General features: G+C 39.6%; 2 protein-coding genes and 1 long non-coding RNA gene across 18 annotated transcripts in view; 1 reads left to right on the forward strand and 2 right to left on the reverse strand.

Annotated features, from left to right (window-relative positions):
- Positions 1–5,415: 5,415 nt before the first annotated feature.
- On the reverse strand, positions 5,416–46,711 carry EMSY (EMSY transcriptional repressor, BRCA2 interacting). Of its 14 annotated transcripts, XM_088157604.1 has the most exons (22): positions 46,573–46,704; positions 45,440–45,548; positions 41,930–42,029; positions 41,195–41,269; positions 38,816–38,991; positions 37,441–37,593; positions 33,049–33,308; positions 32,665–32,805; positions 28,425–28,692; positions 26,132–26,404; positions 23,936–24,085; positions 22,045–22,218; positions 19,581–19,717; positions 17,941–18,114; positions 16,839–17,037; positions 15,397–15,561; positions 14,985–15,140; positions 13,218–13,277; positions 12,006–12,157; positions 10,015–10,578; positions 8,657–9,025; positions 5,416–7,032 (listed from the first exon to the last, which is right to left on the reverse strand). In XM_088157604.1, the coding sequence occupies exons 2-22, from the start codon at positions 45,507–45,509 to the stop codon at positions 6,838–6,840; spliced, it is 4,011 nt and encodes a 1,336-aa protein (XP_088013730.1). In that variant the 5' UTR covers positions 45,510–45,548; positions 46,573–46,704; the 3' UTR covers positions 5,416–6,837. The 14 variants fall into 14 exon arrangements, with proteins under 14 accessions (XP_088013730.1, XP_088013672.1, XP_088013670.1 ...); XM_088157546.1 differs by lacking the exon at positions 32,665–32,805; XM_088157544.1 differs by lacking the exon at positions 32,665–32,805 and having other exon boundaries at positions 14,985–15,143.
- Positions 46,712–55,949: 9,238 nt separating this feature from the next.
- On the reverse strand, positions 55,950–59,338 carry LOC148224608 (uncharacterized). The gene is made up of 2 exons (XR_015799792.1): positions 59,217–59,338; positions 55,950–57,900 (listed from the first exon to the last, which is right to left on the reverse strand). It is a non-coding gene; the product is annotated as an uncharacterized LOC148224608 (long non-coding RNA).
- THAP12 (THAP domain containing 12) overlaps positions 58,762–72,089 on the forward strand; it is a 14,594-nt gene continuing 1,266 nt past the window's right edge. The window contains exons 1-5 of one of the 3 annotated variants that reach the window (XM_088157617.1): positions 58,762–59,047; positions 67,509–67,629; positions 69,131–69,256; positions 70,209–70,245; positions 70,495–72,089. The exon at positions 70,495–72,089 is cut by the window's right edge and continues 1,266 nt beyond it. In XM_088157617.1, the coding sequence (XP_088013743.1) occupies positions 58,959–59,047; positions 67,509–67,629; positions 69,131–69,256; positions 70,209–70,245; positions 70,495–72,089 (1,968 nt within the window). In that variant the 5' untranslated portion in view covers positions 58,762–58,958. Of the gene's footprint in view, positions 59,048–67,508; positions 67,630–68,642; positions 69,257–70,208; positions 70,246–70,494 lie in introns of all 3 variants that reach the window. The other 2 variants (XM_014882087.2, XM_088157634.1) reach the window with 2 other exon arrangements.

Genomic DNA, 72,089 nt, shown 5'->3' on the forward strand with positions numbered 1-72,089 from the left:
CATTTACCCTCAAGTTTAAAGTTTGCAACCCCTGTTCCTCAACCCCAGTTTATTTTAGCTTGAGGTTCCTATTTTATTTCCAAACAATAACTTTCCATAAAGCACCTGTGCTAACCCTAACCAAAAGTAACCCCAAGCCCTATGGTACTTTCACAGTGGCTGATCAGACAATGAAATTGCTCACTGAGTCCACGCCCTACTATCAGTCAAACTTCGTAGCAATTATTTGTAATACAGCAATTTGATAACAATTATTTGTAGCAAACCCTTCTCCTGTGTTCTCTGTACTTAGCAAGCTCTGCTTTGCAGCATCTTCTGGTTGTCTTAAGATGCTTTGGCAGATTTTTATTATGATTTTTGTCTCCTCAATTCTATTTATTGCAGGAGGACTCATGCATGCCTCAGGACAAACTCAGAGGGGAGCACAATTTGCAACCAAATGAGTATGTGCATCCTCAAGAAATGGCTCTAGCAAGGCTCCACCCTGACCAAAATCCCTTATTCACAGGGAAGGCAGCAGTTCTCAAATTAGTAATTCTGGGCTTGCATGTGTCTACATTTACATGGTAGATATGAACAAAAGCCATAAATCAAGAGCTAAAACTGTGCTGTGTCACCTATAGATCTGTATTATATATTTTCATGCAAAAAACCAAGGCCACACAATGCTCATTAACAACTATTGCATCCACCTGTAGATTGATGCAGTTGGAAAAAACATTTACAAGCATTCAAATCCTTCTCTGGACACCTTTTTAATATTAGGAAATACTAGAAAGTGACATCTGATGGTAGTGTTTTGTTAGTACCCTGTGTCTCTGCAGTCCTGAAGTAGCTGCAAGGAGAATTGAACAAGTTGAAGTCTGGAGAGGAAAACAAATATCCCTATTTCTGGAAACACTGCAGCAACAACACTTTGTTCTCACTAAATTTGTGCTTCTTCCTTGTGGTTTGTTCTCATGCCATTGTGAGCCTCTTCTCAATATAGTATTTCTATTTCACATCCAAAACAAACCAAGAGAAAAAACAGAAAACAGAGCACATACTAGGAAAGAAGAAAAAAGAATGCGCGGGTGGTCACTGGAAAAGGCTGTTGAGTTTCCATCATGCTAGATTTCCAAAAACCCAGCTGGACACGGTCCTGAGCAGTCTGACCCTGCTTTGAGCAACAGGGTTGGGCCAGCTGATCTCCAGAGGTTCCTGCCAGCCTCAGTGAAGCGTGGGCACAAAGAGCTGTTCCCAGCTCTTTGCTCTATGCAGGTCTTGGGCAGCATCCTCAACAGCAAAACAAGCCTGTGTAGAGACTTCCACAGCCTTTAGCTGGTTTCTGGTAGAGCTTAACATGAAGGAAGTCACAAAGTACTGGAGATCTATGAGCCTCTGGGGCAGTTCTGGCTAAGAGCTGTGACAAGCTGACTTTTTTTACCATAAAAGACAATTTCTGAACAATGTTTGCTCTAATGAGTAATAAATTAGGCTTTTACAAGTAAGGATTATCAAAGTTTTACTAATACTTCCATCAAAAAGGGTTCATGCTAGGTAGTTTGGGCATTCAAGTGACAGAATTAGAAAATCTTGTGTCCTTCCTTCCAAGCCAAACCATTCTATGGAGTCTAAAACCTATACGTAGTCCATAAGAGACAATGATAGCCCCAAAAGCCCATAGTCCTAATCACTCACTCCCATCTGGGTGACAAGAGTAGCTTTTCTAAATCCATTTAATAAAGGCAGCTACAGAAAACAGGATCACAGAAAATTTCAAAACTGCTAGAAACCTTACTGAGCTGGAAAGCTGATGAAAACACCAAGAAACCTAAAAAAACCCCCAACCAACCAATCAACCAAAACAAAAAAAACCTGACAAAACAAAAACAAACCCAAAAAACCCCAACATAAAAAGACCAAACCAACCAAACAAACCCCACCCCCAAAACAAACCCCTGTTTTTTTTAAAAGAGGTCAAGGGTTGAGCAAAACTAAAATCATAGGAAGTTTTGAGTAGGACCAGATCTGGAGTATTTGCTGGACATTTCTAACAGTCATCACAGAATGGTTTGAGCGGAAAGGACCCTATAAATCATCCTGCTTCAACCCCTTTCTGTGGGGGCAGTTCTGGGCTTCAAAAATTATACATGGCCATTTGATTACTCTTCAGTCCACATTGCTTGAAAACTTAATACCTTTTCTTTACCAAATAATTCAAAGACCCTTTTCTCTAGCATTAACGAGCAAGTTCCCAGGTACTGATTTTCCTATTTGAACACTTCAGCAACTTTTCACCAAAGTACAGTGAAAACATCACCCCCTCAAACCCATCCAAGATGACTAACCATCTCTTCATGCCAGTCATAGCTCTACATACCTCAAGGTACCACCAACTTGTTGTTTTTTATTTTCACAGTTTAAATCCTTAGCATACCAATGCAACTCTCAATTCATCGCCTGTATTGGAAATACAAGGCCACTAGATTTCAACCTGCAGCATCTGTGCTGATTGGAGAGAAAAGACAAATGATAGAAAACACTATATTCCTTGTCAATCCCAGTTAATTCTCCTCAATCTTACTACTGATTTTTTTTCATGCTTTTTTTTTTTTTTTTTTCCCTTCCTTCTCTGTCAGTGTCAAGATCCTGGCTCAGGTTGCCCAGAGAAGCTGTGGCTGCTCCATCTCTGGAAGTGTTCAAGGCCAGGCTGGACAGGACTTGGAGCAACCTGGTCTAGTGGAAGGTGTCCCTCCCATGGCTGGAGGGTTGAACTGGATGAGTTTTATGGTCCATTCCAACCCAAACCATTTGATGGTGATACTCTGCCTCTTTACCAGACCGATGCCCTACAACAATTTCTTCTTGCAAAGAAACCTACAAATACACTTAAAGGTACTTCTTCCCTAACTTTCTCTTTGATAAGCTATGTTAAGCTCTAATTTTATCATAAGTGTTTCTTTTCTACTGGGAGAAAAAAGGTTCTAAGATTCTCAGGACAGTCTCTGAGTAGGGGAAAAACTCAGTCCGACAGTGTGGAAGGAAACCGTGCACAGGTTAGCAAACATTCTTCATGGTTTACTTCAAAACTTAGGGAAAGGAGCCAAGCACAGACACACAGGTGCTAAACATACTTTTTTTCCAATACAGGAAAACCCCAAAGCAGTACTTTTTTCTAGTTCATTACCCTAAATTATGATAAGTCTTCTCTGGATTGAATATTGCCAAGTTAAAATAATCTGCCTTTAAGAGCACCTGTGGGGATGCACAACCACCCTCACCCGTGAAATCATTAGACTTCAGGAACTATTTCTGCATTAGAAACAAAAGCATATAGTCTTAATTCAAGTTTTTTTTACTTTTTAAAATTTTAGATAGGTGGACTTGGGGTTTTTGTTTGTTTTAAAAATCTCATTGATTTAATCATGTGTCCTGTTCAAAGGGCCCTAAGGGCCCTTTTTCTATTTTTGCCCTGAAATTTCAAAAGTTTATTTTGTCAGCGGGAGAAAGTCTAAGACTGAAAATACAGTTACCACAATGGTTTAATCTTTCTAGAAAACATGCAGTCTTCTGTGATTCCCTGAATCTTTAAAGCAGACATTCCAGTACTTCCTCTAACTTCAGTTCACTTTCTTAGCATTTTTTGGAAAATTCATATGTTACTGCAGTACCAGAGCACGTTTGTTAAACTGCTGAATTCAAAACAACTCATTAATGCCATTTCACTTGCTCTACAATTTACCCACAGCTTTCTGATAAGATACAAGTCTATTGCAAATGCCCAGTACCAAAAATTATCACCACCATACCTACTCTTTCTTCTATTCCAAGAAGGGACATCAAATTAATTTCAGGAATGAAGATGCAACTTATAAGGGGCATGGGATATGCAAATATTTTTTTACATACTGATGGTTTATTTTTAGCAAGGGCTATTTTATAGGGCTGTGAGACGTGGATACATGGCTGCAGGGGGATGAAGTATCCCAAGGGCAGGTAAGAAAAAGCTGCACATCTGCCAGGCAGGACAAAAGAAGAGGTACTGATTCCTGGAGTTCATGCAAAGGAGAGAAGACTAAATGCTCCAAGCACTTTGTCTTCAAAAATCAAGTAAAAAAATATATATATCTATCCTACATTTTAGCTCATCTTGTCTACTTCTTATTTGTAAAGGTATTCATATGATGAAGTGCTGAAACAGACAAATTCAATAAAAGAATCTGAAAAAAACGAAGTTGAAATTTGGGAAAGCAGCAAGAGAAGTGTGTAAAGGATGAACACACTGATTATGAAAGCTCCTTTTTCTAAATTTCTTACATCACCCCTAGACATCCCCACCATGTGCTTCAACTTGTCAACCTTAAATCAATCATGTCTCATAGAAAAATGAAAAGCTTTCAGGTGCTAAAACAATTTTCTGCCTTCAAAGAACTTCCAAATAGTCCACTGTAGTTGTCCATACCTTTGCTCCAGTCATCACTAAAGAGGTAAAAAAAGTCTTGCATAAAACATCAGAATAAATTGGACCAGAACTCCACAATACAGTGAATGCATTAGGCGTTGAATTCACCTTAGGCCATTTCTTGGTATCTATTTTTGGCTGGGGAGAGCATGTACCTTCACCTAAAACTGAAACTGTAACTGGGCAATGTTCTTAGTCACGAGTACTTACAAAACATCTTGTTCTCTCTTATATTCTCACGGCCTTCCAGTCCTGGATATGCCAGGGACACTCAAAGCACTGCAAGAGCCCAGATGACAATGAAAATTTGATACAAGCCAAAAGAACTGTGTGTGTCACCTGCTTTGGGCCTTTCACAACTGGGTATGGAAATACAGACCATTCCTTATGCTGACTTATGCAAAGCACAACAGACTGCCCACTGCCAGTAACATCACTATTAACCACTTGTTGTCCTTCTGTAGCAATGTGGAACTTTCACAACTTAGAGCATAACTTCTTCACTTTTGTTGATTGCTGTGATTTCATTAAAACAAGAATAAAATCTCCTGAATAGTTATCAAAACCTTAACTACCTACAGTGATATACTGGCAGGGTTATTATTTAACTTAAGAAAGGTGTAATGTTTAATTTATAACAATATTATTTTCTTCAATCCTGAGCATTATGAACAGCAGAACCCAAACCAATACTTATTTCAATACAAAGGTAACAAAAAAAATTATTAGTTTCATAACCCACTATTCCAGTATTTGCATGTCAAATTTATCAGGACATTTCTCCACAATTATAAACTACATTATTTTGGAACTAACGCTGATGGAAAAAGAAAACAGAAGGAAAAAAGAAGTATATGAGGGTCCTAGTGACTTAGTTTAGAAGATAACTGAGGTTAGAGAAAACCAAGAGCCCCCTCTAGGGGTTACTGCGAGTTCTAACATTGGTGGATACTCAGGACAGGTAAGATAAATGGTTTTTAGGGTTTGTATTTTTCAGTTTGAGTTACTCCAATTGGAATTTCACCTTAACGACAATATCAACAGTAAAATGACAACTTTAAAAAAAAAAAAAAATGACGCAAAAAGCTGTATTAGACTTTGGATGAAATCTACTTACAGTACTTCAGCACCAAAACGTGGGCAGTTAGGCTTATACATGTATATACAATTAAATGATATGTCAAAGTCATAAAACGCTTAGTTATTTATAATGAAATCTATACAAAAAAGTTAAAAACATGGTTTTATATACATTTTGGAAAAAAAATGTATTGTCTTGATTACCAGAATGTATTAAAACTGGTTCTCTTGTCCCATCTGAACCCAAACCACTCTCTGTGACTCGTAACTATCACAAAACCCGAATGTATTGCTTCAACAAGCCAAGACTAAGGCTAATTTTGGAAACCTACCATTGTACACCCATTTAAGCTTTTAAACTCCCCAAATTGTCAATCTTAAAAACAGCATGTAAGAGTAAAATATAGATTTTTAAAAGTCTTAGCTCACTTCTAAATTCTCAAGTTCAACTTGGAAAGATGTTGAACTATTTATCCCCAATTTTGAAAAACTGGTTAATAGCAAAATACACCTCCTTCTCCCCGGTTTGTACTAGAATACAACTGCCTGTTTCACAGGAACCTTTTTCAACAACTATTTATTTAAATATAAAATTTAAAGTGAGACAAATCAAATGTTAACTAGAGTAGATGAGCATTTTGTATGCTTATGGCACAAAGAAATGCCTCATCTACCATTACCCTACTTCTTGTAAAGCATGAAAACAAAACTCCACTAGCAAATCCACTTTGCTACTTAGCAGTTTTGCTTATTTCCAGGTATTTACCAGCAATAATTTTTAAAAAATATTTTAAGCTTCTGAAAAAATTTTTAAGTGAGCACAAGTGCAAGAAAGCTAACCAATTCCAAAATTCCTGGGGCTTTTCCAGCACTGTCAGAGACATTTTTTCTCTCACATGCTATTTGAAAATAAAAATATTTATTAAACATTTTCCATTTTTTCAATGGTGTTTTGCTCAACGACCAAAAAGACACAGCAAAATAATGATCCCTTTTCACTTAAAGCTGTTTCAGTATCTGGGCAAGGGCTTCAATAGCACAAGCTGTAGAACTCATTGCAGATTTGTTTCTGAACAGGAGTACATTCCACTGTCACAGGTTTACTAAATCTTGGTACCTACATCTCTTTCTTTTTCCAAAACGATTTTTAAGATGCAGCTTTTGCAATACTGTCTTGTTAAAACATACTGAAGCTTCAAGAGTCCAATGAACAATTCTAATAGGCAAAGTGCTCTAAGACATCACAATAGAAGGGCATCTTGGATGCTCAAAATCCCAAGATATTTTAAAGTGCACTCCAGTGTCCCTATTCCTTAGGATTGTTCAGCAGAACTTTGAGAGGGGCTGGGCTCAGTGCCATCCTCAGTGCTACTGTCCACATCTTGCTCCATTGCTGTCTCCTCATCATCGAGGCGCTGACTGGTGAAGTTGTTGAGCTCCAGGAGCCCGCTGGGTTCCACCACCACATTGGAGCTGGAGTGACAAGGGATGGAATAGTGAGGGATAGTCTGAAAGAAAGAAAATAAATTTAAGTTTAATGAACAATTTTGAAGGAAAAGGCATCTGTGCAAGCACAGGGATTTGTGGAAAAGGGATTATTTGGTTTCCAAGGGCAATTTTTCCCTAACTAAGGCTTCAAAGCACCCTTTTGCAGGACTGGGTTGTGAAAGGTGAAATTTGAATAATCTTGCTCTCCAAGCAGTGATCTTGGCCTTTGATCGTCCCTAAAGGTCTGTGACAGCATAACCAATGCCCATCATCCACCATTCTGCAAACCCAAAGCAGAGATAATATTTTCTTCAGCCTGATCTTTTTCAGACAAGATGTACCAATGAAAGAATTAACCTGAGTTAAAATGACCCACAAGGACCATCGAGTCCAACTCCTGGCCCTGCAAAGGACAGGACAACCCCAAGAATCCCACCAGGCAGTGCACTGTCCAAGCACTCCATGAGGACTATGTTTTTTGCATACAACAGAATTCAAGCTCTGGCCCTGCTCAGAGCTGCAGCTCAGAGGCTGAGGAAAAACAATAGCTATTAATTTCTATTATTATTATGGTTATGATGTTATTTATTTTTACTTATACTTTCATAAGTTAGAAGATAAACCTCTGACTTTATACAACTGAAATTCTGGCCATTATTTGACTTGTGAAACTGCTCATAGCATGCCACAATGATAAATAGTACCAATTTTCAAAAGATACAGGTTTGAAGTAAAACAGAAATCTACCTTTGTCTATTGTCTATAAGGAGGACTAAAAATGAATACAGAACTTGCAATTTCTACAAAAGAGAAGTTAGCTTCAGTAAAGACTTCACAAAATAGCATGAAAAATTTGAAACCTCTGCACACAAATTGTTTCCCACATCAGAAGTATTTTCACTTTAACACAAGTATGATACATATTAAAACAATTTCAATCCACACTACCATTTGTGTGAACATAAGCCAAATCAACTTGTCTACAAAGATTCACATTATACCACTTGGAAGACTTAAATACCTCCTCAGTTGACATTCTGACAACTTATTACATAAACATCTTATTACATAAACATAAACCATCATATTTAAGACAGCAGAATCAATGAAAACATCAAGCATAGCAGTTAGGAAATGATTCAAAGCATTTAGGCTAAAGATCAATAGTAATTTTATCTCAGAGGTGGTCTTATCCTAAGTGAAGTTAAAAAGCTTTCTTCTGATTTCAGAACTTACTTGCTGATTTTTTCCAGTAAGCACAACCCTACCATGTCATTAATTTTATACTCAGAAGCAACTTTAATAGATAAAATATTCTAGCACGTAACTTCGTACTGAGTATTGAGGCAGTTTTAAGCACTGCAAATGAAAGCACTTTGTAAAATGAGATGAGTTTGGTTGTTTTCTTAACAAAAGAAGGAAAACACTGAGGACAGAGTGAATGATACAGTACTGGAGAAACCTGAGCCCAATTAAAAAGAATTACACTTCAATGTAGCAATTGATTACAAGCTAAGAGAGAAACGGAATCAAAACCTGAGGAATAAACCCATAAGCACTCGAACATCATTCAATGGCTATCATTGCATCAGACACGTGTTTGCTCTGCTCAATCTTTGCCTTATTTGCTCAGTCTTCTCTTACCTGGACAACAATTTCTGATGAGCTCTCTTCAGCTTTCTTTTGTGATATATTCTGAATGTGTATAAACTGGTTTGTTGTAGGTATTCCTCGTGCATCGAGTTTCCTCTCTGTTAAAGTAGGACCAACAGCAGGAGGACTTGAGCTGGACTCTGCATGTGTCTGTTGCTGGGGGATGGAAGGTGCCGTCATCCCTACTGCAGCCACCCTCGGGCCCTGGGTACAAGGTGACGACTCTGCTTCACTAGCAGCTTTACTAGTGGACGTGGCCTTGTTTGGGGGATCCACTATCGTGTGTTCTATGTTTGCATCAATCTGAGCTTCCACCATAGACACTCTCAATATATCTCCTACTGATGTCTCCGTGGATGCCTGCATGGGAAATAGGCTGGTAACCAGCAATGCCAGTTTGGGCACAGAACTGCCACCTGCTACCTTTGAAACAAAAGGAGGCTCGTGCCCCTCAAAAGTTATCTCTGTAACAGTGGATCCTTGCATTACAGTTAGATGTTGCACCTGAAAACCAAATTTTTGTTGTGCATATTACAGTTAATATTTTTTTTATTGAAATCCTCATCAATATTTCCAAGGACAGAATGGCACAAACAACATACTTGCTATTAGGAAGACAATTGAAACTCAGTGTTTTAACAAAGGAATTAGCAATGATAGGGCAACAGTTAATTGAAGCCTGGGGAAAAGCAGCTTTTTAGGCTGCTAGATAAGGATTGTAGCAGTATAACACCACAGCAGCCTAATTTTCCTTTGGGATTTACAGCCCCCTAGTATGTTTGCTAGTTTTCACATCTATTCCTGAAAGGGTAAAAAAAAATGGTACTTTTCTGGAGTTAGTTAAAATACATTCTTTCCCATGTTCCTCAGTCTCTGCCTTTTTCCCTCCCAAGGAAAATTAAATTACTCTTGTACATGAAAGGCATATAACTTCAGGAAGATGTGAACTACAAAGGAGGAGGAACAATGGAGAGCCTTAGGAGACTGCAGTGTATTCATCTTTATTTCTACAGAAATAAAAAGTGCTACGGGAATGAAATTACTAATGTGTCATTATCTAAAAATTAAAAGAAAATAACTAGGGACAAATTCCATGCACCAGTGGTGGCTGAAATTAATAAAAACTGTCCAACAAAACACGTTTGTGAGCTCTATGGATTTTTCCCATATAACATGTGCTTCTCTCTCCTAGTGTCAACCTTCTGCTGGGATAATTACTACCAGCGGAATGAGGGATTCTCTCTTGCCAGGACAAAACACTGCTACAGCGACAGGGTCGGTGTTTTACTTTTTTTTTTTTTTTCCTTGAACAGCGATGTGTATTTTGCATGCTATCAATATTCCGTTACCTGGCTTGCTGGCTGTTTCTCTGAAGAGGCAGGTAGCTGCATTTGACTCTGGGGGGGCTGGGGTTGCACGAAGATTTTTTGTGCCGTTGGTGCCTGTTGCAGTTTGGGCAGCTGCTGCGTGGTTTTTACTGCAAGCACCTGTACTACAGTTTGCTGTGGCTGTGCCACTAAGGTAGGGAGTTGCCTTTCTTTGGCCATCATATGGTGTGGGGGGTGCTGTGCATCTGGTTTGGTCTGTGCTTGCTCTTGCTGCAGGGGGGTTAGTTTTTGATGCCTTATGGAAAGTTGGGGCATTTGTGGGAGTTTGTGCTGGATTTGATCAGCCTGCAGGTGGATTGTCTGCTTCTGCTTAGTCTGGAAACACTGCAGAGTTTTCACTTGCAGTTGAGTCTGTTCCAGCTGTGGCTGACTCAGTTTTTGCTGCTTTTGTGCCTGTGGCTGTGTCAGGGCAGATCTGTAAAACAGGCCAGTCTGAGGATCTAAGGTGTCCATCTCTTCCACTTCTCCTTCCTCAGTTCCAAGTTGTTCACTGTGTTTGGTAAACGCAGTGTGACTGCTTAAGGCCTTAAGAAGAAGGAAGAATTTAGAGAAAGTTAGTAAAGAGAAATATAAGAATATACAACCTAGAAATAATTTTTAATGTTTCAAATGGACTACTTTAACTTTTTTTACCATTACTGACTCCCAATTCATGTATAAAAAGATACTCTTATGTGGGTATTTCACAATATATAAGCAATCAAGATCTACTATTATCATGTTAAACTGCGGTACATCTCTATGTGAGAGCATGAGCTTCACAACTAACCCTCAGTGAAATTATGTAGATCTCACTTGTGTCAGACTGAGGCCCCAAGCATCCTAAAGCTGCCTTGCAGGTGGATATGAAGCAGCAGGGAATAGCAGGTGGCTGAGCCAGAAGCTCCTCATTCAAGCCAGAGCCTCTCTGTACAATAAATTTTTATTCTGCCTATTGAAAGCCTAATCATCATCTCTAGGGTTTCTTCCGTATAACTACAGGCTGTCCTATTTCGGGCAGAGATCCTCTTTTCTCTTTCCGTTCTCAAAATTGTATTGCAATTTTTCTTTCTTGGGCATTACACAAACATTTGACTTTTTGAGGGAACAAGTAACCTATGCTTTGTAAACCAAAATGTATACATGAACTAACAAAGGGCGTTAGCAAGATGAAACAGCCTAATCCAACACCTGTAAAAATATACTGCCTGACACGAGTTTATAAGCCTAACACAGTACTGTTCTGGATTGCAGCTGAAGTTCCCACAAGTCAAAGTACTGCAGAGTTGAGCAGGTCCTGATCAAAGTCGTTCAAGCGGCTTCAGCAAGATTTCACCACAAACTGCACTGCTTGTTTGAATTGTTTGGAATCCCCACAGTCCTGATCTAAATATGATCTGAGTTTTTGATTCAGAGAAGTCTCCCTATTCACAAACTAAAGACATCAAATGGAAAAGATGCTGTACGCACTGTGTACTGACCAAATTCCATTTCAGCCCTCTTCCCCCTACACTATCACCAACATAACCTAAAGAGGTCAGGCCACTCCAATACTACAACCTCCCTCACCATCAAAACACAATCACAGAATGGTTTGGGTTGGAAAATACCTTAAGGACCATCTAGTCCACCCCTGCCATGGGCAGAGACACCTTCCACTAGACCAGGTTGCTCCAAGTCCTGTCCCACCTGGCCCTGAACACTTCCAGGGATGCAGCATCCACAACTTCCCTAAGCAACCCATGCCAGTGCCTCACTATCCCTACAGTAAAGATTTTATTTCTAATATTTAATCTAAACCTCCTCTCTTTTGGCTTACACTACTGAAGAGATATTAAAATCATTGATTTGCCTGCATGCTGAATATTTTTGGTGGCAGCACATGATACATGCATTCAGAATAAGCCCTGGTCCTACGCAATTTATATGGCCTACTGCTGTTTACAGACTGCTGGGAAAAGAAAGGATCCAACCTGCTGCATGATATGGGTAATGGCGCCAGTGGAGGATGCAGGAATAGATTTCACCACAACAGAAGTCTGCGTTGCTGTCTGCGACTGAGCCACGTGCTGCAGCAGCGTCCTCTGGGGCTGAGATGACTGGTGGGGCTGGGACCGATGACTGACTGAAAGTAAAGAGGTCAGTGGCACTTCTCCAGAACTAACTGCAGGAACTTAAGACTGTCTGCTTTGCAGTTAAGCTTCAAATGAAAGCACACATGAGTGAAAAAATCTAAGTATGGAAAAATGTCTTTCACTGTGTGCTAGTGTTAATTATTAAATGTTAATGGATAGAGCTATTCTGAGAAACCTCTTGAAGTAGCAACTCGGGGGTTCTGCTTTTGTCTCTGTTTCCTAAGTAACCACACTTGGTCCAAACCTCCTCTGGCCACCCTTTCCTAATACACCAATTCTGCTAGCAGAGTTCATACTTGATGTTTAGCTCTGAGTTCTTTATACAGCACTGGACTATTGCTGCAGAACACAAGCTATTCTGTGGTTTTTACACGGTTAAAAGCGCCTCCACAATTGACAGCAATTAAGAGCTGCAAGCCTTGCTCACCGGGTTTCTACCACTGATAAACTGCACACAATACTCCCCAGAGTATAAGCTAAATTTGAAAGATTAGCAGACAGAATGTTTGGCTATTATTAAAGCCGGTGAGGCTGATCAGAAAAGATAGATCAAAAAATGGAGACCTTGTATGTGTCTATATCACTTCTGAGAACAGATCTAGCTTGAGTTACAGAGCTATAGTGATAGGCCAGTAATTAAACAGTGGATTGACAGAAAAATCATGTGCTGCTGAGAAAAAAGAACAAAAAACCCATTCTATATTCCAGTCACTGATAAGATAGGAATCCAAATCACTTTATGCCCGTCCATACTAATAAGCAAATATTTGTGCAACCTAATTTCTTAGTTACAAAGTATTTAATCACTGAAGGAGAACAAGCAAAGTTTAAACTCAGTTGTAATATAACTTAAAATTAAAAGGTCTTAGTGACCTTTCTGAAGGTTTAAAGAAAGGTCAAATTTTGAACAAATACGGTAGTTTTACTTTCTCACTCCAAGAAAGTTGGTTTATATCAATACTGGCCTGCATGCTGTGCCAGATTTATCCTCGATATCTCCCAACAATTCCTAGACAATTGAAAATTTAATTTAAAAATAAAGTTTCTAACCTATATGGTTGTGTAGATATTCTTCCGAATGTGAACCAATACAGTGCTGTCTTCCTGAGTCTGCAGACAGACAAAAAATGGTGACACTAAGATGTGTGAATTGCTCCCTTCACCTCAAGAGGAAGCACATGCTGAATCCCAGCTCCCAAATCCTCTGGTCTAGGCCCATGCAGGACATTTCACAACAGATTATAGATTCTTTATTATCCTACTACAGAATTTTTAGCAGAAAATATAGCTATGTGGGTTACTGATAAATGCAGAGAAGCAAAAATTAAATCAAAAAGAAACTCAATTACTTGCATTTCTTGGCAATATCCAGAGAAACTGGGGGAAGGGACAAAAATCTAAGTGCAAAATAACCAGTTTAGTGTTGCAGCAGAATCTGCTGCTGCCAACCCATAGGAACCTGCACTTCTCTGGTATATTCCTGCATTTCAAATCAATGTTTACAGGAATCCTAATATTAAAAATAGTATCCCCATATCTTCAGGAAATTTTTAGCCATTGTACTTTGTGCGGCTTCTAAGCTTCAGAAAAGTACTGAAGTCTACAAAGACACTGACTAATTCTCCATCCTCCCTGCAAAAGGCCCTCTTATAAATCAACTTTCACAACAAGAACCATCAAAAACTGGAACCTTAAAGAGAAGCTCAATGCACAATATCTGTGTCAGTAAAGATATCTAACTGCTAACTGGAAACCACTTTAACACCATATATTATACTTTAGCGTTTGTTTTAAAGGAGATCCAAGGGAGCATAATTCAAACATTTGAAACTGAAGCCAAACACAGTAAGTGCTACTTAAAGGAATAACAGTAACATCCCCCCAGCTCCAGTTTCACACAACTTAAATTCATGCATTCAAGGGACGGGAGCAAGGGGAAGAGGTACAGAACAAAATGAAAATATCTGATTAGACATTTAGCACTAAAATCACTGGAGCTACAGATATGTAGTAATACAGTTTAATACTATTAAGTTTTATTTCTCTTTTCCAATGTAGACTTTCAACATGTTTTTGCTTTCATCTTCCAAATAATATAGAGACCAGCAGTGTGGGTTTAAGAAATTAAAACGGAAAACAGGCCATCTGATCTTTCATGTATGGATGGGAAGTGACTCACACCTAGTGTTCTGGGGTAGGAGGGAACTTTGGAGAGACAAGAGAAAGGACTTGCACAAAATGGATGTCCAAATAGGAGAAGTCAAGAATTTAAAGAGATGAATTTGAGTAACATATATTTTAAAAGTGCATATTTATTAGTTCAAAGCTTTCTAGCAAATGAAGAAACTGGGGCTACATTAGCAGGCTAAATGCATACCTGGCTTTAACTCGTGACTAAATGGATTTTAACAAACTCAATGTCTGGCTCCTTTCAGTATATACAAAGCCTAGGCTATGGTTTCTGTAGCTTCATTTTCTGCTTTCTCTTTACTGGATGTTTTCCTTTAAGGATGGTCTGTCTTCTACATCCAGGGAACAGAAAATCTGCTCAAGTGGGCTATCCTGAAGCAACCACCCTTTGTTTCAGTTAGAAACATTTTCCCTTATGCCCCAGCAAGGCAGATGCAATCTCTGTCCCCTGCACAGGGTCTCTCTCAGGAGTGGAAGAAAAGACTCGTTTCCTGTACAGAAAATTTGCAAAATTTATTTGCAAAATACAGCAAAAACACAAAAGTGAAACCTATTGCAAGAAAACTTCAAAATTAAGTCCTCAGACTTCAACTGCAAAGCCACCCTCACACTACCTTAGCCACTTACCAGTTGTGATATATTCAGCTACTAGTTCTGACTCTACAACAGCAATTGAAGGACTTTCTGGAGAATGCCTCTTTTCTTGAGTCATCTGGATTGGAACAGCCATTTGGCTCAAGTCAATGGTAGGCTGCCTTGGCTTTGATTCCAACTTTTCCTTCACTGCTTTAGAAGAAAAGCAAAGCATAAAATCAACCTCTAATACATAAACCTTCATAATAAAATAAACCTACAATATAAATGTACCAGTTTAATTAAATATAATGAACAGTATAGAATAAATGCAAACGAACTGATACAGGATAAAAACGAAGGAATCAAGTTGATTCAAGGTAAGTGCTTTTCAATTACAAAATTTAGTACAAAAGCCTGCTTAAGCAAAAAATAACCTCTGAAGTTATCCTAAACAATTTCAGACCTGTTGTCTGCTGAAGTTCCAGCAAAGCTTTTATTGTGGAAGTAGCTGACTGAGATTCACTGGATACATCTTGGTAAATTATCGTAGGATTTGTGTCCACAGCAATTTCATGTTCAGACCAATCTTGACTTCTTGAAGCAATCACATGGACTACAGGCTGCGAATCTGTTTGCAAAAAAAAAAACAAAACAAAACAAAGGCACATCATAGAATTATGGAATGGTCTGGGTTGGAAGAAACCTTAAAGCTCATCTCATTCCAGTCCCCTGCCAGGGGCAGGGACAGCTTCCACTAGAGCAGGCTGCTGTCTGACCTGGCCTTGGACACTTCCAGGGATGGGGCAGCCACAGCTTCTCTGGGCAACCTGTGCCAGTTCAAGTCATCATAGAACCATTCTGGGCTGGAGGGCTCTCATGCAACCTCTTGCTTTAAAGCAGGGTGACAGTTCAAAATTATACCAAATTACTCATTACTTCTTAGTTTTGAGCATTGTCAAGGATGCATACTGTCATTCTGCAGCACTTTAGTTTCTATTTCAATTGATTCTTGAAGTAAAACACTGTTGATGTTATGAACAGTTTCTAGCCAAAAACCAGTAGTTTTTTGTAAAAGATTTTGTTTGAAAAATCAAAGTTCAGCAGGTTTTTTTTTGTATGTTGAATTTGCCTTGGATTGAACTATTTTTCCAAAAGGTTTTAGCAGTTCAAGTGATCAGCATGTATTTAGCATTCTGAACTAACAAAATCTAAATTTTGGTAAGTTGGTTCAATCTTCAGAACTTTTTAAAAACTTACTTAAATGGCCATATAGCCCAACAGTTACAAAATTAAATAGAAAAGGTAGAAAGGTTTCACAGAGACACTTGCTGTAGTGATACATATCACGGTCACTCCCGAACATAGCCTGGATTCGGTTTATGCCTTATTATTTATGCTCCTCTTACACACAAAGAGCTGCATCAGTATCATGGCTTGAAGCCAGGGCACAATTCCCATCAGGACTCCATGTCTGATATACATCCTGATGCACATACATGTGTATAAAAGGACCAAGATTTGAGTTGGTCCCATGGCAGCTTCCAGACATGCAGCAGAGAGACGCTTGTACACACTCTGGAAAGACAGTGGCAGAGCATGGAGTGCCAAAATAACCTCCAGAACTTGCTGCCCTGCCTACCTCTGGCAGACTCTCCAGGAAGAGAGAACAGGTTGCATTTTAACAGCAAGTTGGAGCCCAGTAAGACACCTTTAATCACCACTTTTCAGCATTAATGACAGCATATATTAAGTAGCCCAAAAGAAACAAAAATATAAAAGTAAGGGAACAATGGTGCTTCACTGCAAACAGATGGGGTGAAACCTATGCTAAAAGGAGAAACACAGAGCTCTCTGGGGCAAGCTGGCATGCTTGGAAGACATACATTATGTGACACCAACACAGACCTTGAGAGCTCTGGGAAGACTCTGTAGAAGAAGAGCTACTGTCAGTGTAGGTTTGTGGTTCTTCTTTCACTTCTGGGAGAGATGAGTTTCCTGTCTCTGCTACCCTTGAAGCCTGCTGTAACGTTTCAGTCACCAGCTGTCTGGTTTGTTCACTCACAACTGTTGCTTGAAATGTCACTGGCTTTGGTTTTATGAGGACCTAATCAGAAAGGTAAATTTTGTTTATAGTAAAAGCACTCCAGAGAACAGATCTGAGCAATCAAAACACAGGGTGCCACTCAGATCTATGTACACCACCTACGTAATATTAATATTTTACTTAGAAAGTCTACCTCTAAATTCAGCAACTTTGATTATTAAACCACAAAGTCCAAGTAAATGCCAATGCACAAGAATGTACTTCCCACTCAGTAATTTGAGGTGTTTAACACAATAAACCACTAAACAGTTATTTTTCAGGACTAGATAAAACTAGTGTGATAAGAGAAAGCTACACAAGTGAGCTGGAACATGCACTGCACTGATAAGGAGAAGCACTTCCACAATAAATGCAGTTTTGAACAATCAAAACACACAAAATGTTACATCTGATAAAAACTTAGTTCTTTCAAATACTAAGTGCAGCCAGAGAAAAAGCTGAAACTGAAAGCATCCAGAAATAAGCCAGATTCTCTGTATACGGCCCTACCAACTACACAAGATTGCAGGGACAGCCAGAACAGGTATTAAGCAGAAAATAAACTTTAATAAAACCTCAGATTTGATGGATGACATATGTCCAGACTCTGCATCTTTATTTCTCATGGTCTAACCATTAGCTGCAAGATGTAAACAAGTATCTGGAGCCATGGCCAGACAGTTTCAGCGACAGAAAAGGCTTAAAAGATCCTTTTGACTTGTTCTAGGCCTTCAGAAAAAGCTAACAGATGCAGATACTGTGCTTGAGAAATCAAGATCGAGGCCACCTCATTACACCACTAAATCTCATTCCCCACAGATATATATTAAACCTGGAACAAATGAGGAAACACATTGAAAAATTATTTACTTCCAATTAAAATTTAGGGGTACATTCCAAGACAGAAAGGGGTCCTCACTGTACCTGTGTTTTCCCTTGCTGACCATAAACAATTTTAGTTGGGATGATTTTGGTGGCTGGCTGGACCGTGGACCCTATTCCTTTTGGCTGTGTAACAATCATTTTTGTGATAGGTCTTGTGGCAGTGATGATAGCAGGTTTTGCTCCTGCTGGCACTGCCTGAATAGTTTTTTCCCCCTGTAGAGAAGTCAAAATTTACAAGTTAACTTAATGGAATTGTTCAGTGAGACCCGATTTTCAAAAAAAAAAAAATACCGTTATATGTGAGTATGTGTACCGTGAAATAAATCTGCTACAACTACATTTATTTGAAACAAAATACATTAGATGACCAAGAAGAAAAGAATTTACGGTTTTGAATGGAAAAAGTTACCAAAATCCACTTTTCCATTACCTTACCTTTTGAGCAGCCCTGAAGGGGTGAATAAAAATAAGTAACTAAAAGACGAAGTTTTTAACATTGGAACTTTCTTCAAATCCTCCACAAACGCTTTTTTAAGACCACCAATTTCTATTAACACTAACTTTGGCAAGACATCTGCAAAACTTGAACTGAGTTTCTAAAACTAAATTATCTAAATATAGATTTTTGCATTGTCTTTAGGACCAAGACATCAATTATGTATGGACTTTTTTTTCAACTAAAAGTTCACTGCATCAAAAATGCAGATTCACAGCTGTTTCACAGGAATCATTTGACTATAGTGTTTATATATGACTAGACTCTTGATAGCTTAAGAAAAGCAAAGACATTGAGCATGCTTTTCTAAAACGCTTCACAGTAACAAAACAAGTGAGCAACTACATTAGTAGCCTGCTCCTACCAATATCCATGAAATAGCTGGAAATCCTTCAAACCATACTAGTTTCAAAAATACCACCTAATTTCGGTAGCTACTATCGTATAACATCATAACATTTCCACCTGTCTGGAAATAGACCTTTAATTCTAAATCTAGGGAAGTTTAAAACCTAAAACAAAAATTATAAAAGATGTTTAAAAACCCTTCTTGAGGGGTTCTTGAGTTCTGTTACTCAAGAAGCCTTTTGAATTTTACAGGACTAAGGCATTAAATCTCACAGTTTTATCTAGGAACATTGATGACTTTTATTTACTAGTACTTATAGATAAGCTCAGTTGATGCTGGAAACTTGATTTTATTCTTAGGTATAGCTCAGGTTATCCAAAAAATAATTCACCACTATGCAATACCCAGGGCACACGATATCACAATGTTACACACCACATTAATTGAAAATGATTCCCCTACTGTGAAGACACAGTTTATTTCTGCCCTTTATACCCAAAAGGAAAATGGCTGGAGCAAACAGGCTAAGATTCTAGTAATTTTCATCTACTTAATTGCTTCAGGAATACAAAATTATTATCCATGGAAAAAAAAGCAAATTCTATAGTTCATACTTCCCTGTAGCTTTGAAAACATCCCCAGTTTGCTTTGAGCATGGAATCATATTCTGCAAACTACAGCCAGTTTTCAAACACCCTGACATCAAAGCATGCAGGATCTGTTAAGGAGCTCATGCACAGTTTCCTTTAATTGAGCCTTTAGTAGAATGAATGCAGCAGCCACCACACAGCTTGCCACTAGGTTCTCCATTTGAGACTTGAAATAATTACTTACCCCAGCATTCAACAGTGTTGTGACAACATTTTTGCCTGGAAGCCCTTGAATTGTAGTTCCTTTTCCAGTAGTTTTTTGCACAACAATCACATTGGGTTTTGATGTCATTGGAATTGTAGTGATTTTGGTTGTAGTTCCTAAATTTTTGTGGGAAAAGAAAAAATGCACGATTTATCACATTTTGCATATTTCCTTTCACCACAGAAGTTGGTAAGCTATAGAGGAATCACTGTATTTAAATCTGACAGCACATCAAGAAACCAGCAGCATCTGGAATTCATGTCACCCAACTCAGCATGGAAAGATTACATGCCAACTGGACAAATCTTTCATCTAAAACAGGCAAAACCTGTAAAAACAGGTGTGCCCAGGAGAACATAATGTATTCTATATTAGGACAGGCAATCCCTTCTCACAAGTTACAGAGCAGACTAACACAGCTTTCTCAGGCAAACATGTAGAACTTTTCAAAGGCTGGAGTTAGGGTGGGGTAAGGACACCACTAAACTCAAGGTCCTATTTGCACAGACAAATGCTCTTCTACAGATGACCTCGGTAGAAGAATCTACATACCAAGAATGTATCTCCAGTCAAGAGAAACACCAGCTCTTTCTGTTGTAATGTAAGTGATGAGTAGTGGATTGAAAGAAGGAAAAAAGAAAAACATGCTATTGTTTCACAACAAGTCCATAAAAGATTAGTTTAGAAGTGTGGTGGGGTTTTTTTTGTGGTTTTGGTTTGTTGTTTTGGGGTTTGGTTTTTTTTTGAGGGGGGAGTTGTGATGTTTTTGTTTTGGGTTTTTTTTGGTTGGTTGGTTTCTTTTGTTGTTGTTGTTGTTTTTAAGAGTTGGCTTGGCTATTTCTGTTAGTATTTAATTAGCTCCATCCCCTTTATCAGGTTTTAGTTACCTGCAGTGACAAGTAATTCTGGTCAGCCTTCCACAGTCCACAAGAGTACATACACTGGAATCAGTCATCAGTGCTATCACACTGCCATTGCAGTAGTACTCAGACAGCTTTTTATCAACAATTTCCCCTTTCCCCAGAGGAAAGCATCATTCAGTCACAATAGAGCTGCAAACCCAAGGATTCCCTTTACTACCTTCTACCCATTAGTCATGCCTGTAGATACTTCACAACCTATTTCAGATTAGCAATTCTACTAATTCTGGAAAGGGAAGATATGCTGACAAGATTATGATTTATTTAATCCTACTGACTTCACAGGCATTTAAAGACTGCTCCCTTAGCAAAAAGAATTAAGTAAACAGAAGAAAAAAAGCAGGCATGATTTCCAAACTTGTGTTCTTTCAAGACAATCATTATTATCCTCATCAGGATCACTCACAGGTTTCTCCACATGAGCTGCTGCTCAGGAGAATACTTCCACTTGTGTACAATTCATTACAAGACCTAGAAATTGTCTTAACAATTCACCATACCCACAACAAGCTAAAAAAAGGTTATTTGTTGCTGAAGAAGATGCTGTATCATCACTAACTAATTTTGTGGAAATCAAAACCTACAAAACTGCTCCACCAGATTACAGCCCAAGAGTGCATTTACTGGATAGCTTGTGCAGCACCTTTTGGTGACTGGAGCTGGCTGGTGCCATGTCAGGTCTTTGCTGAACAAAGTTAAAGTCCTAAACATATACTAAGAAATTGTCACTGGTGCTGGTCCCAAAGAGATCCCATCTTTAGAGATGATGGAACTACTGAGCGTTTTGGATTGGAAGGGACCTTGAAGCTCATGCAGTTCCACCCCTGTCACAGGCAAGGACACCTTCCACTAGACCAGGTTGCTCCAAGCCCTGTCCAACGTGGCCTTGAACACTTCCAGGGTTGGGGCAGCCCCAGTTTCTCTGGGCAACCTGTGCCAGTACCCAACCAGCAGGGAGAACCAGGGCTAGTCAGCAGGCTAACAAAGATAAGCAGCATGGCCTGCATAAAACTGGGAGGGAAAGCTTAAGGAAGAACATGGGCTATGGGAAAGACAGGCTGCCACTGCAAATATCCAAATAAGGTGGAGACTGCATAGCTGAATTTCATATACACAGTCCATTTTTATTCTGATTTTTTGGATATGCAGTGGAACAGAGAAGGGCAGCATTGAAACTGTAAAATGCTTTAAATTTGGGCCAATAGTGCTTTCTGATCTTTCTGCCCTCTGTACAATATATAGTCCCCACCTCACATTTCTCTTTCCTCCCAGTTTTCCTCCACATTTGCTGTTTCCTTCTTAAACACAAGAACTACCACAATCCTTAAGAACACTTCACCTTCAAATTTCTACCTATTACCTTCTTCTTCATGGTCAGCTGTTTTTCTTCTGAATTCTCCAATAAAGGTCCTAATAACTATTTGACCATGTAACCCACAGAAGAGCCCAGAACAATTAAAGCAAGCCCAAAGTTACTTTTGAAATAAAAGTCTTAACAGTAACAAAAGCAATCACATGCCTACCAGAAACAATATTACTGCTGATGATCTTCCCTCCTAGAGTAGCCAGTGATTTTGGTACTACAGTAATGATGCTACCACTTGTAGTTTTCACATAAGTAGCAGCCCCTGGAGTTCCAGCCACCCGAGCTCCTAGAGAGGGGCTCACTGTTGGCCGTGTATATGTTGCTTGAGTTCCTGTTTTGAAGAGAGAGAGAATTTACTATTACAACACAATCCCCTAAAAATATTTGTGGAAAAATATGTTAGTTTAGGAAAAAAGTGTCATATTTATTCAAAGATATCCCAGCCTGCAATCTATCACCACTGTTTAAAATTCTTCTAGTATTTTTTAAATCCACAGAGAAATACTAAAGTATATTCTAAATTTAAATTTATATAACAGTCTTCTGAGTATTTTAACAAATGTTCCACGACTGCCTTATTTTAATTCATGTCCTTGTGCATAAGATTGCAATTTCCAATAGATGTGCAGATTCTGCCTATAAGTTTGCCTCTTGTTCCCTTAGATGCCCAGAAGTCAGGCATCTGATGGCACAACCAGAACTCAGCCCTTCCTCTCAGGAATGATACTTCTATATGACAGATTGCTTATAAAGAGAACCACCAATGACTGGTTTAAGTAACATCCTTAGAAAAAAAAGAGAATTTACAATGATGATGCTATTTTATGGACTTAGCATACAGCAGCACAAAAGAAACCTTTCAACATAGTATAAATGCTGTTTTTTTAGAACTAGTCCTTTTCTGAATGGAAGGAGAACTGAGTCCACAAAAGAAACTTGTTCAAAAACAGTAACAGCTACACAAGCACTGAATTATGCTTGTACTGCTACAGATAGTACCCTTAATAGCTAAAGATCACAGAGCAAAGCAGTTTGTTTTGTCAGGAAAGGTGTGTTCACATCCAAGAGATCACAATACAGATTTTAACAACTAAATGAACTGCAAAACTTCTGTTTTTTCTAACGTACTCAAAAATGTATCTGTGGAGTACTTTAGGCTATAAACAGGATATTAATCCTTAATTTATGTTAAAGGCATGAGGAGATGAATCTCAAGTTGCACCAGGGGAGGTTCAGGTACGATATTACAAAAAAATTGCTCGTGGGAAGGGTGGTCAGACATTGGAAAAAGCTGCCCAGGAAAGTGGTGGAATCAACATCCCTGGAAGCATTCAAAAGCCATGAGGACGTGGCACTTGGGACAAGGTTTTTAGTGGTGAACATGGTGGTGCCAGGTTAATGGTCACACTTGATGATCTTAGAGGGCTTTTCCAACAGTAACGATTTTATGGTTCTAATATGGTGCTAAAAAAAAATAAAAAATAAAAAAATCAGGAAATGAAGAGTTTTCTGAAAACTAGGATAAAGCTACCTTTTAAGTTTTCCTCATGCAAGTTTACAATCAGAACAGTCTGTGTTATTATCTATTAGAAACACAAATACAATCAGATGCCCAGAAAAATACTGGGAGCTTAAATTTCAATATACCAGTCTTTTAATAAATTCACTGCAGGACTATGAGCAAGTCACATGTTTTTTGAAGCCCACCTATGCAAAACAGAAATGGTGCTGACCTGTCTGCTTCAGTTAAATCAGTATAAATCACGTAATGCAAGGTACTACAGAAGTGCAAAGTATCTGTATAGGTTGCATGAAAACTTCCTTTAAAATAAAGTGGGAAGGAAAAATGGTATTTTTGTGTACCAATTCAAACAGAGGAATAAAAGAGCACTCAGTGCAAAAATCCTGATCTAGAATAAATAACAACAGGATTGTGAATGTGCCATTGTGGCGAGGTAAGTGCTATTTTTTAAAACCCTAATAAACCATGTTTGATCACCTGTATGTCTGGGTTTACCCTCCCTTCCCTTCTCAGAGCCATAACTTACCAGTGGGAGTAGTGACCAGTTTAGTTGTCATGATAGTCCCATTACTGCTAACCACCATAATGGGTGAATTGCTACTGCTGGGCAAGGTCGCTGTAACTGGTTTGGGAAGGATTTTACTGGGCTGCACCTGTTGAGTGATTATTTTAACACCTAGGAAAGGAGAAAGGTCACTGTTAAAATACAGGCACGATAAGTTACTTTCTGAAATGCTTTTTCAGACCAAGGCCTAGTGGGCAAGTAGCCCAATATTGAGCCCATGTATTCTTGATCATGAAAAAATGATTTAATTTTTGAGGGTTTTGTTTTTGCTTAGTTTTGGTTGAGTTATTTTGTTTGTTTTGCAAATACCAAGAAAGTCATCATCTTTGCCTTTCATGTGCCTGTTTCAGTTCCTAGCTACTTCCACTGTCCATTCCATCACTGATTTGTTGACGTCATTTTTATTTTTCCTGGTCCATGATACAAAAATCAAGAACTTTCCCAGGAGCCAACAGGTTACAACCAAGACTGAATTGGTTCATATACAATGAACCATCTAGAAGCAAAGTAATTTCTCATCAATTCAGTCTGTAAATTCTAATGTGTTATAAACTTAGACAAAATTCACCATCCTGAATAAATTAAAAACATTTCTGCACAAGGAGTATTAGGGACGGTAAGGAAGCAACTGTGACACTGGCTAGGGAAGGTTACTTTAAGTAAACTGCTCTCATTCCCCTTGACTTACAGGTTATCTTAAAGCCACAAAGAAATTTGGCTTAAGCTATGAGTAGAATGATGGATGAGGACACCTTAATACCTCCAGGATTCTGCTCCCCCTCTCTCAATTTTGTGTTGGGGAATGGTAACTCTGTGAGATTCACTTCTTTGTAAACCAGTGGATTCACAACACCTGTTCTAAAGTACATCCAGGAGATGTGCATCTTCTGATCTGTTCCATGGTGAGGTAAATGCATTGCATTGTGGTGGCCAGGTGCCATGGAACACACAGCCTGGATGAATCCCATCTAGATGAAGCACTTACGTTTGTACACAAGTATTCCTAGGTGAAAAATTTTGTCCACTTGAGATGTGGAACATCCTCCAGAGATGTTTTCTTCTCTCTACACTCACTATAAAAGCAGTACAGAGCAAGTAAGCTCCAAACTGAAAGAGAAATTGAAGTATCTGCATCATCCAGACACAAAACTGGATAAAAAGTAAAGTCTCCATGAAAACTGATTTACATCTTCCAGAAAGAATTGGTATCAGATGGTATTTCCAAAGAAACTGCTAACTAAAAAGTACAACGAGCCTAAATTCCTTGTAGAAGACAAGGAAATAAAGCTCATATTACTACTGTTCAGTGGCTGGAAGGTTTTTTTTATGTCTTAATTAGTAGTTATTATTTTTCTTAAGCAATGGTCCTATAATCCAAAAGGAGTTTTTTCAAAGGACAGGATCAGGGCTGTTTATTTTTTCATTCCACGGTCTACTTTAATTGTTTGATCTAAATAGTATGATATAAAATAATTTTACTGTCAGGAATAAAATACTGATTTTAAATTAATATACATAAAAATACTTTGCACTTTTATAGCACTTCTTTGAGAACTGGATAACTTTGCACACTTTATTTTTTACTACTTCTTGCTGAGATAGAAACCGTGTGCTAGAGCAGAGAAAAGCCAAGAAAGAAAGATTACATGACTTGCCCAAAGTCAGCTGAACGAATCAATGTCACAAAAAGAATCCAGTCTGACTGTATTTGTTTTGAGAAGTACCTCGAAAGTACATTTTGATTTCTGGACCAAAGAAAATATTTAAAACATGGAGTAACTTCTTTTTGCAGGTGACAGAGTTGAACAACTCTTCAATCTTCAGAAAACTGGTGTGTTTCAGGTTGCGAATCACATTAATTTTGAAGTTATTTACATACCTCTCACCCTCTAAGATAAAAACATACATAACTAAAGCATGGTCTGTAATACTGGAACCAAACGAGTGAAAGAACCACATTCTTTAATTACTGTTACTTGAAAACATTAAAACATCCCTCACTATACGCTTATATTCGTGTTTAAAGCCAAATCCTGTACTCAAGAAATGATGCCTTCGTGACCACTCCCCCATGCACATTTTGGGACAGAATTCTGTCCTACTTTCCTGAGTTGCAGTCAGACCTCATGAATGTGACCCAAGATCAACTCCAACTACCTGATTCCTGTTTGATCTGAATGGTGGGCTTGATGCCAGCTGGCAACTGAGACTGCTGTGGCTGCTGCTGGGCTACAGAACACGGCACCAGCTGCTGCTGCTGCTGTGGTTGCTGCTGCTGCTGTTGGGCCTGTTGGACTTGGTGCAGCTGCTGTTTGGGAGACTGCTGATGCTGTTTGGGAAATTGTGCTAAGATCTGAGTTGGATTCCCAACCAAACCTTTTGGGGAAGGTAGTCTGGTAGAAGCAACTTTAACTGCTGATGTAGATACACCTGTGAAAGAGTAAAGGGTTTAAGATTCAACAGTGCAATGAAAAAGAAAAATACTAAAATTTCTAAAATAATCTAACATTTCAGTTATCTTTACTACTGAAAAATGCATTGATATATGAGAGGAAATAAAGCTCCCATGTAGCAGAAGTGCTGTTAGGAAGCAACAAAGCTATATTTAGATTTTCAATGCAGCAGCAGAACAGCAACTAATGGAAAGACCACAAACCCAATCTGCACCTTTTGTAATACAAATAATTCAATAATATTTTCAGTATCTCATCATTAAGCTTCAAGCAAAATACCTACAGTTAAAGCATTTTAAAAAATATAGATATATTTATAAATATTTATAACAACCTAGTTTAGTGGGAGATGTTTCTGCCTCTGGCAGGGGGACAGGAAATAGATCTTTAAGGTCCCTTGCAACCCAAAAACATTCTGTGATTCAAGGATTCTAAAATCATAATGACAAAAAGCTGGCAATAGGATGATGTCGAATATCAAACCCATCAACATTGGAAGGGAGTATCTGTTAGCTAAAGAGTTGGTTAGCATTTTAAAAAAGATCAAGGAATTATATGTAAGTTATAAAACTGTGGGCCATCTGTTTTGTGCTGCTAGATGAGGTGATCTTATAAATAAAAGTGATTAAAAGAAATTTGCTGTAAGATGGAAAGACAGTTCCCAAATAAATCTTATTATTTCTGTCATTCCCCTACATAGCTGTCACAACATTTACAGCAAAATCGGGCTTTGTACATAATTCTAAACTACACATCCATAAGCACCAAAACAGACAAATAAAGTCCATATTTATGAAGCAATTTTTTAACTAAATCCCAGTTATAGTGGAAAACAGAAACAGGTGGCAGTGATGACAGAAATCATATTAAAGGTACAATTCTGGCAATCCAAATCAGGAACCCTTTTCTCACTGCATCATTTAAGATGATTACACCACTTCCTTGGGCAGCTCTTTTCATTCATGAGTTTAACTTTACATTTGAAGATATTATCAGTTCATGTCACAAAACTTTTCACCAGCATCTTCTGCGATGACACAGATAGTCTTGGAAATAAAACACCATCGTTGCAGAGATACTCCACCTAATGTACTTTAAAATTAAAGTCTCCTCCATGACCAAACTCAACTAAAAATCAACTGTTCAAACAATATGAAAGCCTGCTGTAAGCCCTTCTGCTCCATAGATTAATATCGAATTATATTAATACAAGCATTAGGGAAGGAAAACACCTCCTCAGCCTTGATATGGCTACTCGATATTTTGTGGAATGGAACAAGAATGGAAAATACAGACCAGGAAAAACTGTGATGTGACACTTGTCATTGTCAGACAGGTTTTTCTTTCAAGTACTGCTCACTAAGGCCCATTTATTCATTCATTCATAGCTTCCCTTTCAAATGCTAGATGGTGGCTGTGAAGCTGAAACAGTCAGGCTAGCATACACAGTTGGAATTTGAAATCAGAAACCTAGGAATTTCAATCAGGCCCACTCAGGTCTTAATTATAAAGGGCTTGAAAACTGACATGCTGATAAAATACACCTGATAAAAAGGTGTAAACACTTCTCTACCTTTCAGAATTGTCATCTGGGCAAGTTACTAAGTTGTATTTACTTGATGTTAAGATTGCATGTTTTTGTAAACTGGGCTTTTAGAGATGCAATCACCTTCAAATGTTGAAAATATATATATTTTTCTGTGTACCAGACAAAGTTCTTAAAGCCAGTCATTTTGAGGTTATGTTGTTTTACAGCTAGGTCACATCACCCCACCACATCCTCTTTAGAAAGAAGATCTGCACATTAACTGTTGAAGTACAGAGGAAAACATTTCAACAAGTACTCTCATGGAGTCTCTTGGATTAGTTTCATCAGCAGATTTCTTTCACATGTCCTGTGCTTTACTCGTGTAAACAAAAAGGTGCATCCCCCCAGGGCTATTCTCAATGCAAAGTCCAGCTCCTCAATGGAAGAGCCTTTATAAGAATTGCCATACCTTGTGCTACAGTTGACATAACCACTGACGGTGTGGATGACACTACAGCAGTCACAGCAATGGTATTTGCAGTGCAGGAGGGAGTGGAGCAGCTGCTGCTGCTGCTGCCCACTGAGGACTGGGAAGCAGTGATAACCACGGGCTGCTTTTGAGTAGTTGAAGCAATGACTGATGTTGGGACAAGTTTTGTAACTGCTGCATAGTTGTGGGACTTGGAAAGGATGTTGGGTACGAAAGTTGAGCTTGGAGAGGTGGTTACTATTATGACCTAAAAAAAGAAAAAAAAACAAAAACAAGAAGAAATTCATTTGTTCCTTGCATCTATTTAGAAGCATCGAATTTCAGTAACATGTCTGTCTGTGTATTTAGTTTATTAACAGCTTTTAGGACTGTCAATCACATCTGCTCACAAGAAAACATTTCAACTATTTTGAAGTGGTGATTAACATTTCCTTAAAATTAGGATTTTTAAGGAAAACAATTACTAGTAGGAAAGCAAAGTAGAATTATCTCATGTCTGAAGGCAAACAGACAGAAATGAAGCTGACTTCATTAAACTGGGCCAGGAAGCTTGAAACCCATTTTATGAGAAACTGAATGGATTTCCAGCACGTTTTAAAAGCCATTTGTCCAAACCTCACAAAAATATCAAAAAACAGCAATGAGAGAAAATAAATGATTCTTTTTTCTTTAACAATTAACAAGCACTTGCTGAGTCAATAATGGGAAATGCTTTTGATCTGCAAGGCTGTAAACAACATTTCATCAGTAAAAGAAAAATGGTTTAGGTTTGAAGCAATTTCTGCTTTATTTAGTGCTCTCAATAACAAGAAATTATTTCTGATTTGTTTGAAAACCAGTTGTCTGAAGAGAATAAACACCACCTCAGTGCAAATTACGACTACGACTCCATGAATCTGGTCTGACATAGAAAAACACAGAATTCATGACAGCATTGGAAGAAGTCTGTCCTTATGCAACTGACCCAGAAAACCAAACATTTATTAAGTACTGAATATGGGGACTGTTTATGCAAAATTTATTTTATTCAATTTATAAGTCCCTTCTTGTACTTACATAGTTAAAGTAGAAAAAGAAGCACAAAAATACAACATTTTCAGTTTATCATGCAAGAATATTGAGAAATTATTTTAATAATGCTGTTGTCACAGCAAAACTTTTGTTTATTAAAACCTTGAAAATTTAAACTTAATGATTCAATGCAACAAAAGCTGATAGAAAAATAAGGTACAAAAGGGCAAAGAAAACCTGTCAGCTCACACAGAAAGTCTTACACTGCTAGCCAAGCACTACTGAAACCTTGCCTGATAAAGAAGTATGATAATAGCACCAGAAATAGATTTGAGCAACAAATCAAGCAGCAAGAGATTATGAGTTTATAATTTGCTTAAAGAAAAATTTAAAAAAAATTAAATAGCCACATGGATGGAATAAAAGCATCAAATTTCACCACCATGGCTGGTTCTACCTCTCCTTTAGCCTCAGTTCTTAGTTTGATGGTCTCTGCTGCTCAGATAAACCTTTAATATCTTGATCTGAAGAAAATCAAAACCTTACTACCCCACAAACTATAGCAGGTTGACCACAACTAACCAGTGTTCTGAAGGGCACATTCTGCTGCTTTTCTACTTCACTGCATTCTCCAGTGAGAACATTTTCTCTGCATCAGTCTTATTTTTGCATTCTACCTAATCTTGATTTAACCAAAACACCTTTCTCAAATTGCTCTTAGGCTACAAACATGCAGATGAACTGAATCTGACACAGCTTGTTCTAGTGTGAGAATTGGAAGTGAAAGGATTCTATGATATGCCTCTGGAGTTTTATCTTGTTTCTTAAACTGTCTGTTAACACTAGGTATACTTCCAACTGTCTGAAGTTTAGGGTCAGCTCCATTCCACCCAGGCTAACTAATTTAAGAACACAGTCAAAGGACAACTTGCAGTTTAAAAAGGCAGATTATAGGTTAGTGTGAATATAAACTATATAACAGGGCGAGTTCAGCATCACACCTAAGTAGAGACATGTAGAATGAATCTGGGCATAAATGCAACTCCTGCAGACCACTGCCTTTCCTTAAATCCAAGATTATTGCTTAAAAATACTTTATTTAATCAAGGAAGGAAAAAAGCCTGTAAAGCATTACAGTTCAACAATGACAGCAATATTGTGACTAAGCAGGTTTTTGTCTGTCTATTCTCATCTTTCAAAATTAACAGATCAGAGCAAAGTTCAGTAATCTTCATGTATGAAGTACACCCAGAAAAAATAAAATTAATGTAAAAATTTAAGTATTAAAGTTCAAATCACAACCATTGTATTTCTGAAATACTATTTTGCCAGGTATGATCCAAATAACCTCATCATGGGTACCAAAACTGCATTCCATGTTTTACAGCAGAATAACTGCCTGACTTTAAATACACACAAAACACACATAAATCAAGGTGGTAATTTTGTTGTTGTTGGTTTTAATTCTTACATTCCCAACATGTACTGAATTTAGTCCAGTCAGCTCAATTTTGAGAGATGTCAAAACTTAGTCCCTGAAAAAATAAGGAACTCATAACTGCCAGAAGCTTCACGAGTTAGATTCCTTCCATGCCCTACACAGGTGACTTTATTACAAGAGAATCCAGAAACTGGAGCTGTGACATTATTAGTTGTTATGACAAGCCTTCTTCCAACCTACTAAAATGTCAAAACAATTCAAAGAGCTGGCATGCAGAAATAAAGAATTTCATTCATATCTAACAACATCATTCATATCTAACTATTATACTCAAACTGGAAATGTGCTGTTGGATATGAATGAACAAGACTGACTTTTAATTTAAAATTACTAAAGGGGATTTCTCCCACCAAAATCACCCAGTTAGATATTTTGGCATATCTGAATCCAACAAAAGAGGGCATTGTGACAAGTTCAAACACAAATGCTACTCCGGCTGCCTAACAAAATAAGCACTGATTTTCCTGTTATTTCAGATAGTAAGACAGTCAAATAATAGAAAGCAAAACAAACACTAAAATTTCCATGTCATAACAAGTGGAGAAACATAACTGCAGGAAAGGTCCTATCAACAGTCCACTCTTCTGGAGACTTGGTACACTCCATCTTCAACTTCCATGATATATAACATCCATACATAATACAACCCTACAGATGTTTAAGGCAAAAAATCCTTCCTGCACAAATTATAACCCTAATATGCTACAGGATGGATAGGTTAAGCCCTGTCGTAGCTATGGACTTGCTGCACTGAATTTAATTTCATAGTTTATGCTCACTCATGGATTTCTCTTTATATATTATTCAGAGATGAAATTTGATTAAGGACACTGTTAATGAACAGTGAATCAAATGAAAGCATCTTCCCTGGAATGGAAAGAGGTCAGAAAGTAAGATGTTTATTTCACATTACTTTGGTTAATCTTACTTGGTTTTAAAGTTTCCAGAATTCAAGACACAGGAACTCTGCTAATCCAAGAAGAGTCATAAGCAATTAAGGTGACAGTTAATTCTATCTCAGAATTAACTCATAGAGTTGGAAAAAAGTGCCTGTTAGTATCGAGGCAAAATTAATTCCACAGAGACCCTACCGCTCGCAGAAGTCTGCTGTAATTAATAACTGTACCAAGAATAAGCTTGGTTTGAACCATTCCTCTTTTTTTAAATCTTCAGAAAGAAAAATAGACTCAACTGAAATGCCTCCTAAAGAATGGTAATACAGTCATGCCATAGACTAGGCACTTAAAAATATAAATCCAGTACAAAATTCAAATAAGGAAAAGTTTTCTGCACACTGCATTGTGGTGAAAGCTACACACACTCAGCTGGAATAATGCAACTGATTTTGACCACTGTAACACTGTCAATGTAGAATGAGAAATGGCACACTAGTACTGAAAGGAAAATAAAGCCCCCCGGACTTTGACCAGCTCCAAGAACAAGCGTTATAGACCCCAAAAAACTTGTCTCTAGATAAAAGGCTTGGCAAGGTAAAGCCCATACCACCTCTCCTGGAATTCTACTACTGCAAAGAATAATTATAAATAAGGAAAATAGAAATAAGAAAGATTACCTTTGACCAACAGCTGTTACCATCTGAAGGCTGTTCTGTGGCCTATGTGATCCAGTTCTCAGTGGACTAGTGTCCATATCACAAAACCCAACACCACAAATGGTACTAACTGGTAACCTTGTTGGCAGTCTCACCAGACAGGCCAAGAATTGAATGAGCATGGAGACTGAATCCCCTCTCATCCCTAGAAGTGGTCCCTTCAGGTCAGGGTTGAGGCACATTGGTGGGGCAGTCTGGGGGAAGCTTGCACTCCCGCTGCCTGTGCTGTACCTGTTCTGTGGATAAAAAGAGGGCTTCAGTCTCCACGGCTGTCAATCCAGGTCCTTTCACACACAGGTGAACTAAATTCATACAAGAGTTTGGTTTTCCCTTTGTTCGTTTTAAAGAGGGATTACCTTATCCCAAGCGCAATCCTTAAAAAACAGCTAGTCAGATCATAGAAAGGAAGAGTCAAACATCACATCTTATTCATTGATAAAACCAGAATAAAGTAACATTTGGCAGCTTCCCCCACATACCTTCTGTGTTGTGGTGTTTGTTGTCTGTGTTGAGGGCTTAGTGAAGGTTATTTTCACAGGCGACATGTGTGGTGGTAAGGAGTTGGCAATGCTCTGCATTATATTACTCATTTTGGGGCTCCCACTTACAGGCACTGTGATAGTTTTAGTGATGGGAGTCACTGCCTTCGGGACTTCTTTCAGGAGAACAGGGGAAGAACTAGAAGAATTCGTTCGCCGTCTTTTGCGGGGCTTTTCATCATCATCTGAGCAGCTGACACCTAGAAAAGAAATACTTTTTCTAAATTATGTTTCCCCTGTCTGCAGATCTCAGTGCTTTCTGAAACACTACATCCTTTTTGAGTCTTATACCGTCTTTCAAATAAGATAAAAAGAAATAAAGAATACATTACATCTTATGGTCACAACCAAGCTGTATCAGACCTCAGATGCTCTTAGTCCTTGATACAGGCTACACTCACAGTGCCATGAATCAGAGACAAATCACCCAAAACTTCAAGCTACTCAGTTACTGGGTTACTTCATTCAGTTTGAGAGATTAAAAGAACTTAAGAGCCAGTACAAGGTTCTCATTCTGTCTACACAAGTTTGACTAGTGAGACTACACACACAAGGGGACTGCGATCATGCCACCCACATTTTAGTTTAAACTTTACACTACTTTGCTTTTTATTGGTAGTGGTTTTGTTTACAGCAACTAGACTACCAAAGTTTATCTCCTAGAGTTTCCTTAGACTTTAGCCTTTGCATCTATTTTCATGTCATGTTTATCCTTCACAGTACCCTTCTGCCTTTCACCTCAATACAGCATCTTGAGATATTTTTTTTTAATTATACAGTTCAACTGTGAAGGTCAGTCCTCACTTCATCAGTTTTTGCCTTCTTTGGTGCATTTTGTGCAACAGATATAAAATGGCACCTAACACACAATCATGAAAAACAAAAGAAATCCAGGCTCAAAGAGCTCTTTCTTCCTCACAATCATATACTGCACATAGAAAAAAAATCTGCTGCAATATTCAGCTCAGCAAAGGGTAACAGTGTGATTAATGGATCTTAAATCCAAATTAAACTTGCCAAAGTAGGCAACAGATTAATAAATTACAGAAAGACCACAGGTTTAGATTACAGAAAGACACAGGTTAATAACCTTGCAAACCTCTTACAGCTACTCAGTAGCACTGAAGGCAGGAAGGCTCTGCAGAAGGATCTGAACAAGCTGGATCCTTGGCCTAAGGTTCAACGAGGCCAAGTCCCAGGTCCAGCCCTTGGATCACAACCATGCCATGCAGAGCTACAGGCTGGGGGCAGAGTGGCTTAAGGGTGGACCAGCAGGAAGGGACTTGGGGATGCTTGCCAATGGTTGGCTGGATACGAGCCAGGTGTGCCCAGACGGGCAAGGACAATGGCACCTGGCCTGTACCAGCACTGGTGTGGCAGCAGGACCAGGGCAGTGACCATTCCCTGTGCTGGGCACTGCTGGAGTATCTCCAGTCCTGAGGTCACTTCTGGGCACCTCCTGACAAGAAAGCTATTGAGGTGCTGGAGCACATCCAGAGCAGGGAACAGAGTTGGAGAAGGGTCTGGAGCACCAGGAGCAGCTGAGGAAGCTGGGGGGACAGACTAGAGAAAATAAGGTTATGGGGGCACATTCTTGCTCTCAACAAATCCCTGAGAGGAAGGTGTAGCCAGATGGGGGTTGGGCTCTTCTCCCAGGTAACAAGTGCCAGGACAAGAGGAAATAGTGTCAAATTGCGCCAGGGAGGTCCAGCTTGGGTATTAGAAAAAAAAAAACTTCACAAGAAGAGTAGTCAGGCACTGGAATAAGTTGCCTGGGGAGACAACAGTCTGGAAGTGTCCAGGAGGTATCTGAATGAGGCATTTGGGGATGTAGTTTAGGGGTGATTATGATGGTGCTGGGTTAATGGTTGGAGTAGATGATCTTGCAGGTCTCTTCCAACCTTGACAAACCTGCAATCCTGTTATTTAAGCATATCATGTTAACCTGTGTTAAACCATTTAAAAAGAAAATCAGAGAGAAGATGAACAGATACAATTCTGCCTATGCAAAAGATGATTGAAAATCTTGTCCCATATGCCTGGAGCTTAAAGACAAAGAACACCATCCCAGCAAAAAGCAGTCTTGCTGGTAATCAAAGCAAACTTAGTTGGTAGTCAATCTCTAATGAAGGCCAAGATCTATTTATGGCCAATCTCTAATTAAAATTACTAAATATTCTGGCATTCAAAGGGTGAAGATGCAAAAACTAACATGGACAAGAAACTGCCCAGCACCACAACAGGCAATTTCTGAGAAATGGTACTCTATCTCAGCAGGAGTAGCAGCTCATTTGCAGCTATGTGTCTAAGGGCTGACAGCTGTATCTACAGAAACAGGAAACTGAACTAGGGAGGAGAAGCAAACCTCAAAAAACATAGCCTTAGTTGGCTGTAGCAGTACAAGTGAAGTGTGCATCTACAAAACCAAATTTCAAAGCGCTAATCAATAATTTACTTTATGCCCCTGAATAAGCCTCATGGTGACCTCCCTCTACAAAGCAGAGGTTTGTTTACATAACTTTAAGGTTTATTATGGACAGGCTTCTAAGTATTACTGTGAGTGCACTACAGAAACTTGTAACTATGAGTGCACTAATCATATTGAATGTGTGCAGCAATTTAAAAATCTCAGAATCCATTTAAATCCAAAACCCACACATAGCTAGCATGTGAGGACACAGTTGTTATTTTGGTGGTGCACAAAGAAATAGAGAAAACTTTGCGGTCCTCATCCACAGAAAAAAATCCATCAACCAATCCACCAAGACATAAGAAAATAACATTAAACTAGCAGAGCATTATTTTATGTTAAGTATGGCTCACTTCACCTCCTGTTTTCACTGCTGGGGTTTTGCAAGAATATTATTCCTATCATTTCATGTTAGAAATTGCTGTACACAGTTTTCCACAGACATTTATTTCAAATGTAATACAGCTTTGACTGTAACTCACACTTGATAAGTAAGGAAGCAGAGTCATGGAAAGGTTAATGGCTCAATCAGACTCTGACTTGGAAGAGGTTACACCACAGACCAGTGGTGAAGTCCTGACTGTAACTGAGATCTCTTGAATTTGCTCCTAAGCAGGTTTGTTAAAATCAGTGTGACTGATGTAACATACTCTGAAAGACACACAATTCCATAAAAAAAGGTCAATAAAAACAGTAACAACAAAATGAAGCACATGAAGTACGGAAAAAATTAAATCTAGGGACAGACAATAAAAATTACCATCCCTGTATCATATGTCTAGACTTATTTGATACTCATTACCATGTAATAATTCAATAAAGTCTACATTAAAATTTCAAGGTGTTAAGAACATTTTTTCCCTTAATCTTCAAACTAAAGCCAAGTGATTAGTGCATAAATCAGAAAAACGAAAAACCTTAATGTAATGGGTTTCATGGGTTGACAGAGCCATTAATGATTTTTTTGCAAGTAACATTATGTTTATTTACTATGTGGCATTTCTGATTAGCTAGAAGCTTATACTGATATATACTTATAGCATAAAGATAATAATTTTTAATACTTAAATAATAGATAATTTTTAAAATACTAAAGGTATACAGAACAAGCATTTATCTACTTCACTATTAATCTTTACTGTTGTTTTGATAGAATCAAATAAAAACTGAAGGAAACACTCTAACAGTAAAATAAAACTAACCATGATGAGGGCATATATATGAGAACATAATATGCTTTATAGAACTAGCTCACTTATTAGCCAAACAAAGATGGGGATACACACACTCTCAAGAAAAAAAGACTGTTTCTAAGGTCTATGTCCTGGATTTCCAGATTTAAATACATGAAGATGGGTCTCTAGTAGGAATTCATATGAAGTTTTTGCAGCTGCTGAGGAATACAAGCCTCACTAAGACTGACTTCCAGGTAAATCACAAAATGGCCAGACACAGTATGTAAGCACAAACCCTTGCAAAACTGCATCCCAAAATAAAAGAATTCTGTGTCAACTGTGAAAGTGCAAAAGAGAGGCCTTTTCTACTTCAAGTAAGTGACGATGCATTAGTTCTCAACAAGATGGATCAGAAATTCACTGATATACAGAAATTCCTGTATTTAATTTTAAAAGAATTTTTCACTTGTTCTCCTTGTAGTATTGCTCCTTGCAGCATTTTGCAGCGAGCAGATTTATCCTGAACACTATCTGAAAAAGGGAAGCAATAAATTCATTGTCTAGACTAAACGAAGGCACAAAGACCTTCAATGAGTTGCCCAGTGTTGGAGTGTTTCATTTGGTCTGTGCTTCAGCCACGTTCTCCCTTTCTTTCCCTTTTGTTAATCAGTTGCTAGGATCACTTACTTTTGACGTAAACAGTACTTCCACTTGGCAAGACGACTACATTGGAGGCTGGACTGGCAGGTCTGGGGGACTTCACTGTTGCTACACTGCCACTTGGAACAGGGGTAGATGTTGGGGTTGAAGTGGTACTTGTGTAGGAATAGCAAACCACCACTGAAGAGGAGAAAAGACACCTTCCATATAACTGAAGTGTAGAATCCCATTATTCTAGCACTATTTTTACAACTGAAATGGAAGCCAAAGACTTACTGGGTCATTATCTGTGATTTGCCTCTGCATTTTGGTTACTGTGGAATACTCCACAGTTTGAGCTATGCATGGTCATGGAATTAATGGTCTTCAAAGACAACACAAATCTAAACTCCTGTCCTCTCATCCCCAAAAATCTGTGCTGTCAATGTGAGATTTCTTTTTGTATTAATCTTTTACTTTATAATCTGTTATTTTTGAGCATTAATTCAGTATGTCAGTATTTTTCCTTTTCTGTCTGTGATCACATCTAGACTAGTAACTGATAAAAAAGTGTTACTACCTCAACAGTGTATCAGTTGAAAAATCCAAAATATTCTTTCAGTAGTGAAGAACTCATTGTGCTAATCAGCTTTTTTAAACCACTACTTTTAAGTAATAGCACAATGATACAGTATTTCTCACTAAAGCAGGAGTGTTCAAGAAGTGTTACACATTCTCCAGTTGTATGAAGCCTAATTCAAGCCTGCTGAGCCAAGCTAGTTGGAATAGATACTACCATTACTTAAAACGCATAGGGAAAGAAGAAAGCAACCTTTTTACTTCTTATCATAATACATTTAATCTGAAAGAAAAAAAACCCAAAGCAGTATTTTTTTTACTTTCACCCACCTGTATTCTTAAAATAAAACATTCTGAAACAGCTTTCATCACTTACAGAACTTTACAAAATCAAGCCATTAGTCCAAGATTTTAAAGTTCACAGAGCTGAAGAAATGAATCCTGAATGTCATTTCCTGACAAACTGGGTTGGTTTTATATTTCAGTTGCTAGAGTATTGATAACACAAAGCAGTCAGATTAATGCTGGATAACACAAAGGTATCTTTAAAAAAAGGGATGTTTTCTATTTCTGTGAATAATGTTTGATAAGAAAGACTTGGATTTTTTTTATAGCTTCATAGAATGGTTTGGGCTGGAAGGAACTTTAAAGCTCGCCCAGTTCCAACCCCCTGCCATCAGCAGGGACACCTTCCACTAGACTGGGTTGCTCCAAGCCCTTCTCCAACCTGGCCTCAAAAAAATGTCTTTAATATTTAACACTTAAAATCTAAGATACCAATTTATAACTGTGACACTGCTTTTACATTCCCATAGACTGCAGCAGAATCCCATCTTTCTCTCACCTTCTTTGTTTCCAGTCTCTGCAGGAACTGGAAGAGATGCATTGTGCTGAACAGCTGCGTTGGCAACAGCGTTGGCAGTAACAGTGAAAGCTGTTTGTGGAACAAGTCGTGGCATCAGTGGCACCAGTCGCCGACCTTCTATGGACCACTCAGAAGAGCTGTTTGGTCCAGACATACTAAACAGAAATGCATGCTCTGTAAGTATTTTGATGAGTTTCCAAATACTCAGTATCTTATTTAAGTACATTTTTTTTTCCAATAGTGCAAGTCTAAAAGGCAGTTTAAGACATACTAGAGCACTAATACTCAACTTTATTTTACGAAAGCCCTTGCATTTTTGTCACCTGATATAAAAACCCTCCCATTTTAAATTGAAGAGTTGACTCTTCTTTTGTTGTTTTGTTTTACAGAGCTGTTCAAGAGCCAGAGGTGTGTGAATGCCATACTCAAATTCCCCACATTAGGTACAGTTGGTACATTCTCTACTTCTGAATTACAAAAATACCAAGAAACCAAACAGATATCATAAAATAACTGAAATGGATTATGTTACAGGGAAAAACTCTCAGCTTCTTAGGCAAATTTTGTTTTACCTGAACAGAAGAGTTTTCTATGCTTATTAAAGTAGCCCCAAACAAGGTGACAGAACTTGAGGTTATTTAAATACACCCCAAGCATCTTCCTAAACAGAAAGCAGTCTTTTGCTCTAATTTGCTTTCAACTTTAGTATTTACATCCACACTAAACTGTTTCATAAAATCACTGTTATTATCTAAATGGAGAAATATTTTTGACTGTTTTACATGAGTCATTTGTTATATCAGCAAAACCAAAATGGCAAATTATTTTTCAATGCTGTAATATTTTTAAGCAAATCAACCCCTTTAATGTATTAATATATTCTGAAAAATAACTTCTCACATGAAATATTTCAAGCAAGTTGCAGCAAGAGTTACTATGAAGTAGTTTGTAAAATGCAGAATATTTGCTCTGTTGTTAAGTCTTGATATGCTTCAGTATTCCGCTTACATATGCATATCGTATAAAGAGAGCTGAGGCAAAAATACATTTTAAAAACAAAAAATAAAGGGTACAAAAGCTAGCAAAGTAGGCTTTCCTAATGAGTTAAGAGAATTATCTAAGTCAAATACTATATTACCAACCATCACTCAGAAGGAATCACCACAAGAAAAATAAAGAAAAGAAGCACTTGAAATTGCACCTTCTCTAGATTATAAAATTTCGTTGAAGTGCAACACCTCAGAACAAACTATTCATGTTCTGCAAAATGCTAAGACCAGAAGTACACGTAAAAGGAAAGGCTGATTCAGGAAAAGAATCCTGATTTGACAACTATATGCTCTCATTATCCCCTCTCCCCCTGTTTCTTTAAAGGAAAGTACAGAAGTTGGTGGGTTTTGTTTGGTGGACATCATACTTCTAAATCTTTAAACTTGAAAATTAAAACTTCCAAGTCCTTCTATAGCACTAATCCAGTATGCTGATTTTGACCAGACTTGGATCAAACAATTGCTAACTCCAAGTATCCTGCTATTCACATTATTTCCTTTCTTTCCTTCTCACTATACCTAAGCTACAACAGTCAAACTTTAAAAAGTCAACAGTTGTAACACAGAAAAAGAAAAAAATACAGACACAATGCAGCTGTTTAAAGACATCCCTTAACAGTAAGACTATTAAGTAATTATCAAAGATACATAACCACTTGATCTATTGTTCCTCCACCTCTCAAAATCACGTGGAGCTTGTGAAAGCAAATGCAAGGAGGAATGAGCCCAGCTGATGCCAGCACAGCAGCTGCATCGCAGAGAGTGGTGGACACTGATGTCATCAGCTTGCTGCAGCTTTTTCTACTCTGACCATTTTTTCCCTTCTATGCTGATACACTGTTTTCCACTAATCTGACACCTCTTTCCCTCTCTTTGTCTCTCCTATGTTATTTTCTCTTTCCTCTTAATACAGCCTTTCCAAACCGATTAAAATAAAACTAAATGCAAAACAAACAAAAGCAAAGATGTTTGTCCTACTTAGGAGCTTCTCCATTCTCTCCACTCTCAGTTTATTCTGGCTTATTTTACAGAAAGCTCTCCATGCCAAAAAACAGTTTCTTACACTGTACTTGTACAGTGAGTGGGATGGCCTTGGACCCAAAATGTAAAGGTACTAAACAACTGTTTCCAGGTCCCTGTAGATCTGATACATTCCCTCATCCTCATTCCTGTAATTCCCTCATCCATACAGTGTTTTAACTACTGGTTCTTTAAACCACCATCAATCAATCTTCAACATTCTACCATTCGATTAAGGAATAACAGATTTCCCAAAAGTAAATCAGGGACAAAATGATGTGGAACTTACTTGTGTGCAATCGTTGTTAGTCGTTCATCATTTACTGCTCTCCGAACTTCAGCACGATGTCGCTCCGTTGAAATACTATTAAAAAAACAATAAAGCAATATATTTTAAACAGAGGAAGATATGAACATTCATCTAAAAATTCCAGCTCAAATTAAAGTTACAAATAATTTATCTAAGAGAAGAAAGGGAACAGGACTTTACATTTAAGAGACTGTCACTTAACCCTTGCTATCGCAGAGATAATGAATCCTATTATTGCTCAAAAATATTACTGAAGAATGAAAAGAACATTACTGTTCACAAGGTATCTTTGAAAAACAGGTAGAATCCAACCTCCTAATGAGCAATACATTTAAAGGATGTGACAGAAAAATTCGCACAGGACATGCAGCCTTCTTTCTTGAGGTACCTTGGGCTCAAAGACCTTGGAGTTCTACCCTGACAAAACCACAAGCCAGTGTACATTGATGACATGGCTGTAACCCTTTTAACAGTCAGTAGCCCATAAAGCACCAACAAACCAGTAAGGCTTCTACCACCGAAGGATGGCTGTTTTCCATATTACAAACTCCAAGGAGAACAGGGATGAAACCTCAGCAACATGGAGCTTCTCCATGTTCAGATTTATTATTTCTCCAAATTCAGATTTATGTTTTGATCCTGGTGAAAGAAAAAGCATGTAACACCTTAAAAGGAAACAGGTCACAGTTCTTAGTTCAAAAATATCAGCGTTACCTAAGCACTTTAGAGAGTTCTCCAAGAAGATCCTTCTTCTCTTTTGTAAGGTCTCCCTGTGCACGTAAGGCACTGATGACACCTGCATAGGCCTCCAGTTCTGAAGAATTAGAGCGAATAATATTTCTATTTAATGCTCACAGCAAAGGGGGAAAAAAAAGGTTTTTTCCATATTACTGACAGTATGCTAATAATTTTCAAAATCATTAAGAGGAACATGTCTTTCAATTATTTAGTGCTTTTTCAAAAGAGAGTGATGATTTGGAACTCTCTCAGTTAATTACTCTGCAGCATAAAACATTTCTATGAAACAACTGTCTCATCACAGAGGATTATCTAGTTTATAAACCCAAATGAATGTGTCAAGCTCTCTCTGACCTGACAATTCAGGCAAAAAGCTCGAATAAACTATTTGGAGAGTAGTTCAGAATTCTCTTAACATGTATCATTTTTAAGAGTTTTATGGAAAAGCTTTGCTTGGAAAAGAAATATACCATCAAAAGAGCAACTGGGTTTCTTTTTGAAGCTTTTCCTTAATTAGCACGGAGAACACGAGCTGTAGTTTAATATGGTCATCATAATATTTTATGCCTATTTACTTGCTATGGTACAGCTGCTTGAATCCGAAAGAAATGCACCACACTGAATTAAACCTGCTCAACACAAAATAAACAATCCAGCTATTCTTAAATATAGAGCTACCATAAAGACTAACTTACAAAAATGTAACTCTGATTTACCAGAAATGTGTAATTCCAGGTGACTGTGATGTCATGCCATCAGCATTTTTTAAAAATGGAACTGTAAAAGGCTACTGCTATTTTTGAATTTCGTCCTACTAAACAGGAAGATACTCCTAATGCAAATAATGAAGCTTACTAATTTGGGAAAGAATGACTTGCTATTCTCAGCTTCACACAGTTTAGGAAAGCCAGAAACAAAAATTCTTTTGATCCTTACATAGAGGTACCTTTCATTTGACACCTCAATTTCAGCAACCAACCCAAACAACCCCACAACAGATCCCAGTTAACCAAAATCAAGAATAAAAGGTTCAGGCCAAAACCTAACATCGCCAAAGTTTGCTGCAAAAGAAAAGACTGATGCTATTCTGAAAAGCTTTCAGTTTAGGATTCCAAAGAGCTAATTTACAAATGAAATCAAGGAATTGTGCTGAAAAAAATTTTGCTCCCCTGTCCCGATTAAGCAGATAAAACAAAAACCAGAATAATTTTGGTTAACTATGCAGCCTGTGAAGGGATGCTGAGTGACCTACAGAAGCATTTACAGCTTCAGTTATAAAACATTCACTAATTAATGAAATGGTTATTACTAATATCAACATTTATTTAGACAATCATGTTACAATATTTACGATACTAATTATTTTCCTCTGTTAACAACTTAAAATAATTCTCAGATGCAACTATATAATTATTTATCAAGGGCACACTTTTTTTTCCTTCTGCATTATAAATAAAAATCCTCTACACTAGAGCTGTAAAAATGCACAGTCTGGTCTTTTGGAAGCTAGTAAGGATTACAGAACAGCTGTAACTTCCTCCCCTTTGTGTTTATGCAGCAATCACTAACTGGTGCGCTCTCTTTCCAACACAAAACACATAAAATAGCTAAAATGGGTTTGGCAAGTAAATATCATTATTGCTAGTGTTAGATGCTACCATCATCACCTCGTTCAGTAATAAACCATGATCAACACCAGGTCCTGCATACCTCAACACACGTTTCAGCCTCACCTACATCCCTGCTGCACTCCTTACAGAATACTCCTACTACTTCTGTACCATCAGCCAAATTAGATCTTGAGGTGTGAGCTGGAAAAGCAGGACCCTCTAAAGCACATGGCTATTGCTAAATGTGACTGTCACACAGTTATTGCTCCCACTGCCTGTGCTCCTTCACCCTAGTCCCGTGGTGTGCCTGCTCTCAACTCAGAGGCAGCAGCGCCTCAGCCGTACCCTGCTGGCAGGGCCCCCTTGTGGGGACACAGCTCATGCCAGCAAAACAAAAATGATTATTTTTTGAATATTTTTTTCCTTCCTGTCAGCCTAGGTTATGTCATTGAAGGAGGTGTAGCTGCAGCTCTGTTTGGCTCAGCTGCACCAGCAACGTTCTGCCAGCACACCTCTGTCAGCTCGGGTGGAAGTTTTTTTTCCATGCTTCCAGCCAGCACAGCTATGTTAATGAAACTTAGTGCAGAATGCCAAAAGCTTTTGACCAGATCTGTGCTACTTTCTCCTAGTTTTTGTCATTCTTGAGCCTTGCTTAAGACTTAGGGCTGTCACCTTAATAGATAGCACAGCTTGTTGCAATGCTGTGTGCAACATCTGCATCACTGTTTCAACAGCACACAAATCCCATACTCCCAAGAAATGAAATAAAAAGGACAAAGGGAGGGAAAATAAATTCTCAACTCTCAAAAAATAAAGTGGATGGCTCCACAATGTATGAGAACCTTGGCACAGTTAAGAAATACCGTACAACACCTCTTAGCAGTCAAGCAAAATAAGAACAAGAAAAGCTGTCACTTGACAGTCATAGGAAGCTAGAGGGAACCTCAACTTTCTTCTTGACATCATCATCAGATTATGGTCCTCAGAAAAAACTCTGAAAAATCAAAGGCTTTTTTCCCCCCCATCTAGTATCATTTAACTGGCAAAACCCCGAACCCTTAATTACACAAATTCAGCCAAAAGAACTCAAAAGGTCCAACGAAGAATTCTCTCCCCTGCAGTACCAAAAGCAGATATGCAAGGAAAGAGCAAATGTTTTTATTACTTTCCAAAACACAGAAGCATCTCTTCTCATACAGATCTACAAAGACAGAAAACAGAAATATCCCCCAGTATCTATCTCTTGGGTAGGAGCCTCAAATACTGAGCTACATTTAAAACAATGAAAAAGGCTCCTGTGGTTATGGCAGTTGAGAGAGGACATCGTTTTCCCACTTCCCTGACAACAAGTAACTGCAAAACACACACAGCACTTTTTAAAATCCTGTTTTATGTCTTAACAATAATAACTTCAATACCTGAATTCATGTCTATAGTGCCAGTTAAACCAGGATTCTGCTATGGTTTTTTGGGGTACAAAAAGGTGTCTAATACAGAACTGGGGGGAAAAAAAAAACAAAACCAGAAAACACAACAAAACAAAAAGGAAAAAAAACAACCCCAAAAGTTTTCCTTTCAAAGAAAATTTTGTTGCGTGTTAACAGTGACAGAAAAAGCCAGCCCTGCAACATGGCAGCTAGGACATCCAAGAGAGATTCGACCAAATCAAAACAATTCTTCTCTACTCATTTTGCTAGGGCTGAGAGTGTCAGCCCAACATAACTTTAAGCCAGGGTTGTCAAACCAAGGACACATGGAAAACGCAGGAAATTACTTGCAAGTTGCCTGCAGACATATTAAAATATTTCATGCAAGCAGCATGAAGGCAAATCTTAAAAGGGCAAAATACAGACCCACAAATTGTATCTTACTGTACCCAGTTTGCGAAGGATCCTCTTGCATTCATCCCTACTGAGGTCCAGAAGAGTTGGCCACACCACAGGCATCTTTCCCTTGTGTCTGTGCTCCCACAGAGCTCAGCCTCACTGGAAAAAGAATATAAACGCTCAAGCCCATAATTTATTGATTTCCGAAGCCGATTAATGTAAACTCCTCTCAGCCTGCTTACAACTCCACCGACACATTCGCTCCCATCCCCGCCCCAATCTTTGTAGTGCCATGAAGGAATTCGGCAGTTTCGCAAGGGCATGGACTTCCTATGCTCTCTCCAGCTCAAATGCATCACCCAAGCCTTTTTACGGAGTTTCTATCTCCTTCTCAAGCCTTTTTTTTTTTTTTTCACGCTGAAATGCTCTCCGAATTGATGTTCAAGTCTCCTCCCTCTCTTTATGCAGAGTACCTATTAAAAGAATTCTTCCAGCGAACCGCACGCTCCCCTTCCCCCCGGAGAATGCGTTTTGCGCCAGCCTATATTATATGACAGGATGGTAAAAACACCGTGTGTGAAAATTTGCTCTCCACATACCAACACCAGCCCCCTCCCCCAAAAAATAAGCCAAACACGGGAACACCTCAATCCCAACGCAGCGAGATTCCGGGGGTGGCGGTGAGAGAGGGCACATCCCCCCGATGCGACGAGGATAATAAAGGAGAAAGAGCAGCCGGAGGCGAGCCGGGCAAGCGGGACTCGGCCCGGGCAGGGAACAGCACGACAGTGGGGGTGGGGAGGGGTGGGCACCGGGAACAAAAGCCCTGGCGCCGTCGCAGCTTCCAGCGCGGGGCTGGAGCGGGGGAGGGTCTCCTACAAGGGCGCCCGAAGGCAGCCGCCACCCGGCACTCCCCGCCCGCCCTTCCCGGGCCCCGGGCGCGGGGGACCGGCCGGAGCCAGCGGCGCTGGGTCCGCGCCGGGATAGGGGAAAGAGAGAGAGAGGGAGCGGGCGGCCGCTGGCGCTGCTTCCCCGCATCGGGCCGAGCGGTAGCGCCGGCGGGCGGGGGCCGGGGCGCTGCCCTGGGCCCGTAAGGGGGCGGCGGGTCTCCGCCGTCCCGGAAACGGAGCTGCCCCTCTCCCCGAGACGGACCGCCCCGGGTAGGGCGGGGAGCAGGACCCACCTGCCCGGCCGTGCCCGGTACATCGAAGGCTCCGCGGCAGCCGCACCCCCCTCCCCCCCACCGTTCGCCAATGCCGCGCTCGGGTTTGTTTAGTGGCGGCGGCGACGGCGTTTACTCGGGCCAAGATGGCGGACGAGCGCGCTACGCATGCGCGGGTGCCGCGAGGTACGCTAGGAATTGTAGTCTCTGCCGCCCCTCGACCGTGAGGAGCTGGAAGAAGCGGATGCCAAGATGGGCGCTCGATGGAACACTGCGTATGCGCAGTGACAAGGAGCATGCCGGGAAGAATAGTTCCCTCGGTGTTACTCGATGCGTGGGAAGCGGCGCCCACCGTCCCGCCATAGCTCGGCGGGCGGGTACGGGCAACCAGAGGGGACAAAACACATTGCGCGTTCTCTGCCCGGGCTGGGGTGCGCTTCGCGATTCGAACGCATCTGCGTACCCCCGAACTCTTAGGAATTAAGAGCTGCCACCACTCCTGGAACGAACTCTGGCATGGTAGAACATCACCCTGACGCTATTTGGTCCTTTGCAGTTTTCTAACTTAAAACGGGCGCGGGGTCTGTAGCGAACAATAAGGAACGTTAAGGGAATAAATATTGCAAATATTGTAGGAAAAAATAAAGCAATAATTCCGCACCTACAGCCCCCTCACAGCCGCCCCGAGTACAGCAGCCACCTGCACCCCAACAGCGCAAGCGCCAGTGTCAGGGCCCCGGGCCTGGCCGCTGTTTTGGGCCATTACAACTTCTTTTCCTATAGATTTCCATGAAAAGCAGTAAATTTTATCTGTTTGAAAATCCTCAGATCAAGTTAGAAAGTAAAATGTGTCTGGGGTGCAGCCAAAAAGCAACGCGTCCAGTCGTAGCCACGTGTTGCAGCAAGGAAGTATGAAAGAGTACAATCCATAAGATTGCCTGCAAGGAAATCGCTGAAAAATCACACCCAAGCCCTTTCAGATTGTCAGGAAAATTAATCCACAAACACCAGAGGTTTATGTCCACAAAGGAGACAGGAGGAGGAGTCCTTTTACTTTATTCAAATAAAGGGAGAGGCCATGGGGCATTCCCCTGGGATCTCTCAAATTTTTGGAGGACGCAGCCTCCTTTTTATCCTAATTTCCTGGTCGCATTTCCCTCTCTCTTTCCCCATTGGCTGAGGTACTTGAGAGGTACAAACTTCCTGGAACATCTGATACCTAAGATTCCCCTCTAATGTATAACCCTCCCTTTTAATTTTTAGTTCTTATGGAATTCATGGTTTTTTTCCATTGTTTCTTTCATCTTTCAATATCCAGTTTCATTTATCAGCAAACCTACAGTTTGTTTGTAAAGGCAAATATCTTTTTTTTCCATTCATCAATCAGTGGAATCCTTCCCACTGTTTCTTTTATCTCTCAGTGCTAGTTTTATCTACCACAGCTTGTTTGTAAAGACAAATCCATCATTCCTCTCAAGGACAAGGCTTGCTCCCGGCTCTCTATAGGACAGGGCTCCATTTTTGGTGCAGGCACTCATTCAGCATGCTTCCCATCTTGGACGTGCTGTGGACACGGGCGCTTGGGGCCAGGCAGTTTGGTGAAGATGAACAAAGGGCTCCTCGTTCTGCTCTCTCCCAGAAAATCGTGTGCTCCAGTTTGCTTTCAGAGTGCCAGAAACAGCTGGACCTTTGCCGAGGAGGATGGATGGTGTGCACTGAATCATAACACCTATTTCCAGCAGATCTGCAAGGGCTGTTTTTTCCATCTCCCTATAGAGAGAAATGTTTCTTCCCTGTTACCACTGATGAATTTTTTTCTCACTTGCAGTTTCCTATTATTCTTCACAGCAGTATAAATCCCAAGTACTTGAAAACAATGATGCTGAACAGTACAAAACAGGTAGAAAATTTTTTTCTCCTTTTAATGCCTTCCTAAACAAGAACGAGCTGAAGGCAAGTAGCATCATCTTTGCATAATATTGCTTAATAAATATCCTAACATTTGCACAAATGGAAAGATGCAGGTTTGTGCCAGAAGTTAAAGTTTTCCTTTTCAGGTCAGAGACTCCACTGGAAAGGAAATCACAAATTCCAAGTCTGGAAATCACAGAATCCTAGCATGTTTAGGGCTGGAAAGGACCTTAAAGCTCATCCAGTTCCAAACCTCTACCATGGGCAGTAACACTTTCCATTAAACCAGGCGGCTCAAAATGTGTCTTTTAGTCAGACTACTCTGGTCAACAGGAACAGGCAAGGATGGTCTGACCACTTACCAGAATATAAACTTTTTGAGGTTTATTTGTAATTTATGAGTGCTCTAGCAGAGTATGAGTTTTATTGTACCCGAAATGTTTAACAGACAGTCTCTGTATTTGTAGAGTAAATTATTTCATAAGCAGAAACGACCAAACCTGCCTTCTTAAATAAAACTTATCTGAGATCTAGATTTTAGCTGCATGTTATGTTTGAGTTTGTGTGTTTCTGCTAATGATGCAGCTCAGAAGGAGCAGAAATACTTTTTTCAGACCTCCTTAGTAGCTAAATTCATTAAACGTAATTAGATCTGTTTTTTATTTGTTTTAGATCTTTATTTTTTTCCAACATGGATGAAAGTAGCCAAGAGAATCAAAAGTTATTGTGGTTAAGGTGGACAGACACACTGACACATATGCTCATATGCATGTATTCAAGAAAATGGTATTTGCTTCATTTCCTTTGGCACACAGAACAGAAAAGCAATGTAAAAAATGAGTCAGTTATGTATGTATGAAATGTCTGAAGCTGTGATTGCTGCATTTCTACAGATGTCCTAAGATGATTTCCAATAATATTTATTAAGGATGAAGACCCAGACTTGGAGATGTATGAGAGGTTCCAAAAGTCCAAAATCCAAATTTTCCTTGTAGTTAAAGCCATGATGTAGCCATTTACTTCAGACTAGGCTACAATCAGTTCTCCATTACCCAGAAAAATGGGAGGGCTGAGATATCATGGACGAAGTAAAAAAATGCCCAAAGCACGTAAAAAATGAGTCCTGAAAAGCATAAAAAGGCCAGAGTTCTGCAGTGGTTGATCAGCTTGGATCAATAACCAAAGTTATCTGAGCAGATGCCCTCCTACCCCCAAGACCAGCAAGGTCTGGTCAGGAAAGTCTTCTCTAGTCAAAACCCACATCACATAGAAATCACTACACTGCTGTACAGCCTTAGCCAGTTCAAGAACAGCACAGATCTTTCTGTGAAACTGAACTAGGGTTGTCTGAACTCAGAATGACGGCATGCAGCCAGCTCAGATCTCCTAGCCTAATCCAGGAGACTGAGACTTGACAGCATTTCTTTATGTCTGATGACCAAAATATCAAGTGTTCCAGTTATAGACTAAAAAATGAGAAGAAGAAAAGATGATATAGTTTAGGCTTACTTCACTAATACAGAAACATGGCTAAATGTCCCACATTCTGTTAATAAACTCATATAAAATAAATGAAGTCATTATAGGTAAAGGAAGAAAATGCAGTGTGAAAATGCCAGCATTTTTTCTAGCCTTAGATGCCTCACGGATACTAAGAATTTTTTCAGCTCTCATTACCTACATCCTTGGTCTCTGGGTCATCATTTAAGAAGGCCCACAATTACAGAGCACTTTCTGAATGCCCAGAAAGTAAAACAAGATACAAACTTGTGGACAGCAGCATTTTGTCCTATTTCCTAAGGAAGCAAAACTCAACAGTGTAAAGCAACCCACAAGGAGAAATTAATTTGTCAGTCAAGGAGAGCTAAGATCTCAAATTATCAAATATTATGGTGACGTGATGAGCAACACTCTGCAAGCTCTTGTGATCTCTCTTGTGCCTTTATTTTCCACTTTTTAATGCATTTTTAAAGCTAATGACAGATGATATATAACAGCTAGGCTGCAGGGTGGTGAGGCCCTGGCACAGGCTGCCCAGAGAAGCTGTGGCTGCCCCATCCCCAGCAGTGTTCAAGGCCAGGCTGGATGGGGCTTGTAGCAACCTGGACTAGTGGAAAGTGTCCCTGTCCCTGGTATGTTACCAGGAGATCTTTTAGGTCTCTTCCAACCAAAATCAGTTTGGGATTCCATGATTAATTTTATAAAAGCATGCTGTTGAGTATTCTTTAAAAGAATTTGCTCAATTATATGCATTTAAACAAAATCTGTTCCTCCTTTCAGAAAGGGAAAGAAATGGACATCAATCTCCACCAGGTTTTGTTATGTTTTCTACAGCCCAACAATTTCAGATTCCCCTTTGGCTTAAGTAATATGAATCTCATCAATAATACACACTGGTCTAATTAACCACACTTTCTGTGTGCTAACAGAATATTCTAGGCCTCACCACCACCTCCACTTATTTTTATTCTCAAAGAAAATGGAAGAGAGAAGGAAGTAAGCTTGGAAATCTCAGCAGTGAGAAGGCCTAAGGAAGAGCTATGAATTTTCCCAGGGAGGTGATTTGTATGCAGCTCTGGTCACCAGGACAAAGCTGTGTTTCTTTAGGAGCTCATAGGAAATGAGTGGAGCAGCCTCTGTAGTTCTCACTGGGTTATTAACTGCATCTCCCCTCACATCACTACAACCTGATTGATATAGGCTCTGCAATAATCCCTTTTCTTCAGAACAGCCTTTCATGGGTAGAAGAGAGGTGCTTCAGCTTGGTACTACATGAGAACCAGGCACAGCTACTGCAGCTGCTGCTTTTATGAGGTAAACGGTGAATTCCCAGCTTCCAAGAGACTTATGCTAGTAATTTTAAAAGTATAATTGGAAAATCAAGGGGGAAAATGTATTTGTTTCAATCTGCCAGCAACTGAGAAAGAAGCAAAAAATCCACTATGCTTTTGATACTAAGATGAATGCACCACTGTAGATAATTTCAAATTTTAGGGAATTTAAGGATAGTTTAAAGTATCTTCCGCATCTTGCATAAGACAGAAATAGCCTAGATTATAACAGAAGTTAAATTATTTCTTGGCATTCTTTTTTTTGTTTCCAAGTGGCTTAACTAATGGAGTTCCCACTTCTCCTAATAGGTTATTCAGTGACTTGATACACTTTCCTGACATAAGAATCTCTATTTTAATGTCATTCTTCTGCCTTCAGACCACTGCTAAAATCTCTCTTCCTCCTCAAAAAACACTTTCTCATCACATTTCTCCTCCTGGCTAAGAGAAAAGCAGAAGCCTCAACAATGTCTAGGCGCTGGCAGCTTGCAGTGGAGCTTTTTATATACAGCCTTGTCAGACAGATTGTCACTCAGGACTATTTGTATTTAAATTCACAAAGATATTTCAACTATTTTCACTAAAGATAGCTTTGTGTTGCCAATCAATAGATATTTCCCCCCATATTGTAAGCAATACATATTCTATGCAACAAATGCTTTTGTTTTACAAATCCTAACAGCTTCTGAGCTGAAAGTATCTAAATTCAGCAAGCATTAAAAAAAATGCATCAAAATGCCACCGTCTAACAAGTTGAGCATCTATTTAAAAACTTTGCTACACTGAGGCAAAAACTCAACTACATAACCTCAGCTAATGCAAAAAATCACTTGTGTCGTTCTATGGCATAGCAAAGAAGGAATTAAACCTGGTACCCTCTCCAATCTTGGCAGGTAGATGAAAATCTCAATCCTCTTCGTGACTTGCTGTATTGGCAAAGAACTTGATTGCTCAGAATAGGAAGCTAAGGAATAAGGCTAAGTATTGAAGTTATTGCTCCAGTGAGCCACTTGAGTCCTTATCTACAGCCACATATGTGTTATACAAATACTAAGTATCTCTAACAAGCTTCTGCCATTCAAAGAACATATATCCCAGATCAGCAATTGGCAGAATTCACACTGGGACCCGATTTGCATTGTATTTTAAAGAAGCTTGAATTTTCTTTCAAGTTACACTTTTTACCCATCAACAGACGATCCATTGTTTTAAAGTTTAAATCAACTCCCTAACAAATTAATTGCTCGTGATTTTGACTAATTATTTTTACAAGGCTGAGTATGCTATAAAGACTGAGGAAGGAAGTGAATATTGAGTCCCATATAATATATAATCCTAATATAAGTATTAGAAATTACATTGATCCTGGAACAACTGCAAATGACAGTTTAAATTTACAGTATTGTTGTAGGGTGACAACAGCAACAGAAAAGCAAGCTGGTGCTGCATTTGCAAACCAGAAACTAGCATTATTGTCACTGCGCAGTTTCCAGTGAAATTTTGGGCAAAGTTCACGTGCTTTAAGAGGTTGATGTTAACATTGGGGATTAGCAAGGTTTATGCAGACAAATAAAGACAACCCTGAGAAAGGGCAAGCAAATAGGTAAAGGAGGAGTCAGACTCTCACTCCTGACTCTTTCATGGTGGTGTAACCGTGTACCTGCAGCACAGCACGGGGTGGGGAGGTTGTGATCTTGGCTGGCTGGAACTTCAGAAACTGCAGCAACTCAGGTGGAAGCCCAGACTAAGAGCAGCTGCTAGGAATTTAGACGGGCTGCTTCCCTCTGCAGCAGGGAAGTAGCTGTAGGCCAGAATACACAGCTGAGTAAAAAGAGTAAGAAGTAGAGCAGGTAAGAATACAGATAGCCTGTGCACAAAACCATGTTTTTTGGGCAGATCCCCACATCAAAGTCCAGTGCTGCAAAGACAACGGTCCTCTGGGTTTCCTCATATTGAAGATCTGATAGAACACCTATGAAAATCACCATTCTTTGAATCAGAACCATAAAAAGAAAAAAGATCCCAGTGAAATAGGAAAAATGCAATGGAAATTCGGTCTGATAACTTTTTAATATCATTACAGACATTGGTAACTTTAATTTGCAAAAAGCTAACCTCCAGGAAGGAGCTGGGATGCTGCATTGCTGTAACTTAGGGTGGGAATTAAGTTGCATATTGGTCACTAGTATTGCTTACTCAGCCTGAATTTACCTGTTCCCAGAGGTCTGACACACACCACTTACAAGACTTGGTTATTCCCCACCTTTGCTTCCCCGTTCTTCAGAACAGCAGGCACACAGGAATAAAAAGAGAATGTATCATCTTTGGAAGGAGGGTCAGGTCTCTCACAAAGTATTTAAGGGGGTTGCTAGGGCATGTAGGAAAAAAAATTAGGGAGGCCAAAGCTCAGTTAAAACTTAATTTGGCAACTTCTGTAAAGGATAATAAACATGTTTTTACAAATATATTAACGGCAAAAGGAAGGGTAAGACCAACCTTTGTTCTCCACTGGATGCAGGAGGGAACTTAGTAACTGCAGATGAGAAAAAGGCAGAAGTGCTTAATGCCTTCTTTGCCTCAGTCTTCAGTGTGAAGATGGCTTGTCCTCAGGACAACTGTCCTGCTGGGTTGGTAGATGGTGTCAGGGAGCAGAATGTCCCCCTGTTATCCAGGAGGAGGCAGTCAGAGACCTGCTGAGCTGCTTGGATGTTCATAAATCTATGGGTTCAGACGGGATCCATCCCAGGGTGAGGAGGGAGCTGGCAGATGAGCTTGGGAAGCTGCTCTTCATCATTTACCAACAGTCCTGGATCACTGGGGAGGTTCCAGATGGCTGGAAGCTGCCCAGTGTGACGCCCATTCACAAAAAGGGTGGGAAGGAGGATCCTAGTAATTATAGGCCAGTTAGCCTGACCTCAGTGCCCAGTAAGGTAATGGAACAGTTTATACTGAGTGTCATCGTACAGCACTTACAGGATGGCCGGGGGATCAGACCCAGCCAGCAGGGGTTTAAGGGTTTTTGGTCATGTTTGACCAACCTGGTCTCCTTTCATGACCAAGTGACCCACCTGGTGGATGCAGGAAAAGCTATAGATGTTGTCTATTTGGACTTGAGCAAAACAAATTAACAATGTCTCCCAGTAAACTCCTGGAAAAGCTGGCAGTCCATGGCTTGGACAGGAGCACTCTGCTGGGTTAAGAACTGGCTGGATGGCCGGGCCCAGAGAGTGGTGGTGAATGGTGCTGCATCCAGCTGGCAGCCAGGCACAAGTGGTGTCCCTCAGGGGTCTGTGCTGGGGCCAGTCCTGTTCAATATTTTTATTGGTGACATGGATGAAGGTATTGAGTCTATCACTACTAAATTTGTAGATGGCAGAGTGTGTCAATCTGTTGGAAGGTAGGAGGGCTCTGCAAAGAGACCTGGAATGGTTGGATGGATGGACAGAGTCCAACGGATGAAATTTAATAAGTCCAAGTGCCAAGTCCTGCACTTTGGCCACATCAACCCCCTGCAGCACTACAGGCTGGGGACAGTGGCTGGACAGTGGCCAGGCAGAAAGGGACCGGGGGTGCTGATTGATGGCAGGCTGAACATGAGCCAGCAGTGTGCCCTGGTGGCCAAGAAGGCCAATGGCATCCTGGCCTGTGTCAGGAACAGTGTGGCCAGCAGGAGCAGGGAGGTCATTCTTCCCCTGTACTTGGCACTGGTGAGGCCACACCTTGAGTGCTGTGTCCAGTTCTGGGCCCCTCAGTTTAGGAAGGACATTGAGATGCTCGAATGTGTCCAGAGAAGGCAACAAGGCTGGTGGGGGCTTTGGAACACAAACCCTGTGAGGAACGACTGAGGGAGCTGGGGTTGTTTAGCCTGGAGAAATGGAGGCTCAGGGGTGACCTTATCACTCTCTACAACTCCCTGAAAGGTGGCTGTAGTCAGGTGGGGATTGGTCTCTTTTCCCAGGCAACAACTGACAGAACAGGAGGACACAGTCTTAAGCTGTGCCAAGCGAAATATGGGTTGGATATAAGAAAAAAGTTTTTTATGGCAAGAGTGATCAAGTACTGGAATCGTCCGCCTGGGGAGGTGGTAGAGTCACCATCTCTGGCTGTGTTGAAAAAAAGACTGGAGGTGGCACTCGGTGCCATGGTTTAGTTGAGGTGTTAGGGCATGGGTTGGACTCCACCTTGAAGGTCTCTTCCAACCTACTGATTCTGTGAACCCTGGACAGAAGTATCTTGGGGTTCATAGTGTTATTGTGAATAGATACTGCTGGATGCAAATCTACAAAACTAGCTCTGTGGGGTTAATCTGATGTCCATTTAGGTCTTACACTCAGGTTATCCCAACAACAAGGCTATAAGGCTTGGAAGAGAAATGTAGTAGTAAAAAGCATCATGGAAACATTTCAGACTTTAAATATTCACTTGCAAATAAATTTTTCATAGCAGGAAACTTGCAGGAGTACACTGTCACACTAACAGTATTCTCCGAAAATTGAGGCATACCAACTTTCACCTTGGGAAAGAGACATACAAGTCCATTTCCAGAAGCACACAGACAAAGTAATTTGTACCCCCTGTTATGTGAAAGAAAATCGTGTATTTAAGATACAGCTAAGCTTTGAAGACACAGGAAAAAAGCAACACGAACACACACAATTCCTTTAAGAATAATTTATCAAAATACAGATTGTATGTTCAACACTAATACAGTATATAATCTCTGTTAAATGTTCTATAGACATACTTGTAAACATTGAATAACCAAGAAGATTATTTAAAATATATATGTACACTTCAGAGGTTACTGTTCAGGAAAAATGGTTCCAGGGATTTCTGCACTCTACAATAGAAGATAATTTTTGATATTTCCCACTAAGTAGTATCATAAACTAATTTTTATTTTTAAATAAACTGCTTCTAGTATTACTACTGGGTTTTGAAAATTATTAAGTTCATTTTCTTTCCATTACATAAAAAGCACTTAAGAATAAGTCTCCACATAAAAACCACCATCCAGACCTCAGTAAGTCCACTTTATAAACAAGTCCTGCCTTCATTTCATTAGGATAGCTCCTATGCAAATATGCACACATCTGGATATACAACATACTTGTATACTGCTTCAAATGATACAACCAGTATCAACTGAGACTTTGGTCAGAAGTGGCAGCTCAGAAAGATGTGCAATGGCTAATTTAATTTTAATACTGCAATGGTCTGGCTTGCTTAGAGCCCCAAAAAGGAGTTTAGCACGCCAGTACTTCTGTTTGGTGAAGCAATTTGGAAAAAAGATCTTTCAATATTGGGCAGAACATACAATTTGCTTATTCGTTATGTAAGAAGTTATTTTTTTTCTACTGAAAGAGATTTTAGATGTTTTAAAATTCATTCTAACATTATGCAATCGTACTCCTATACAATTACAACTGAAAATGATCCCGTTCTCTTTTTCTTTGTGTTTCCTTGTGTCAGCATGAACATTTATGCAACCTGCACCACAGATCAGATGGCAGCTATCTGGACTAAATCTAACCTGAGTTTATTTTTAAAAAGATTACTTATCTGATTAACTCATTTATACAGTTCACTGTCCATTAATGTTGGTGACTGCCCAGTAAAGTCAAACCAATGGGATGCAGCTACGGTTATCTTTAGCATTAGCCTAAATGAATACTCAGAACTACTTCAGCTACATACCCAAGACAGAATTCAGGCAAACAATTAACAGCAAATAAACTGATGTTATTGTAATTGGTCAGGAACACTTGGTGACAAGACTGCCTCATGTAAAAGACAGGTTTAATCCTGCTCATACTAAACAAAGAAAGCTTAAAATATTAGAAGCTCAAAAGGAACCAAATAAGTAGGGTTTTTTGTTATTTTTCCTTTATGCACTCTTTTGAAAAAGTGACCATTTAGTGTCTTTGGATTATCCTTCCTAAAGCCCAGCACACCTCTAGAACAGGAGGATTTTTTATGTGAAGATACATAAAGGATGTATCACAGCTAAATTCTTGAAACTACAGCAGTATTACACCTGAAACAACCATCACTTGCCATCAGCATTTATAATTTCACAGGTGCTCTACCTACTTTTAAACAGCACATATTTGGTGAGGGAACCCTTACTTACTATCCAGTTTTCTATATCCTGTTTTTTTCCTAAGCTTTATTTTATTTTTACCTAATAATGGCTTCTGACCAGTGCAACCTCTATCTAATTATTTCATTACTTAAAAAGCTTGTGGCTTTTACCATTACTTCTTTAACTGCCTGAAAGGAAGTTTTAGCCAGGTGGGAATCAGCCTCTTCTCCCAGGCAACCAGCGACAGGATGAGAAGACAAGGTGTTAAGCTGTGCCAGGGAAGGTTTAGGTTGTATATCAGGAGGAATTTTTTTCACAGAATTGGTGACTAGATATTGGAAGGGTCTGCTGAGGGAGGTGGTAGAGATGTTTAAGGAAAGCCTGGATGTGCTCTGGTCTAGCTGACAAGATTATGATCAGTCATAGGCCGGACTCAATGATTGCAGAGCATCTTTTCCAACCTAGTTGATTCAGTGATTCTTTGTGGGATTATCCATTAGGCTGCAGCATAGCAACATCCTCCTAGAGCCAAACGAAAGTAAGACAAGAGAACAATATTAGGACCTCGATGTCCACCCTAAGCCTGGTTTTAAAGCAGACACAGTGTAGTGTATGTACAGATGGGGAGCAGCCTCCTCCGTGAGTTTCCTCAGGGAGGGAAACTAAGGGAAACTTAGCCACAGATGATCAGAACTGTAACAATGAGGCTGGCTAGCTGGAAACCTGGGGTGGTCACCAAGAACTGTGAGCAAAGAGAGGGGGGAAACCAGTCATGGAGTTAATGGGGGAACTGGAGGTACTGTGCTTGGGGACTGGGGATTAGATGAGAAAACTATGTAGGGCTGCAAATACACGAATGAAGAAAAAGAGATAGTGTGGCAGGAGAGAGCAGGAAGACCGGGCTGACATGAGTAAGTTGGACTGCAGAAGAAAGAGCTGGAGAGGAGATAAAAGTGGTTGTCCGTAAAAAAAAAAGTTATGATCTCCCTCCTACACTGGGTTTTGGAGTGGCCACGGTGTAGCACACTTGGTGTCACACATGAGCACAGGGCATCACACGCACGGTGTAACACAAACGCACATGCCCTAACACACACAGCAGCACCACACGGTGCAACATAAATGCGCATGCCGTAACACACACACAGTGTAACACAAATGTGCCATAGCCCATGCACACGGCGTAGCACACACGGTGAAGCACACTCATGGTGTAACGAAAACACGCAGAGAACACAGCACTCACAGAATATGGCAATCACACTGCGGAATTCACACACAGGCCCCCGACCCCCCGCGCATGCGCGCCCCCGCCGTGCCCGCTCCCCGCGCGCACGCGCAGCGCCCTGCCGTGCCCGCCGCGGGCGCGCGCGGTGCAGTGTGGGAAGGAGGCGGCCCCGGCCCGGCGGAGCGCGGCGCTGAATCCTCCCGGCCGCTCACAGCACTGTGGAGCCGCTTCCCGCCCCATCTCCCCTCCGGCCGCCGCCGCCGCCGCCTCCTCCTCCTCCACCCCACACACGCACCCTCCCCCCCCGCCGGCCCGCCGATTTAAAGGGGCAGCGGCGCCGGCCGGGGGAACCATGCCGAACTTCTGCGCGGCGCCCAACTGCACCCGCAAGAGCACCCAGTCCGACCTGGCCTTCTTCCGCTTCCCCCGGGATCCGGCCAGGTGAGACCATCTCGGCAGGGGTGGGCTGGGGGAGGGGCGCCCGGCGCTCCCTCTCAGGCCCCTCCGGCCCACAGCGCTGCCTGCCCGAGGGGATACTGTTCTGGGGAGCTGGTTCCTTCTCTCCCGCCCGCTCTGCTTCCCCCGCGCCTCCCTCACCGCGCCTCCTTACCCGCGGGGCCGGCGGGCGCTCGCACCTCCGGTGATGCCTGCGGAGGCCGCGCTCGCTCTGGCGCCGGCGGGGCGGGGCCGCGGGACCCTCCGGGCTGTGGCGGCGGGAGGCGGGCGGGCGGCTGCGCCTGCGCCAGGACCGCAGCGGCTGCGGCCGCCGCCCCTCGGGGGAGTGGTGGGGACGGGAGCGGCGCCGCTCTGAGAAGCGGCGGGGAGCGGGTGCCGGGCCCAGAGGGGCGCGGGGGCTGCCTGCCTGTGGGCAGGGTGAGGCTGTGTGTGAGTCGGTGCGGTGCGATGTATGGCTGTGAGAGATGTGGGGCAGCTGCAGGGCTGCCGGAGCCATGGGCTGAGGTAGGGGAGCCCTGCACTGTGGGGAGCCCGCACTGGCTTCAGCAGTGAAGGTCTGTCAGTCGTGCTCTGTCTATTAGGCGATGAGGTGTGTGCGTGGCGAATGGGACACTGCTGTCACCGGGAGGACCTGTCACAGGATTGCTGGGATGGTGGCAAAGCATCACGAACAACAGCAGAAGTGAAATTCCCAATGGGTGAAAAGCCGGGGTGGTGTAATGATAGAGCAAAAAGTGTGTTGAGTGAGAGACAGTGGAAAATACTATGAAAAATAAATCACGTACTTAGATATAGAAACCCCCATGTAAAGATTCACCTTTAAATCGAGATAACACTCTTAAAATCACTTGTTTTAACATAATGCTCACAATATTGAAAGGTGCATAGGCATAGAACAATACCAGTTACCTCCTTTCTAAGAGTAGATAGTTAAGGCTGAATTTTTAAATGATTTACACGTGGTATTTGCTTGCTTTCTTCCTTGAAGCTGCTTGACCTGAATTTTGGAAAAATCAAAACCCCGTGGGAATTATGCATATGTAGTATTTTCTAAGGAAACAGACCCTCCAAGCGATTTCAAATAAAGATACTAAAAGCTTATATAGGTAGTAGCTACTCTCTAAAGTTGTGATTTTGGATATGTTATGAAGTTCTCCTGGATGAATGCAATGCTTTGCTGTAAAGCTTGGCTATCCAGATCTCTTCTTGATGCCTAGTACATGCAAGGTATTGTAGCACAATCCATTTCCACATGCTTTTGCTTTAATAAGAACCGAAATCAAAGTGGTTGCTTACCTACTCTTATTCTTTCATTTTTATGATTTTCTCCTACTATGATTGTCTCTTTGTACCTTCCGTCCTGTGAGACCCTCAGGATCTCACACAAAGGAATGTCTGCATTTTGTGTGGAATTGAAGAAATTTGATACTGTCTCAGCTTCAGTCTTAATTTGTAAGAGGTCCATGCTGTAAAATGTGAGCCACATCAAGCGGTACAGGATTCATCCATAGGTGACAGTTGACTAAGAAGAAAATACCCTCTTGAGTTTATATTTTTTTTATGAAAGGATATTTTGAGTGAGTGTTTTCCATGGTAGCAGTGCAGAGATGTAGTTAAAGGTGTGCGACTAAATGATTACATTTTAAAGATTAATTTTTTTAAAACTCTGTTTTATAAACTGTAGGATGGTTTAGATTGGAAGGAACCTTAAAGTTCATCTTGTTGCAAGCCATGGGCAGGTACACCTTCCATTAGACCACCTTGCTCTCATCCCCATCCAGCCTGGCCTTGGAAGGAATGGGGCAGCCTCAGCTTCTCTGGGCAACCTATGCCAGGCCTCCAAGCCTTCACTGTAAAACATTTCCTCCATATATCTAACCTAAATTTCCCCTCTTACAGTTTGAAGCCATTCCCCTATGTCCAATCACTATAGTTCCTGATGCAGGGTTCCTCTCTGACTTCTGTGTAGGGCCCCTTCACACACTGGAAGTTTCTGTGAGGTCTCTGCACAACCTTCTCTTCTCCAGGCTGAACAGCTGCTACTTTCTCATCCTGTCTCCATAGGGGAGATGCTCCAGTCCTCTTACCAACTTTGTGGTCTCTGAACTTCGTCCAACGTTTCCGTGTCTTTCTTTATATTGGGGCATACTGTACGCAGTATTGAAAATGGGATGTCACGAGAAAGGGACAGAATCCTCTGTCCAGAGGCAGGAGAAACTATACGTAAACTGTTTATAGAACCTTTGTCCTCTAAAGAACAGTCAGTGACAAAGATGATGTTCTAAGTTCTCTACAAGTTCTCCCCCTTAATATTTTACAACTTTCTGTCCAAAGTTTATATATATTCTATTTTACCAAGAGCATTTAAAGACTGATAAATCCATGCATCCTTTTGGTTTTGTAGACTTGAGGGTGTTGGTTTATTTATTCCGTGGATTGATCTACAGCACTCTGCAGATGGAAATGATGATATGTTCCGTGTACTGCTTGCTCTCACTTTTGTAGTTCAGACTGGGATGGTGAGCAAATACTTTATGCCAAAATGTTATATGCGCTTGGCAGCTTACAGTAGGAAAGTTAAAAATAAAGTTGTTAGAATACATCTTAAAATAAATTTTAATTTTAAAAAATCATTGATGGTAAATGGATAGTCCTGGCTAAATTGTTTCTACTACCTTACTGCTTTCAGTGTTTCCATAATACCTGAGTAATGGCCTTTAGTGTTTTCCCAGTTCGGTGCTAAGCAGTTCCAGTTAGACATTCCAAGTCTGATCTTTCACGTATTAGGAAGTCAGTGATAGCTAACCTGTCAAGAGTACCTTCTTTCATTTTGGCTACTTGAGAAGATAAAGGGTTGAGAAATTAGCCTTTGGAGAAGAACCACCAGCGTTTAATGGGTGGTATGTTGTCTTTTTGTATCGAACTACTGTAAGTAGCCTCTGTTACCTCCATAAGGTTGTGTATTTTATAGCTTTATGCAGTCTAGGCAGTGATCCCTACAGTAAGATATGTTTGTTTAACTCTCATCTGTGATTGTGGTTCTGTTCATCGTGGTGGCTTGAGTTACAGTTGAGGTATGAGTGTTTAGAACAAAATACTTCCTAAGCCAAAGAGATGCTGTTCTACTGCCAATGACCAGTACTGATGTAATATATACTCCAGCTGCATGTCAGTAAAATGCCATTTCAGCTTCCACGAGATGTCAGCAGATTTCTGAAAGTGTTAAGTTTGTGACTGAAGAAAACCTTCTTAAAAGCTAATGAGCAATGCCTGAGTGGTATCAAGGAAACTTTACTGCCTGACCACTCAGGAGCCACGCTGGGAGTCTCATTTGCATGACCCTTTAATTGCTGTGACCAAAGCCCCTCCAGGGCAGGTAGCTCCAGTGAAACAAAGAGTGCAGTTTGATTCCCTGGACATGCCACACTCGTGGTGGCAGACAAGTTTACCTTTCAGCTTCAGCCCTGGATTTTGTGCAGCAGAGTCTCAGATGAATGATTCTTTTCAGCACTTTAATCATAACATGATAACTGCTTGAGCTGATGCCTCTGGGGATTGACCCCGAACCAAGAAATCCCTGGGCTTTTATATCCTTACAGTCTATGCACCCATTCTGTAACTGCTGCCCTTATGTACAACATTATTCCAAGAACAAATATAACAAAGCTAACAGGATTACCATAGGGTAGAGTAAAACATTATAGAGTGTTGTGCACAAATACTTAAATTATTACCAATGAAAAATCATAATCAACTAGGTGATCATCCAGTACTCGTTTGATGTGAGAACGGTGTATCCAGTTTCCTTACCTAAAACTTACAGCAAATAGTATATGGCAGTATATGGTTCTTTCTATTTAACTTCCAGTTTGGGTTTTACTGAAAATACCTTTGTTAATCCTTCATCTCCAGGTTGTATGTCATGTAGCTGTATTTTACTTTATTTGTCATTTATTATTTTATGTGGTCTCCAACCATTTATTTTCTAAGAGTCTGGTTCTGGATATAATTCTCTGCCAAACACTATTCCTGTTGATGACTGCTCTTGAGTTTGGTGGGAGTTATTTCCAATTATCTCTCTATCCCATAGTAGTATTCCTAAACTTGAGACCATTTTAAATCTACCTGACAACAAGTTTGAGCAGTTTTATTATTTCTTTGTTTCACAGGAGCCTTTGGTATGAGCTGCACAGTGTACTAAAGCGATTTCTCTTGTAAGCTTGGTAGCTTCCAGCAGCACTTGTATGGCACTTGCAGTTCCATTAGATACGTTCTTTTCTGCCCGTGTAAAAAACTATGGTTCTTTCTGTAGCATAGACATATGACACTCTCCAAAAGCATATTTAAAATTAGTATAGTCACTCATTAATTACATCCTGTAATGTAATTACATTACAGGCTGCTCTTCCTAATGCAAGTTAATTCAGCCCCTTAGGCATTCACCAAGGATTGTAGGGGTTCTGTTTCAAGTACCTCTAAGTTTCTCACGCTTGTGTAGCCTGTGAGTCATTTTCCATTCATGTGGATTCATTCTCCAGTGGATCTTCATGTATGAAGATCCATTGGAAAATGGGATTAAATCAAAGTTCTTTAGGGATTGATCATGCATAAGTCCTTGTAGGTGACTGGAGTTAAACATTACCTGAGCACATCATGATCCAGCTCATGTTGAAGGGAACAGAAAATAAAGTTCTGGATTAAAAAAAAAACCCAGTTCAAAATAATATGTGCATTTAACATAATTTATTCACATCTTTGTGAAGCATGTTTAAGAATCATGTCCACTTTGTGTATACATGGTTGTTGGGTGACTCAGACCTAAGTCTACTCCTTTTCATGGTGATTGCTGTTCCTGCTATTGCTTTCAACATAGGAATTAATCCCTGCTGCTGCAGCATCCAGTTGATTTGAGTAGTAAAACTCAGGGCAGTCTTGTGGATGTAGGTTTTGCTAAGGACTTCGCAAGCTCCATAAGCCTGTCTTCTCATGCAGAAATAGTTCAGAAGGCCTTGGCATAATCTGGCAATTGCAGTGCCAGAGCCAAAGCTAAAGCTCCTTTTATAGCTTGGAAAACTTTTTCTGTTTCTGGACCCCACTGCACAGGCTCCCCATCCTCTGTCTCAGTAGTTTTAAGGAATCCGTTCAGTGCTGACAGCTCAGGGGCAGCTGCAGTGGAGCTCTGGTGGCAGGAGGCAACTGCTGAACCTTTGCACAGCAAAAGGGCACAGGGACCTGTGGCACAGGCAGCCGCATGGACACTCCAAGACATTGCAGGAGCCGACACACCCAACTTTCCCACACTTAGGTTGGTGAGAGGACTTAGACTTGTTTGGATTCCCTCCTTGGAGGCACCATCTCCAGCTGTGATTTTGTTACTGCATCATGATTACAATTATTTTAAGGATTGATATGACTGAGACTGTTCTATGGGAAACCTGGGATCAAGCCACTAAGGAAACTCAGTCTGACTGTTGGAGAGTGGAGCATGGAGCTGCCAAGGGACCTTGGTCCCAGCTCAGGTGGTTAGAGTTTCACTGCCAGAGTGGCTCCTGGGTGGTCCAACAGGGAAGTTGCCTTAACAGTACCCTTTGCCAATGATTTACTGAACTACTTTACTCCTGGTATATCCAGTCTGCTATATCTTTCTATCTCAAAGAAGTCCTTGCAATTGTTGTTGGTTTTTTTTTTTGGTTTTTTTTGTTACTGGTTAAGTAACCACAGCCTGGTTACCATAGCCTGGACCTTTTCTTTTCTGGGTCTGCTAATCTTTGTCCTTTTGTTAACAACACAGCTGAAGCTTAAAAAGAAATGCACAGTGGCCTTTTCCTGCTAAAGCAGTGCATAGACAAGTAGTATCTTTCAATCTTCATAAGCCTTACTGGCAAGTAACAGATAATCTATATATTTTACAACTATCAATTCACATGGTAGTTTTATACCTTATTGCATTGCAGTAGGTGTCAAAATTCTCTGTATATTTAATAGACCTAACTCTCTAACTCCTGAAGACCATAATAGAACTTTAAAGCATTTTCTTATATCTACTTTTTTTTAATTAATTGAAGTTTTTTTCCTTTTGCTGAAGAGGCAATATAAAGTCGTAGGCAACAAAACCCCAGTTCCCTGCTCAGACAGGACCCTTTGCATATCTTTGTCCTGGATGTAAAGGAAACTGCATTCTCTAAGTTAATATAAATAACATTGTTTTGAAAATTAAAAAGATTTCCTGCTGCCATGACTGTGCTGCTAAACTGGGTCACAGGTGATGCTTGCCATTTATGAATAACACCAAATCTTGAGACAACAGCAGTTCTCTTTGTTCTGGAGAAAGTAATTTACTATCCTCTTAATAAATATGCTTTAAACCCATACACAAAATTACCACCATTATAAGCAAATACTAGTCCACAGAAAATAGCATATTTGTACAAAAGAAGTGTTTCATCTCATGTGCACCTGCTGGAGAATCTGTTCTTGTCAGGGTACATCAAACTGACACCCTGACAATCCATCCAAATAGCTACAACTACATCTAAATTTACAAAAAGGATAACTTTTCCATAAAAAAAGACACAAATTGTGCACATTTTGAAGATGAGCATTCCTCTACAAGCAGATCTCTCCAAATCCCTCTTTTTGAAGGGAATCCATATGCACATAATTACATCAGAGTGAGCAATTACTTCAGCTGGTGTTTTCTGTGCCCTCCAGAAATATGTTTTGTCTGTGAACCAATTGCGTATTTATTTTGCAAAAGAAGAGAATACTTTTACAACCCCACCAAAAAAAAAAAGTAAATGAACTCTAAGCCCTTGACAACTGTGTGCCAGTTCTGAATGCTCCATTCCTGCTACCAGTTTGTCTCCCTGTGATTGCCAGGAGGTGATTTAGAGGCGTTAACATAACATAAGGAGCTCTGACTTTGCTCGCTATTAGTGTTTGTCAGCTTCCCTGAATCGCTGAGAGAAGCAGGTAAGACCTTGAGGCTCTTTCTCTGAACTGAAATACTCCCCCCACTAACTATAGAGGAGGCTGATCAGCCTTTGTGATCACATTTATTGAGTTGTTTAGTAATCGATAACTGAGAAAGTCTGAGAGACAGTCAATATAGTTTACATGCTACAGATCTCCTACTTCCAACGAGTGTTTCTATCGTTTGATTAAGTGAAGAAAGCTCCCCTGTTCTCTTTTTGGGGTGATTGCACTGCCTAGACAAGAGTGCAAGATCTGTTGTGGCAAAAAATCTGAATTTTTAAAACATTGGGTTTTTTCCCCTCATTTTAAGTCGTTAGTTTAAACATATTCTGTATGGATCTCCAAAAGCAATATTAGAAATGATTCCTGACTTACAGCATTCACCGTCTCTGTTATTTTGGTATTTTGTATGAGCAAAAAATTTAAGATTCTCAAACGCTTCAGCCAACAGAGATGAGAATCTAAGATTCCCTTCTTTCATCTGGATGTGAATCCACTCAGACCTGTGATTTCCTCATTTGGGCTGCCCACCAAAACATCTTACAAGACAGCCTTTGTTTCTGTATTGTCGAATAATCACTAGTTGTTTTTCTCTCTCCTTACTGCTATAAACAATGATTTCATGTTTGCAGTCAAACTAATAGTAAAATTGCTTTCTCCTAACTTCTAGCAACAGAACAAGTAACTTTGTTGCTCAGAGAGTGATAGTATTCCCAATAGGGGAAGTCGAAGCTGACTACTGTGTTTCTATCAATTACTGCAAATGGCTTATTCACCAGAGGAAACCATCTCTTGCACACCTAAATGCAGTCCTATCAGTAAGGGAAATATTTCTTTATATTTGTGTTATATCTTGGAGGACTAATCCAAAGCAAAAGTAAATACATGTAAAAATACGTATCTAAGGAGAACTTTCTTCGGGCGTGGAAGCACTGTCTGTAGAATGGTTGCTTTTCTATTGTTATTATTTCACTTTCATAAATCTACTCTAAACTCCCCAGTGACCACAATAAATAAGAAGAACACTGTATTTTGAATGGATGTGGAGAAGACAACTATCTTAAAAACTGCCTAGAAGACTTTAGACTACAAGCACATCTCTTTGGTTTTTAATTTTTCTTTTTAAGAGCAAATTGTTTAGAATTAAATGGTTAGGTTTCATGAGCGACTGTGCTGCAATATGCTCTGTGTGTTTGTGTGGGCATATATGTGTGTGACAAAGGCAAGAATATAGAAGTTAAGGGAAAAGACTCCTGAATTTGCTGGGGTGATGTTGAGTGGTGAGCAAAAGCAGAAAAAGTAGTTATTACAAAGATTTGATGGGATGTTCCAAAGGAAGTTGTAAAGAACTTTCCTGAGCCTTGCATCCAGGTCACTTGCACTCACTTGTGCTCCAATTTTGAGCATGGTTTGAAATTGTAAGGGATTTTGTTTTATCCTAAGATTATCTAATTCTTCTCCTTACATGCAGATGCCAGAGATGGGTAGAGAACTGTCGAAGGGCAGATTTAGAAGATAAAACTCCAGATCAACTCAACAAGCATTACAGACTGTGTGCTAAGCATTTTGAGACTTCTATGATATGCAGAAGTGTAAGTTAAAACAAGCATTTGTTTACTGCATCTTGCAAAATGTGACTGACATTTTTCACTAGAATGCTACCTTTTAATCTTTCAGCTCCTGGGTAACTGGTCTCTAGGAAAATTAATTTCTTAGTTTTAATTGAGATCAGTGCCATTGCTGGGGCTTCACACAGGCTCACAACCATTGAAAATGATAATGAAAATGAGCAGTCAGAGGAGAGAGAGAAAGTGGTGCCTCCTGCCAGTTTAATGTGTTTGTTGAACACTGGTCTTCACTGCAGTGCTTTCCTCATGCTTGTTTTGTTTCACTGGAGATGACAATATTTTATAAGTTTATTGGGTGTAAGTTTGCATAGCTCTAATTGTTTAAACTGAATAATGTCCTGTTCCTGAAGTGTGCACATGGTGTGATTTAGTTAAATTGCACTCTGTTGTTGCCACAAGATTTAAATACTCTTTACATCGCTCAAGCTCTTATTTTCTGTTACATTTTCGTCCAGCTAAAATCAAGGCACTGTTTTCTGTTAAGGAAGTAATAGCTTTAAATTATTTTTGTCAACAGTATGATTTTAACAGCTTGCATAACAGTAGGAAAGGGTGGACTTGGGACTTTATTGTATAAAGTTTTAATTTCTAGGCTGAATTTCACTCTGGTACATAAGCAAAACCAATCTTTTAGTTATGAAGGGTAATTAAAATGTGCAGGTCGAACTCTGAAGTCCTGGTGGTATTACACATTATGAGGTCTCTAATTAGCCAGCATCGCAGAAACAAATTAAAATTGGAAGGAATTATGAGTCTACAATTAAACTCTATGCAAATGGGTTTGTTTGAAATATTTTTCAATCTAATGACAGATGCCATCAGTTACAATTTTGTACTTAGTGGAAATTAGCTGGTATAGGCAACACAGGTTTACAGTATATCCAAATATAAAATTTTGCTTAAAATATTTTTTTTAACTGGGAGCACTTACATGATCATCTAGAAGTATTTTCTTCTTTTTTTTTTTTTATTCACAGATAAATTTTCCCTCAATATGATCTTTCACAGTAGTGCTTGGTGGACTTCATAATTCTACAAAAAGAAGCAATTGAACATTTTCACAATGAAATGTTTCTAGATTTGTGAAATAAGTGATAAAACCCAAAACACAATAGTAACAAAATGTTTGCTTTCTGATGTGTAAATGTCTTTTTATGCAGAATGTTTATTTTAAAAAAAATTATAGTGTTGCAGTAAGTTAAAATTAATGGATCCAAGGTCTTTGATATGAAGATAATGGGGACAAAAAAAGGATTTGTAGTTTGGATTGCAGTTTCCTGTAGTATCTGTCTTCCTATTTTCAGTGTTCTCTTGATATCCCTGAAATGTGAATTGCATAGCTTAGCTTTCTCTTTGCTAACATCAAAAAGTCAAAGTGCTTTAGAATAATAACCTAAACAAGAAAAGAAGGAGAGAAATAAAAGGGCACAGTGTCTGAAATTTCTCAAAGAATTCCCTCGTCTAGATGTCTGTTTTCTTACAGAGCCCATACAGAACAGTTTTACGGGATAATGCTGTGCCAACTATATTTGATCTTACAAGTCACCTGAACAATCCCCACAGCAGACATAGGAAAAGGATAAAAGAGCTGGTAAGTTTTTATTGTAAAATTATTGGTTAATTATTAAAAGAAAAAAGACAAATAAGCTAATGTGGAACTTTTACACTAAAAAGTCAAATAAAAATATTTAGCACTTGAGTGCTAATATAGTTTGTATTTTCTATGCTGCCTATTCCTGTATCTTTTCTGTTGATTAAAAGTTAAATGCGTGATAAAAATTTTATCTACTAAGACTAATAAAGTTTTAAAGAAATAATCTGGAAAATTAAATGCATTGATCCAGAGCTGAGTCTTTCATCCAAATCAAATGTATGGTTTTCTTTTCCTTGTTACTACAGTGCCAACTGAACACAACTGATACATGATATCCCAAAATTCTTGCTACATGTTGATTGTGATCTTCAGTTCATCTGTTTAACTTCTGAAATCAGAATCAATTCAGACAAGCTTGTTTTAGCTTATTTTTCTTAAAAAATGATCCATGGATAAAACCAAGATCAATAAATTTTTTGTGGGATTGTGTCTTGTGTGTCAATTAGGGAGAAAGTGTCTCTGTGGTTATAAGTATCCTTACAATTAAGAGGAATTCCACTCCTAATATCTTGAAAAATTACAGACAATTTCTAAATAATTCTTTATGAGTTTGGTTGCATCTGTTGACTGAAAATGGATTTAAAGATAGTTCTGTCTACTGGCAGTACATTATCAAATTGCAATAGAATCTATTTAATGGAATTACTTCCTAATAATTATACATATTGGAGAACCTCCTAATACAACTGTTCTCATGTAGTTAGATACAGGTCATGGTAGTAGTAAACTACCTCAAAAAACCTCTTGATCTTATAATTTCTAGCACTTTTTGGCAAATGTTAACTGGTGTCATTTACAGTATTTTTATCTGATCTTGATGTGTGAATATTTTAAGGTCATATGTTAGACATTGTCATCAACATAAATTCTTTTTGTTTGTTTTTTTAAGAGTGAAGAGGAAATAAGAACATTGAAGCAGCAAAAGAGTAAGTCATCAAAATAATTGAGATAATAACTTTTATTTGCTAAGGCTGACATGGTAAAGCAAGACTCATGGCTATTAGTTTATATATAGCAGGAAGATAATTGACTTCCTTCTTGATTCAGCCAGCCAGTGTAAATCGTTTCCAAAATATTCATTCACTTTTAATCTGGTAACATTCTTCTCTGGACTTAAAGGTAATGGGCAAGTAAATGTTTTATTTTTGACACTTACAGTATTTTTCATTTTGTAGTTGATGAAGCTTTTGAACGGAAGCAGGCAACTCAAGAATTGAATGAAAACAATGAGCAAAATACTGTCTCAGAGGAAGGAGGGGAAGAACAAGAGGAAAAAGCTATCCCCTTGACACTGGAGGAAAGAGAAAACAAAGATTACCTTAAATCATTATTTGAAATTTTGATCTTAATGGGTAAACAAAATATTCCATTAGATGGTCATAATGTTGATGAACTTCCAGAAGGTATTTTTACTTCAGATAACTTTCAGGCTCTACTGGAATATAGAATAAACGGTGGCGATGAAGTTCTGAGGAAACGATTTGAGATGACTGCAGTCAACCTTGAATATTGTTCAAAAACTCAGCAGAAACAAATGCTTGAGATCTGTGAAAACTGTGTTAGAGAAGAGACACTGAGGGAAGTAAGAGACTCACACTTCTTTTCTATTGTCACCGATGAAGTCGTAGACATAGCAGGAGAGGAACATTTGCCAGTGTTGGTGAGGTTCGTTGATGATTCTCACAATCTAAGAGAAGAATTCATAGGATTTTTACCATACGAGGCTGATCCTGAAATTTTAGCTGTTAAGTTCCACGCAACTATTACTGAAAAGTGGGGTCTAAACATGGAGTACTGTCGGGGTCAAGCCTACATTGTCTCCAGTGGATTTGCTTCTAAAATGAAAGTTGTGGCTACAAGACTCTTGGAAAAGTATCCACAAGCTGTGTATACGCTGTGTTCCTCCTGTGCCTTAAATGTTTGGCTGGCAAAATCCGTTCCTGTTGTTGGTGTTTCCATTGCATTAGGAACAATTGAAGAAGTTTGCTGTCTTTTTAATCAGTCTCCACAATTATTAGTAGAACTGGACAACACAATTTCTGCTCTTTTTCAGGACAATGACGAGAAGGGTAATGAGTTGAAGAAGATCTGCCGTTCTCAGTGGACAGGCAGGCATGATACTTTTGAGGTTTTAGTGGACCTCCTGCAAGCACTGGTAATGTGCTTGGATGCTGTGAGTAGTGACTTGTCTGTCAGGTGGAACAACTTCATTGTTGGTCGAGCATTTGTACTTTCAAGTGCATTAACAGATTTTGATTTCATTGTCACTATTGTAATTATGAAAAATGTTCTGTCTTTTACGAGAGCATTTGGAAAAAATCTCCAGGGACAAACATCAGATGTGTTCTTTGCAGCTGGCAGCTTAACAGCAGTATTGCACTCTCTGAATGAAGTGATGGAGAACATTGAAGTTTACCATGAATTTTGGTTTGAGGAAGCCACAAATTTAGCTACAAAACTGGATGTACAAATTAGACTCCCAGGAAAATTTCGCAGGGCACAACAGGGGAACTTTGACCCTGATATGACATCAGAAAATTACTACAAAGAAATCCTAAGTGTCCCAACAGTAGAGCATATTATTCAAGAATTGAAAGATATTTTCTCAGAACAACATTTAAAAGCTCTTAAATGTTTATCATTAGTGCCCTCAGTCATGGGACAACTCAAATTCAATACATCTGAGGAGCATCATGCTGACATGTTCAAAAATGACTTGCCCAATCCAGACACACTTTCTGCTGAGCTTCACTGTTGGAGAATCAAGTGG

Source organism: Sturnus vulgaris, chromosome 2 (genome assembly GCF_052056855.1).
Source record: "Sturnus vulgaris isolate bStuVul1 chromosome 2, bStuVul1.hap1, whole genome shotgun sequence".
NCBI classification, from domain to species: domain Eukaryota; kingdom Metazoa; phylum Chordata; class Aves; order Passeriformes; family Sturnidae; genus Sturnus; species Sturnus vulgaris.

Excerpts from the sequence above, each read along its gene's own strand:
- EMSY (XM_088157604.1), bottom strand. The coding sequence starts at position 45,509 with ATGCCTGTGGTGTGGCCAACTCTTCTGGACCTCAGTAGGGATGAATGC. Across the intron at positions 24,086-26,131 it reads TCAGATCAAACAGGAATCAG|GTGTTAAAATAATCACTCAA; the intron begins GTAGTTGGAGTT and ends CTCCTTTCCTAG. Across the intron at positions 12,158-13,217 it reads ATATCTACACAACCATATAG|TCAGTCATCGGTCCCAGCCC; the intron begins GTTAGAAACTTT and ends CTTTACTTTCAG.